We start from the raw sequence: 72,089 nt of genomic DNA, 5'->3' as shown, positions 1-72,089 counted from the left end.
CATTCCCAAAGCGCAGCACTTCTCGCACATGTGCAGTGGGCACCCGGCTGTCACAGCTGGGTTCCCACACTAAAGATGCCGGCGTGGGAAGACTGCACAGTGCTGGACTGAGGAACAGGTAAGGTCCTGCTGCAGAGAAGAGCTGAGCGGCTGGCCCAATATTCTGACACGGTGGCGGCAGCGGAAATACCGGTCCGGCTGCTCCCTATTCACTCCATAAGATGCACTGACATTTCCCCCCCATTTTTTTGGGGAAAAAAGTGCGTCTTATGGAGCAAAAAATATGGTATTTTTTTTATACTAGTAATGGCAGCGATCAGCAACTTATAATAGGACTGTGTTAGTGTGGCTGCCAATCTGACATTAACTCACTGCCACTGACATCAAAAGTGTCATTATTACAGTGATCAGTGCTAATAATATCACTATCACTGTGCTAATGACACTGGCCAGGTTCGGGGTTAACATCTCAGATGATCAAGGGGTTAAATATGTGCCTAATAAGTGTGTGTGTGTGCTGATTTTACTGGGGATCTAGTAGATCAACTGGGCCCCTGTTTTACACTCACAGAACTGTGATCAGTGAGATACAGAGCTGATTGCTGGTTGCTGGTCACCAATCACTGGCCGGGACCTGGTGATTGGCATGTGCTGTGAGGAATCACAGCACAGCCAGATGGGTGGGTGGCTGGCTGCAATAGTTAGCATTTTTAACTTAGCATTTTTTATGCTAAGAACATTTACAGCAAGTACAGAAAATCTCAAAAATACCTCAAAAAGCAAACTGCAATCTGTGTTTATTGAGCTATCCAATATATAGCAGACCATCTAAATGCTTCTGTCCTGATGTGATTCACTCATAATGAGCTTATTCGTAGAGTTTGTGTTAACCACTTCCCGACTGCCCTACAGCAGAAATACTGCAACAGGGCAGCACGGGTGTGCAAAATCACGTATATATACGTGATTTAGCATTTCCGGGTAGGGGGTGTGCACTCCCTACCCGCACCACCATTCCTGTCAATCACCGGGTCTCCTTCCTGTCAGCTTGTGCACACTGGTTTGGATGGCTGTGCACAGCACAGCCCTGCAAAGAAGTGTGCTTACACTGAAGCACACAGACACAGTGCATAATAAAATAGCACACTGTTAATCCTTTGATTGCCTCCCATGTTTACTCCTTCCTACTCAGAGCCATTAGTACAGTGTCAGTGGTTTTTTTAGCACTGATCACTGTATTGGTATCACTGGGGATGTCAGTGACACCAATTCAGTTCCCCGCAGTGCCAGAATGCCCTCCACAGTCCCGCTATAAGTTGCTGTTCGCCACCATTACTAGTAAAAAAAAAAAAATCCCAGTATATATACCGTCATGTTTAAATGCTATAACTTTCACATGAACCAATTAATTTACACATATTGGGATTTTTTTTTAGCAAAGACATGTAGCAGAATACATTTTGGCCTAAATATATGACAAAATTAGATTTTTTAAATTTTTTTTACTGGACGTGTTTAATAGCAAAATGTCCAACATATTGTTTTTTTCTCAAAATTGTCTTTTTTTTGTGCAAAAAATAAAAAATGCACAGGTGATCAAATATCATCAAAAGAAAGCTCAATTCATGAAAAAAAAGAATGTAAATTTAATTTGGGTGCAGTATTGCATGATCGTGCAATCGTCAGTTAAAATACCTCAGCGCTGTAACGCAAAAAATGGCCTGGTCAGGAAGGGGGGTAAATCCTCTGGAGGGCAAGTGGTTTAACTCTACGAATAATCTCATCACAAGTGAAACACATCATAGGGAGCAGTTCAGGTAGGCTGAACAGTGGCTGGATAAATAAACACAGATTGCAATGTTTTACTCCATCATGTGGCTAATTTGTTTTTATCCTGTGATGGACTATGAAGTGGAAGACATGCCACTTGGGAGCTGGCACCCAGAGCTTGGTTTAAACAAAGGCAGACATGTCCAAATATCCAATGTAAGGTCTGCACTGTGATAAAGGAGGCTTCTAGCAGAATGGCTGATATATAAAAACCTGATGGAACCATAAAGATAATCACCCGCAGCGTCACACAGTCAGAATGCTATAATTATTCACAAAGTGTAGCAATTAGTCACATATTTATATAAAGTGCAAAAATCAACATAAATTTATCAATCCTAAAGTGCACTATAATATCACCATAAAAATAAAGTATATATGTATAAAAGTGCATAAAGTGCAAAAGAGAATCCTGTATATTCCAAAAAACATATGTATTATAAATCCTCCACCGATGACTCAGATTGTTGCCAGACTCTTCCCAGTGTAAAAAAGCAACAGCCTCCACCTTAAGTGAGCACTCACCAGAAAAATGTGTAGCAAGTTTAGCATGTCATCCTAGGTAGTTGCATCCATCCACAGTGCTCTCCTCTCCTATTCCCCACACCAAGCTGCAGCAAATAAATAATATATTCTCTGCAGTATATACTTACTGTATGTATGTATTGCCATGTGCATTGATCATGTCCATGGAATTAAACTTTTGAAATATATTAACTAAATGGTAGAAAAACTAAACTTGATGCTCAGCATTTAACAAAACTCTAAATCCAAACTTCCACAGCTGTCTTCACAAACCACATACAAAACCAGTGCTGAAGCAAAATTAAAAGGAATACAATTGTTGCACTGTGTTACTAAATTTGATGTGTGTTGGTTAAATGTATCCCAATACAAAGGACCATAATAGTATTCCAAAAAAATGTGATATGTGTCCCAACATAATAAATACACATAAAAATTATGAAAAAAAAAATTTCAGAGAGGGACACCACTGTTCCACAGAAAAGTATCAATTCAAAAATCAAGAAACATAGATCCAGATGGAAGTCCACCACCTATATGTAAATGTACAAACAAAATAAGTAGTTATGTGTAGGAGGGTTCCACCATCATTGCAAATCTTGTCATATGTTTTCACTCTTGAATGACAATAAGCAGCCTTGTGAATTTTGCTTATTCTTCGCCATATTATTTCCATTTGAAATAATCTGCTCACAAAAATTAAAGGAACACTTTTTAATCAGAGTATAGCATCAAGTCAATTAAACTCCTTGGATATTGATCTGGTCAGTGAAGTAAAAGAGGGGGTTGTTAATCAGTTTCAGCTGCTTTGGTGTTAATGAAATTAACAACCGATGCACTAGATGGGCAACAATGAGACAACCCCCCAAACAGGAATGGTTTAACAGGTGGATGCCACTGACATTTTTCCATTTTTTTCACTAGTTTTGCATTTGGTTAGGGTCAGTGTCACTACTAGTAGCATGAAGCGATACCTGGACCCTACAGAGGTTGCACAGGCAGGCACATCAATACTTGCCATTGCTAGAAGGTTTGCTGTGTCTCCCAGCACAGTCTCAAGAGCATGGAGGAGATTCCAGGAGACAGGCAGTTACTCTAGGAGAGCTGGACAGGGCCATAGAAAGTCCACAAAGTCACAGATGAGAGCAGGTTCACCCTGAGCACATGTGACAGACGTGAAAGGGTCTGGTGAAGCCGTGGAGAATGTTATGCTGCCTGTAACATCATTCAGAATGACCATTTTGGTGGTGGGTCAGTGATGGTCTGGGGCGGCATATCCATGGAGGGATGCACAGACCTCTACAGGCTAGACAATGGTACCCTGACTGCCATTAGGTATTGGGATGAAATTCTTGGACCCCTTGTCAGACCCTGAACTGGTGCACAATAATGCCCGGCCTCCTGTGGTGAGAGTATGCAGGCAGTTCTTGGAGGATGAAGGAATTGATACCATTGAATGGCCCCCACACTCACCTGACCTAAACCCAATAGAACACCTCTGGGATATCATGTTTCATGTCCATCTGACATTGCTAGGTTGCACCTCAGACTGTCCATGAGCTTAGTGATGTCCTGGTCCAGATCTGGGAGGAAATACTCCAGTACACCAACCGTCGTCTCATTAGGAGCATGCCCAATGTTGTCAGGCATGCATATAAGCATGTGGAGGCTACACTACTGATGTGAATGTACGATATGTATGTAAAGTGCTGTGTAAATTGATGGCACGATATAAGTCCCTGAACTAATAATAATGCATGTTTTATGTGTTTTTTTGCAATCTGGTACATTTTAGATGGGTTTTATGTAATGGAAACAAAAGAGCTGACATTACAAATAAAAAGTGTATGGGCTCTCTCTTCCACCCCCTTTCCTGGCCTGCGGACTGCATGCTCAGATAAGGGCATGTTAGTGATTTTGGGAGAAAGACACATTTTTTTTTATTATTTGGCCATGGGGTTCCCCTTCAAATCCATGACAAACTGAAAGGCCCATGCTCTTTGGTACATGTTGGCTATGCTGTTTTCATTTTGCTGTCATTGGGGATGAGTCTCTGGTTGTTAGGAGACAGCACCTGCTGGCATTATAACAACCCACAGAATTTGCAGGCAGTATTGTAAGTCAGTGCGTTTAGGAGGTGCCTGGCCATATCCTAGTGTAGGTCCATGCAGAACACATTCATCATGTTCTCATTTTGGTGGGCTGCACCAAGAATACAATGCACTGAGGTGAACTAGAGCCATTGGAATAGATGGGAAATACTAGACATATGTTTTGGATGACAAATGTGCTAGTTAGCACTTTGGCTGAAGCAATCCTCACAAATGTGAGATTTCCTGCTATGTACCCTGCACGTGCCCAAGGACTTACAGCTTACTTTTTTTTTTTTTTTTTAGCACTGAGCATGACCAGGGATGTGGACATTTCACATTCACTGTTACACTGCTCAGGTGCAGATGTTTAGATAACTGTTGCCTTCTTTCTATGCATGATAATTGACTTAGATCTTTGCCTTCAGTTTGAATTGATGCACATAGCCAAGGGCTAACACATTTGGGAGAAGTATTTGCCTGCTAATCAGATACAATCACTTGAGGCATTCATGAAGAAACAGATTAAATGGACTTGTCCTTCATTGGGTGTGCCAACAATACAACCTATGTTATGTAAAGGACTGCAGTAGTGGGGTTTGCTTGGCCTGAGAGGAGGCCAGGTTATTTTCTGTCTGTCCTTGGTGGCTTATTTTATTTATATATATTTTTATTTTTTTGGGGGGGATATTGTGCATGATGACCAACACCCCATGTTTGATGTTTGTTTAGTGTGTTTGTTGTAATTGTTGTGCATTTGCCTCTCAAAAGTGGGTTTTTGTGGGCATGGCTTCAATTTTTTGTGTATTTTCTCAGTCTGACCATGCTTCTGGTTGTGAGCATCTGCTAACCCTTGTTACTAACAAATGGCAATTGTTCTACTCCTAACTTTGATATAATTTGCTTAATCCTGTAGACAGAAATGATGCAGCTTCCTGCTTACCTTAATCAGAAATGTATGTGTGAGAAGGGGGGGGGGTTGGTGCTATGTTGTGTGTTTTTTTTTTTTATACCCTGTTTTTTATTTTTGAGAATTGTGCACCTCCCAACAAACTGATGGGGTGACTGGGTAGGGTGGTGTGATTTGCTTTACCTTCTAAAATGTTGCCTGGTTAATATTGACCTTATTTTGTTCCCAGCTGTACACTGTGAAAGTTAAGTTGTGATGCCTCTAGACCAGCAATGGGCAAACTACGGCCCGCGAGCCGTATATGGCCCGGCGGACCTTTTAATCCGGCCCGCGGAGCGTGATACTGTCAGGATGGCTGTCAGGATGTGTGTAGGCGGGGCAGCGTGACGAACACGAGGGGAGCTAGGCTCCTCTCACAGTCCGCCCTGAAGACCGGTGTAGCATGAAAATCTGTCTCCTATGAGGATCTGTCCCCCTCGACGTATCTGCGCATGTGCCGGAGATCGCCGATCGGCTGCTAATGCCTGAAACTGGCACATGCGCAGATACGTCGAGGGGGACAGATCCTCATAGGAGACAGATTTTCATGCTACACCGGAACGGCGCGGGAACACGGCGAGAGGAACGCGCGGAGCAGGTAAGTGAATTGACACAGGGGGGACTTAATATGGGGGATGAATTACTATATGAGGGATGAATTACTATATGGGGGATGAATTACTATGGGGGATGAATTACTATATGGGGGATGAATTACTATGGGGGATGAATTACTATATGGGGGATGAATTACTATGGGGGATGAATTACTATATGGGGGATGAATTACTATATGGGGGATTAATTACTATATGGGGAATGAATTACTATATGGGGAATGAATTACTATATGGGGGATGAATTACTATATGGGGGATGAATTACTATAGGGGGGATGAATTACTATGGGGGATGAATTACTATATGGGGAATGAATTACTATATGGGGGATGAATTACTATATGGGGGATGAATTACTATGAGGGGGATGATTTACTATGGGGGATGAATTACTATATGGGGGATGAATTACTATATGGGGGATGAATTACTATGGGGGATGAATTACTATATGGGGGATTAATTACTATGCTTACTATGGGGGAATATTACTATACTTACTATGGATGACACATACACATCATTCATCTACTCTTGGTCCGGCCCCCGGGTCCCATATATGAACCCATTGCGGCCCTCAAGTCAAAAAGTTTGCCCACCCCTGCTCTAGACTGTAAGCTCCTTACAGCAGGGCCCTTTTAACCCTCTTGTAAAGTGCTGTGCAAAATGTTGTGCCATAAATACTGTTTCTTTTTACACAAGTAAATGAATGTACCTAATTTTGTTGCTCCTCTCAAAATGTAAAATATGAACTATTGATGTATTTATTGAATCAAACCTTATTTTTTTCTCAAGTGGAATGTATTAACATCCATACAAATCTACAAAATAAACATTTCATTCTGCAATTCTGCATTTCATTCTGTTAAATAAAAAGTAACAACTCTCCCCCCCCAAAAAAAAACCAAAACAAAATAACATTAATTGGAATATGGAGTAGTACCATGATTCAAGAATTAAGATATCTAATTATAAGTAGATCAGACTCCAAAAAAGGTATTACAAAGCAGTTAATTATACATGATTCTGCAACATGGTTTGGAAAGCTCCTGGTAGCTCTGTCTCATGAGATGATAGAACCAAATAAAACAGCCCAGGCCTAGGCAACATCAGTAGCAGACATAATGCAGCAACAACCTTTGGAACAGGCCTTGGATTCTTTCTCCCCAAAATAACACTGAAAATGAGATGTGGGACAGTTACTTAAATAAAATTGCTTACATTTTTATAAAGCATTAATGACACCATTTTTAAACAACGATAAGTTTTAATTTCAAACAAATGCTGATGTTATATACACCAAGGAACCTTTCAGGAATATGAAGCATATATCTTTTTAACATTTTAACGCCCCGTAGCAGGAAGGGAAGTCATCCCACACAGTGACACCGGAAGTGATTAACACAGGAGAAGATGGGGGTGAGAGAGCCTAGAGCCAGATCCGTGTTATCCCTATGCTTATGATGTAACATGTGTTTTTATCCTGGTGCAAGGGTATGCACCTAACAATGCCAGTGGGCATTGTGGAAATGGTTTCTAATAAATAAAAGGTTTTAAAGATTTCAAACTATAGTAGTTTCCCTCCATCTCTCCCTACATGTTGTGTGAGACATTTAAAAAGAAAGAGTGCATCTGGCCCAAGAAGGATAAGGCTGATGGTGGTTATCCATGATACTAAGTGCTGCATGACTCACCTGTGATAGGTAGTCATATAAATCTGGTGAGTGTTCTGTGTTTATGGTGGATGTTTGCGGGAACATTATAGCACTGATTGTTGGAAATGATTAACTTTTTTGCACACGGAAACTTTAATAAGTTGGAAGGCATTGTGCATTATACTGTGAATAACTGAAAACACCTGGACACTTTATATGCACAGAGAGACTTTGTTGAAGCACAAAGGACACTTTATTGAATCATGTTCATGAATCAAATTCAAACTGCTAACACTGACGTACAAAGCTGTCCATAATACTGCCCCAAACTACATCCCCATCCTAATATCCAAATACCACCCAAAACGCACTCTCCGCTCCTCACAAGACCTCCTTCTCTCTAGCTCCCTGGTCTCCTCCTCCAATGCCCGCCTCCAGGACTTCTCCAGGGCATCATCCATCCTCTGGAACTCCCTACCCCAATCCATCAGACTATCACCTACTCTCCTCTCCTTTAGGTGCACCCTGAAAATCCACCTCTTCAGGGAAACCTACCCCGCCCCCTGCTAACTGCCGATCTCCTCCTCTCTTCCCACCACTCCATCCCCCACAACTTTTCCTCCCGTACTACTATCCCCTCTCTCCTAAATTGTAAGCTCCAAGGAGCAGGGCCCTCGAACCCCTTGCGGATCACACTGTATTGTAATTGTACTGTCTCATGTATTGTCTCCCATTGTAATGTACAGCGCTGAGCGAACTATTGGTGCTATATAAATACTGTATAATAATAATGTTTAATTTTTATTTGAGGATATAAGCATTGTAAAGAATATGCTTGTTTATTGCACATGTTTAAACAAAAAACAATAGCGCTGTAGAAAAGATAGGGTAAGTATTCATGAAAGACTGAATAGAGATGAGCGAATCGAAGTAGGCGAAGTGGAATTTGAGTCGAATATTGGAAAATCGAAATTTTTCCTAAAATGGCGGCGGACATGTGCGGCGACGGAGCGGGGATGTCTGGGAAGGCGCGCAGACAAGGCGCGCTGACCCATAATGCATTCCTTAATGACATGTGATCGCATTAGCCAATCAGCAGCCAGGCAGCCAGCACTGTGTAATGGTCGAGCTATAAATAGCGGCCATTTTAGAATTCTTCATTTGCCTCCAGTCATTCAAGAGAGGCAGACCGCTCTGTATTAGGGACAGAGTTAGGGCCACAGAAACGTTACTTGGGGACAGAGAAACGTTACTTAGGGACAGAGAAGCATTACTCAGGGACACAGAATTGTTAATGAGGGCCACAGAATCGTTACTTAGGGCCAAAGAAACGCTAGTTAGGGCCACAGAATTGTTACTCAGGGACAGACAGAATTGTTACTGAGTGCCAGAGAATTGTTACTTAGGGCCACAGAAACGTTAGTTAGGGCCACAGAATTGTTACTCAGGGACAGACACAGAATTGTTACTGAGGGCCACAGAACTGTTACTTAGGGCCACAGAAACGTTATTAGGGCCACAGAATTGTTACTCAGGGACAGACAGAATTGTTACTGAGTGCCAGAGAATTGTTACTTAGGGCAACAGAAACGTTAGTTAGGGCCACAGAATTGTTACTCAGGGACAGACACAGAATTGTTACTGAGGGCCACAGAACTGTTACTTAGGGCCACAGAAACGTTAGTTAGGGCCACAGAATTGTTACTCAGGGACAGACAGAATTGTTACTGAGTGCCAGAGAATTGTTACTTAGGGCCACAGAAACGTTAGTTAGGGCCACAGAATTGTTACTCAGGGACAGACACAGAATTGTTACTGAGGGCCACAGAACTGTTACTTAGGGCCACAGAACCGTTACTTAGGGCCACAGAATTGTTACTCAGGGACAGACACAGAATTGTTACTCGGGGACACAGAATTGTTACTGAGGGCCACAGAACCGTTACTTAGGGCCACAGAAACGTTACTCAGGGACACAGAATTGTTACTGAGGGCCACATAACCGTTACTTAGGGCCACATAATTGTTACTCAGGGACAGACACAGAATTGTTACTGAGGGACACAGAATTGTTACTGAGGGCCACAACCGTTACTTAGGGCCACAGAATTGTTACTCAGGGACACAGAATTGTTACTGAGGGCCACAGAACCGTTACTTAGGGCCACAGAATTGTTACTCAGGGACACAGAATTGTTACTGAGGGCCACAGAACTGTTACTTAGGGCCACAGAATTGTTACTCGGACAGACACAGAATTGTTACTCAGGGACACAGAATTGTTACTGAGGGCCACAGAACCGTTACTTAGGGCCACAGAAACGTTACTCAGGGACACAGAATTGTTACTGAGGGCCACATAACCGTTACTTAGGGCCACATAATTGTTACTCAGGGACAGACACAGAATTGTTACTAAGGGACACAGAATTGTTACTGAGGGCCACAACCGTTACTTAGGGCCACAGAATTGTTACTCAGGGACACAGAATTGTTACTGAGGGCCACAGAACCGTTACTTAGGGCAACAGAATTGTTACTCAGGGACACAGAATTGTTACTGAGGGCCACAGAACTGTTACTTAGGGCCACAGAATTGTTACTCGGACAGACACAGAATTGTTACTCAGGGACACAGAATTGTTACTGAGGGCCACAGAACCGTTACTTAGGGCCACAGAATTGTTACTCAGGGACACAGAATTGTTACTGAGGGCAACAGAACCGTTACTTAGGGCCACAGAATTGTTACTCAGGGACAGACACAGAATTGTTACTGAGGGACACAGAATTGTTACTGAGGGCCACAGAACCGTTACTTAGGGCCAAAGAAACGTTAATCAGGGACACAGAATTGTTACTGAGGGCCACAGAACCGTTACTTAGGGCCACATAAAAGTTAATCAGGGACACAGAATTGTTACTGAGGGCCACAGAACCGTTACTTAGGGCCACAGAATTGTTACTCAGGGACAGACACAGAATTGTTTCTTGAGGGACACAGAATTGTTACTGAGGGCCACAGAACCGTTACTTAGGGCCACAGAAACGTTAATCAGGGACACAGAATTGTTACTGAGGGCCACAGAACCGTTACTTAGGGCCACGTAAACGTTAATCAGGGACAGACACAGAATTGTTACTGAGGGACACAGAATTGTTACTGAGGGCCACAGAACCGTTACTTAGGGCCCCAGAATTGTTACTCAGGGACACAGAATTGTTACTGAGGGCCACAGAACCGTTACTTAGGGCCACAGAATAGTTACTCACGGACAGACACAGAATTGTTTCTTGAGGGACACAGAATTGTTACTGAGAGCCACAGAACCGTTACTTAGGGCCACAGAAATGTTAATCAGGGACACAGAATTGTTACTGAGGGCCACAGAACCATTACTTAGGGCCACGTAAACGTTAATCAGGGACAGACACAGAATTGTTACTGAGGGACACAGAATTGTTACTGAGGGCCACAGAACCGTTACTTAGGGCCACAGAATTGTTACTCAGGGACAGACACAGAATTGGTACTGAGGGACACAGAACTGTTACTTAGGGCCACAGAATTGTTACTGAGGGACACAGAATTGTTACTGAGGGCCACAGAACCGTTACTTAGGGCCACAGAATTGTTACTCAGGGACACAGAATTGTTACTGAGGGCCACAGAACTGTTACTTAGGGCCACAGAATTGTTACTCAGGGACACAGAATTGTTACTGAGGGCCACAGAACTGTTACTTAGGGCCACAAAATTGTTACTCGGACAGACACAGAATTGTTACTCAGAGACACAGAATTGTTACTGAGGGCCACAGAACCGTTACTTAGGGCCACATAAACGTTAATCAGGGACACAGAATTGTTACTGAGGGCCACAGAACCGTTACTTAGGGCCACAGAATTGTTACTCAGGGACAGACACAGAATTGTTACTGAGGGACACAGAATTGTTACTGAGGGCCACAGAACCGTTACTTAGGGCCACAGAATTGTTACTCAGGGACAGAGACAGAATTGTTACTCAGGGACACAGAATTGTTACTCAGGGACACAGAATCGTTGAATTAAAGAGTATGTCAGACAACATGCAGAGGAGTGGCAGAGGAGGCAATGTTTTAGGAGCGAGCAGACGTGGCAGCAGAGGAAGGGGTCGAGGCAGCACTATTCGCAGCCAGAGGCCAGTGCTCCCGGTGTCATCCAGCGGTCGTGTCTCCACCGACAACCCTGCCGTCATCGATTGGTTGGCTCGGTCGTCTTCCTCTTCCCAGGTCACCTCTGACACCTACAGCCAACGGTCGGTGGTTACGTCAGACACAACTGTTAGTTGGCATGGCCCGGGACCAAGCCCACTGAAATCACGTGTCCTCTACCTGCCGCTGTCCTTTGGTGTTCCCTCACCAAGCGAAGTATCGCATGCTGTGGGCTCAGCCCCACTGTACAGTGAGGAAGAGCTAACAGAGGGCGGTCAGGAACGGGGGGAGACATCCGCCTTTTCAGCAGCCAGGCGAAGAAGTAGTGGCGAGGAGAGTGGCTCGGTAGCCGGTCTAGAGACAGGTCTGTCTCCTGACCCAGATGCAGCCGAGGGGGCTAGTAGTGAGGCGGAGACCCTACTTGATGATGAGGAGGTTGATCGCACTTGGCAGCCTCGTCGTCATCAGGCAATTTCTTCCGCATCATCAGGAGAAGAGGGTGGCAGCTTGGCAGCGAGCGAAACAGTCGGTGGGTTGCCCAGGAGGCAGCAGGGTCGCAGCAGTGTCAGTGGAGCCAAACGGCCACGGAGTAGAGCACCAGCTCCACTGCAGCCTACCACCATGGCCAGTAGTGGTGCCGGTGTGCACGGAAGAAGCAGCAGTCAGCCAGTGAGAAGTATCGGGGGCAAAGTTTCGTACTCGGCGGTGTGGCAATTTTTTGTCAAGCCGCCCGAGGAAGTAAACGTAGCCGTATGTCGACTATGTGGCCAGAAAGTCAAGCGTGGCCAGGGGGCCCATGTTGGGACTACAGCGTTGCGGCAGCATATGCAGCGTCGCCATTTGGTGGCCTGGGAAAACCGTGATAAAGATACGGCGGTTCTGCCCGCCCCAGCCCCCGCTCCATCACCCGCTCCGTTACTTGCTCCGTCACCCGACGTCAATCGCCCTCCATCAGCAGTCAAGGCTCCAACACCTCTGCTGAGGGGAGTTGTCGCTCGTTGGCATCTTCCGCTCGTTCAGATGCTCCTTCTCCTGCTACTCCTCTTCACGGATTCCGTCAGCAGTCTTTCTTGGAATCCGTTTCCAAGAGACAACAGTTTGCGAGCACGCACCCGACGGTGCAAAAGCTTAACGTCCTCCTGTCCAAGTTGCTGGTGCTGCAGTCCCTCCCTTTCCAAGTGGTGGACTCAGCACCTTTCCGAGAAATGATGGCTTGTGCCGCGCCGCGGTGGAGAGTGCCAAGCCGTCATTTCTTCGCCAAAAAGGCAGTGCCAGCCCTGCATTCACATGTAGAAGACATGGTGGGCCAGTCTTTGAGCATGTCGGTCTCTGCCAAAGTGCACGGCAGCGCCGACGTGTGAAGCTGTAACTACGGTCAGGGACAGTACATGTCATTTACGGCCCACTGGGTGAACGTGGTGCCGTCACAGCCGCACCAGCAACTTGGACAGTTCACGCCGCTCTTGCCTCCACGTTTGCACGTCCTTGGTCCACAAAAGATGTCCGCCTCTACCACCTCTTCTTCCGCCGTGTCCTCAGCCGCCACCCCCGTGCCAAGTCCCATTACCCGACCGGCATATCACATGTGCAGGGCGCAACGGTGTCACGCTGTTCTGCACCTGGTATGCCTTGGCGAACGTAGTCACACAGGGGAGGAACTTCTGAGTGTAATGAACAGAGAAATCGACAGATGGCTGTCTCCGCGCAAACTGAAAATCGGAACCATGTTGGCCGACAACGGAAAGAACATGGTGTCTGCTCTGCGTCAAGGAAGGTTGTGCCATGCGCCATGCATGGCTCACGTGTTCAATCTGGTTGTCAAGCGGTTCCTAAAATCTACCATCCCACTGCAAGACATCCTTAAAATGTCACGTAAACTTTGCATGCATTTCAGCCATTCCTACATCGCAAAGCACACCCTCATTGAGCTGCAGCGGCAGAACGGAATTCCACATCATCGCCTGATCTGCGACGTTGCAACAAGGTGGAATTCAACCCTACACATGTTAGACCGCCTTTACGAGCAGCGAAAGGCCATCACCGATTTCCTGATGTTACAAACGGATAAAGGTACTCCCCTGTGTAACTTCGATGTCAACCATTGGCAGCTCATGCGTGACACCTGCCGCTTGCTCAGGCCCTTTGAGGAGGCCACGCTATTCGTGAGTCGGCAGGACTATGGGATGAACGACGTCATTCCTCTGTTGCACGTCCTTGAACAAATGCTGTTAACAATGGCTGGTCAGGGTGCGGTAGACGTGGCGCACAGATCTCAACGCCACATGACCCCTGTGGGGGCAGGACAGGAAGAAGAGGAGGAGGTAGAGGAGGACATTTGTGCTCAGGAATTATTGAGTGAAATGGGTGGTTTTTCCACTCAGCGGACAGGAGTGGAGGAGCAGGAGCATCTGGTAGAGGAGGAGGAGGAGGAGACAGAAGACCCAGACGCACCGTGGCAGTATGCTGTGGAGATGGAGGCAGGGAGTCCCTCGCATTCCTTGGCACAAATGGCCCATAGCATGCTCGGTTGCTTGCGTAGCGACAGCCGAATAATAACCATCAGACAGAGGGATGACTTTTGGCTGTCCACCTTGTTGGACCCTCGCTACCGTTCAAAAATGGTGGCCTTTTTCACACCTGCTGAGAGGGAGGCCAAAATAACGTACTATAAAAACCACCTATGTAGTCAGTTGGTCTCTGCCTTTGTGCGCCAACGTCCATCCTCAGACACTGTGGGCCCTGTGCGCTCGCGTTCCGCTGCCATGGCAGCAGGGGAGGGGTGGGGTGGTAGGAGCAGTGGCAGCTCCACCAGCAGCGGCTGCCTCAGTCTGCAGTCGATGATGAGTAGCTTTCTTCACCAGCGCAGTGAGGAAACTACTAAGCAGCCGCAGCAGCAGCAGCAGCAGCAGCAGCAGCATCAGGTGGACCTGGAGCAGGACCTCAAACAACAGGCTTGGGCCTACTTGGACAGCACCCTGCCAACCGAGGTAGACAATCCCCTGGACTACTGGGCAACGAAACTTGACCTTTGGCCCCAACTAGCTGAATTTGCCCTTGAAAGGCTGTCATGCCCGGCCAGTAGCGTGGCATCGGAGCGCGTGTTTAGTGCGGCAGGAGGTATTGTAACTCCGCGGAGGACACGACTGTCCACCCAAAGTGTGGAGAGACTCACGTTTGTGAAAATGAATCAGGCGTGGATTAGTCTGGATTTCAAACCACCAGTTCCTGACACAACTGACTAAATCCGCCATGAATCATGCCTCAAACATGTGCCACTTTCAGGTCTCCTCACACACTGCTGGTGTGTTTCATTTTTTGTCATAGGGTGCTGGCAGATTACGGGCCTCCCATAGCTGCTGCCAGGCCCCTAATCTGCCATGGGCCCCTATACCGCCTCCTCATGCTGCTGCCAGGTCCACAGTCTCTTATGCCATGTGCCACTTTCAGGTCTCCTCACACTGCTGGTGTGTTGAATTTTTTGACATAGGGTGCTGGCAGATTACGGGCCTCCCATAGCTGCTGCCAGGCCCCTAATCTGCCATGGGCCCCTATATACCGCCTCCTCATGCTGCTGCCAGGTCCAGAGTCTCTCATGGGTCCCTGTACGGCCTCCCATTGCTGCTGTCTCCATCGCCACACTCTGCCATGTGCCACTTTCAGGTCTCCTCACACTGCTGGTGTGTTGAATTTTTTGACATAGGGTGCTGGCAGATTATGGGCCTCCCATAGCTGCTGCCAGGCCCCTAATCTGCCATGGGCCCCTATATACCGCCTCCTCATGCTGCTGCCAGGTCCAGAGTCTCTCATGGGTCCCTGTACGGCCTCCCATTGCTGCTGTCTCCATCGCCACACTCTGCCATGTGCCACTTTCAGGTCTCCTCACACTGCTGGTGTGTTGAATTTTTTGACATAGGGTGCTGGCAGATTACGGGCCTCCTATAGCTGCTGCCAGGCCCCTAATCTGCCATAGGCCCCTATATACCGCCTCCTCATGCTGCTGCCAGGTCCAGAGTCTCTCATGGGTCCCTGTACGGCCTCCCATTGCTGCTGTCTCCATCGCCACACTCTGCCATGTGCCACTTTCAGGTCTCCTCACACACTGCTGGTGTGTTGAATTTTTTGACATAGGGTGCTGGCAGATTACGGGCCTCCCATAGCTGCTGCCAGGCCCCTAATCTGCCATGGGCCCCTATATACCGCCTCCTCATGCTGCTGCCAGGTCCAGAGTCTCTCATGGGTCCCTGTTCGGCCTCCCATAGCTGCTGTCTCCATCGCCACACTCTGCCATGTGCCACTTTCAGGTCTCCTCACACTGCTGGTGTGTTGAATTTTTTGACATAGGGTGCTGGCAGATTACGGGCCTCCTATAGCTGCTGCCAGGCCCCTAATCTGCCATAGGCCCCTATATACCGCCTCCTCATGCTGCTGCCAGGTCCAGAGTCTCTCATGGGTCCCTGTACGGCCTCCCATTGCTGCTGTCTCCATCGCCACACTCTGCCATGTGCCACTTTCAGGTCTCCTCACACACTGCTGGTGTGTTGAATTTTTTGACATAGGGTGCTGGCAGATTACGGGCCTCCTATAGCTGCTGCCAGGCCCCTAATCTGCCATGGGCCCCTATACCGCCTCCTCATGCTGCTGCCAGGTCCAGAGTCTCTCATGGGTCCCTGTACGGCCTCCCATTGCTGCTGTCTCCATCGCCACACTCTGCCATGTGCCACTTTCAGGTCTCCTCACACACTGCTGGTGTGTTGAATTTTTTGACATAGGGTGCTGGCAGATTAGGGGCCTCCTATAGCTGCTGCCAGGCCCCTAATCTGCCATAGGCCCCTATATACCGCCTCCTCATGCTGCTGCCAAGTCCAGAGTCTGTCATGGGTCCCTGTACGGCCTCCCATTGCTGCTGTCTCCATCGCCACACTCTGCCATGTGCCACTTTCAGGTCTCCTCACACTGCTGGTGTGTTGAATTTTTTGACATAGGGTGCTGGCAGATTACGGGCCTCCCATAGCTGCTGCCAGGCCCCTAATCTGCCATGGGCCCCTATACCGCCTCCTCATGCTGCTGCCAAATCCAGAGTCTGTCATGGGTCCCTGTACGGCCTCCCATTGCTGCTGTCTCCATCGCCACACTCTGCCATGTGCCACTTTCAGGTCTCCTCACACTGCTGGTGTGTTGAATTTTTTGACATAGGGTGCTGGCAGATTACGGGCCTCCCATAGCTGCTGCCAGGCCCCTAATCTGCCATGGGCCCCTATACCGCCTCCTCATGCTGCTGCCAGGTCCAGAGTCTCTCATGGGTCCCTGTACGGCCTCCCATTGCTGCTGTCTCCATCGCCACACTCTGCCATGTGCCACTTTCAGGTCTCCTCACACACTGCTGGTGTGTTGAATTTTTTGACATAGGGTGCTGGCAGATTACGGGCCTCCCATTGCCGCTGCCAGGCCCGTAATCTGCCATGGGCCCCCGTACCGACTCCTCATGCTGTGACATTGCAACAAGGTGGAATTCAACCCTACATATGTTAGACCGCCTTTACGAACAGCAAAAGGCCATCACAGATTTCCTGATGTTAAAAGCGGATAAAGGTACTCCCTGTGTAACTTAGATGTCAGCCATTGGCAGCTCATGCGTGACACCTGCGCTTGCTCAGGCCCTTTGAGGAGGCCACGCTATTCGTGAGTCGGCAGGACTATGGGATGAATGACGTCATTCCTCTGTTGCACGTCCTGGAACAAATGCTGTTAATAATGGCTGGTCAGGGTGCGGTAGACGTGGCGCACAGATCTCAACGCCATATGACCCCTGTGGGGGCAGGACAGGAAGAAGAGGAGGAGGTAGAGGAGGACATTGGTGCTCAGGAATTATTGAGTGAAATGGGTGGTTTTTCCACTCAGCGGACAGGAGTGGAGGAGCAGGAGCATCTGGTAGAGGAGGAGGAAGAGGAGACAGAGGACCCAGACGCACCGTGGCAGTATGCTGTGGAGATGGAGGCAGGGAGTCCCTCGCATTCCTTTGCACAAATGGCCCATAGCATGCTCGCTTGCTTGCGTACCGACAGCCGAATAATAACCATCAGACAGAGGGATGACTTTTGGCTGTCCACCTTGTTGGACCCTCGCTACCGTTCAAAAATGGTGGCCTTTTTCACACCTGCTGAGAGGGAGGCCAAAATAACGTACTATAAAAACCACCTATGTAGTAAGCTGGTCTCTGCCTGTCTGCGCCAACGTCCATCCTCAGACACTGTGGGCCCTGTGCGCTCGCGTTACGCTGCCATGGCAGCAGGGGAGGGGTGGGGTGGTAGGAGCAGTGGCAGCTCCACCAGCAGCAGCTGCCTCAGTCTGCAGTCGATGATGAGTAGCTTTCTTCACCAGCGCAGTGAGGAAACTACTAACCAGCCGCAGCAGCAGCAGCATCAGGTGGACCTGGAGCAGGACCTCAAACAACAGGCTTAGGCCTACTTGGACAGCACTCTGCCAACCGAGGTAGACAATTCCCCTTGACTACTGGGCAACGAAACCTGACCTTTGGCCCCAACTAGCTGAATTTGCCCTTGAAAGGCTGTCATGCCCGGCCAGTAGCGTGGCATCGGAGCGCGTGTTTAGTGCGGCAGGAGGTATTGCAACTCCGCGGAGGACACGACTGTCCACCCAAAGTGTGGAGAGACTCACGTTTGTGAAAATGAATCAGGCTTGGATTAGTCTGGATTTCAAACCACCAGTTCCTGACACAACTGACTAAATCCGCCATGAATCATGCCCCAAACATGTGCCACTTTCAGGTCTCCTCACACTGCTGGTGTGTTCCATTTTTTGTCATAGGGTGCTGGCAGATTACGGGCCTCCCATAGCTGCTGCCAGGCCCCTAATCTGCCATGGGCCCCTATACCGCCTCCTCATGCTGCTGCCAGGTCCACAGTCTCTTATGCCATGTGCCACTTTCTGGTCTCCTCACACTGCTGGTGTGTTGAATTTTTTGACATAGGGTGCTGGCAGATTACGGGCCTCCCATAGCTGCTGCCAGGCCCCTAATCTGCCATGGGCCCCTATATACCGCCTCCTCATGCTGCTGCCAGGTCCAGAGTCTCTCATGGGTCCCTGTACGGCCTCCCATTGCTGCTGTCTCCATCGCCACACTCTGCCATGTGCCACTTTCAGGTCTCCTCACACTGCTGGTGTGGTGAATTTTTTGACATAGGGTGCTGGCAGATTATGGGCCTCCCATAGCTGCTGCCAGGCCCCTAATCTGCCATGGGCCCCTATATACCGCGTCCTCATGCTGCTGCCAGGTCCAGAGTCTCTCATGGGTCCCTGTACGGCCTCCCATTGCTGCTGTCTCCATCGCCACACTCTGCCATGTGCCACTTTCAGGTCTCCTCACACACTGCTGGTGTGTTGAATTTTTTGACATAGGGTGCTGGCAGATTACGGGCCTCCTATAGCTGCTGCCAGGCCCCTAATCTGCCATAGGCCCCTATATACCGCCTCCTCATGCTGCTGCCAGGTCCAGAGTCTCTCATGGGTCCCTGTACGGCCTCCCATTGCTGCTGTCTCCATCGCCACACTCTGCCATGTGCCACTTTCAGGTCTCCTCACACACTGCTGGTGTGTTGAATTTTTTGACATAGGGTGCTGGCAGATTACGGGCCTCCTATAGCTGCTGCCAGGCCCCTAATCTGCCATAGGCCCCTATATACCGCCTCCTCATGCTGCTGCCAGGTCCAGAGTCTCTCATGGGTCCCTGTACGGCCTCCCATTGCTGCTGTCTCCATCGCCACACTCTGCCATGTGCCACTTTCAGGTCTCCTCACACACTGCTGGTGTGTTGAATTTTTTGACATAGGGTGCTGGCAGATTACGGGCCTCCCATAGCTGCTGCCAGGCCCCTAATCTGCCATGGGCCCCTATATACCGCCTCCTCATGCTGCTGCCAGGTCCAGAGTCTCTCATGGGTCCCTGTTCGGCCTCCCATTGCTGCTGTCTCCATCGCCACACTCTGCCATGTGCCACTTTCAGGTCTCCTCACACACTGCTGGTGTGTTGAATTTTTTGACATAGGGTGCTGGCAGATTATGGGCCTCCTATAGCTGCTGCCAGGCCCCTAATCTGCCATGGGCCCCTATACCGCCTCCTCATGCTGCTGCCAGGTCCAGAGTCTCTCATGGGTCCCTGTACGGCCTCCCATTGCTGCTGTCTCCATCGCCACACTCTGCCATGTGCCACTTTCAGGTCTCCTCACACACTGCTGGTGTGTTGAATTTTTTGACATAGGGTGCTGGCAGATTACGGGCCTCCTATAGCTGCTGCCAGGCCCCTAATCTGCCATAGGCCCTTATATACCGCCTCCTCATGCTGCTGCCAAGTCCAGAGTCTGTCATGGGTCCCTGTACGGCCTCCCATTGCTGCTGTCTCCATCGCCACACTCTGCCATGTGCCACTTTCAGGTCTCCTCACACTGCTGGTGTGTTGAATTTTTTGACATAGGGTGCTGGCAGATTACGGGCCTCCCATAGCTGCTGCCAGGCCCCTAATCTGCCATGGGCCCCTATACCGCCTCCTCATGCTGCTGCCAAGTCCAGAGTCTGTCATGGGTCCCTGTACGGCCTCCCATTGCTGCTGTCTCCATCGCCACACTCTGCCATGTGCCACTTTCAGGTCTCCTCACACTGCTGGTGTGTTGAATTTTTTGACATAGGGTGCTGGCAGATTACGGGCCTCCCATAGCTGCTGCCAGGCCCCTAATCTGCCATGGGCCCCTATACCGCCTCCTCATGCTGCTGCCAAGTCCAGAGTCTGTCATGGGTCCCTGTACGGCCTCCCATTGCTGCTGTCTCCATCGCCACACTCTGCCATGTGCCACTTTCAGGTCTCCTCACACTGCTGGTGTGTTGAATTTTTTGACATAGGGTGCTGGCAGATTACGGGCCTCCCATAGCTGCTGCCAGGCCCCTAATCTGCCATGGGCCCCTATACCGCCTCCTCATGCTGCTGCCAGGTCCAGAGTCTCTCATGGGTCCCTGTACGGCCTCCCATTGCTGCTGTCTCCATCGCCACACTCTGCCATGTGCCACTTTCAGGTCTCCTCACACACTGCTGGCGTGTTGAATTTTTTGACATAGGGTGCTGGCAGATTACGGGCCTTCCATTGCTGCTGCCAGGCCCCTAATCTGCCATGGGCCCCCGTACCGACTCCTCATGCTGTGACATTGCAACAAGGTGGAATTCAACCCTACATATGTTAGACCGCCTTTACGAACAGCAAAAGGCCATCACAGATTTCCTGATGTTAAAAGCGGATAAAGGTACTCCCTGTGTAACTTAGATGTCAGCCATTGGCAGCTCATGCGTGACACCTGCGCTTGCTCAGGCCCTTTGAGGAGGCCACGCTATTCGTGAGTCGGCAGGACTATGGGATGAACGACGTCATTCCTCTGTTGCACGTCCTGGAACAAATGCTGTTAATAATGGCTGGTCAGGGTGCGGTAGACGTGGCGCACAGATCTCAACGCCACATGACCCCTGTGGGGGCAGGACAGGAAGAAGAGGAGGAGGTAGAGGAGGACATTGGTGCTCAGGAATTATTGAGTGAAATGGGTGGTTTTTCCACTCAGCGGACAGGAGTGGAGGAGCAGGAGCATCTGGTAGAGGAGGAGGAAGAGGAGACAGAGGACCCAGACGCACCGTGGCAGTATGCTGTGGAGATGGAGGCAGGGAGTCCCTCGCATTCCTTGGCACAAATGGCCCATAGCATGCTCGCTTGCTTGCGTACCGACAGCCGAATAATAACCATCAGACAGAGGGATGACTTTTGGCTGTCCACCTTGTTGGACCCTCGCTACCGTTCCAAAATGGTGGCCTTTTTCTCACCTGCTGAGAGGGAGGCCAAAATAACGTACTATAAAAACCACCTATGTAGTAAGCTGGTCTCTGCCTGTCTGCGCCAACGTCCATCCTCAGACACTGTGGGCCCTGTGCGCTCGCGTTACGCTGCCATGGCAGCAGGGGAGGGGTGGGGTGGTAGGAGCAGTGGCAGCTCCACCAGCAGAAGCTGCCTCAGTCTGCAGTCGATGATGAGTAGCTTTCTTCACCAGCGCAGTGAGGAAACTAATAACCAGCCGCAGCAGCAGCAGCATCAGGTGGACCTGGAGCAGGACCTCAAACAACAGGCTTAGGCCTACTTGGACAGCACCCTGCCAACCGAGGTAGACAATTCCCCTTGACTACTGGGCAACGAAACTTGACCTTTGGCCCCAACTAGCTGAATTTGCCCTTGAAAGGCTGTCATGCCCGGCCAGTAGCGTGGCATCGGAGCGCGTGTTTAGTGCGGCAGGAGGTATTGCAACTCCGCGGAGGACACGACTGTCCACCCAAAGTGTGGAGAGACTCACGTTTGTGAAAATGAATCAGGCGTGGATTAGTCTGGATTTCAAACCACCAGTTCCTGACACAACTGACTAAATCCGCCATGAATCATGCCCCAAACATGTGCCACTTTCAGGTCTCCTCACACTGCTGGTGTGTTCCATTTTTTGTCATAGGGTGCTGGCAGATTACGGGCCTCCCATAGCTGCTGCCAGGCCCCTAATCTGCCATGGGCCCCTATACCGCCTCCTCATGCTGCTGCCAAGTCCAGAGTCTCTCATGGGTCCCTGTACGGCCTCCCATTGCTGCTGTCTCCATCGCCACACTCTGCCATGTGCCACTTTCAGGTCTCCTCACACTGCTGGTGTGTTCCATTTTTTGACATAGGGTGCTGGCAGATTACGGGCCTCCCATAGCTGCTGCCAGGCCCCTAATCTGCCATGGGCCCCTATATACCGCCTCCTCATGCTGCTGCCAAGTCCAGAGTCTGTCATGGGTCCCTGTACGGCCTCCCATTGCTGTCTCCATCGCCACACTCTGCCATGTGCCACTTTCAGGTCTCCTCACACTGCTGGTGTGTTGAATTTTTTGACATAGGGTGCTGGCAGATTACGGGCCTCCCATAGCTGCTGCCAGGCCCCTAATCTGCCATGGGCCCCTATACCGCCTCCTCATGCTGCTGCCAGGTCCAGAGTCTCCATGGGCCCCTGTACGGCCTCCCATTGCTGCTGTCTCCATCGCCACACTCTGCCATGTGCCACTTTCAGGTCTCCTCACACACTGCTGGTGTGTTGAATTTTTTGTCATAGGGTGCTGGCAGATTACGGGCCTCCTATAGCTGCTGCCAGGCCCCTAATCTGCCATGGGCCCCTATACCGCCTCCTCATGCTGCTGCCAGGTCCAGAGTCTCTCATGGGTCCCTGTACGGCCTCCCATTGCTGCTGTCTCCATCGCCACACTCTGCCATGTGCCACTTTCAGGTCTCCTCACACACTGCTGGTGTGTTCCATTTTTTGTCATAGGGTGCTGACAGATTACGGGCCTCCCATTGCTGCTGCTAGGCCTGTAATCTGCCATGGGCCCCCGTACCGCCTGGTCATGCTGCTGCTGGGTCCACAGTGTGACATGGGTCCCTGTACCGCCTCCCATTGCTCCCAATCTGCCATGTGCCACTTTGAGGTCTCCTCACACTCCTGCTGTTTTCCATTTTGTCATAGGTTGCTGGCAGATTACAGGCCTCCCATAGGTGCTGCCAGGCCCCAAATCTGCCATGGGCCCCCGTACCGCCTGGTCACGCTGCTGCTGGGTCCACAGTGTGACATGGGTCCCTGTACCGCCTCCCATTGCTCCCAATCTGCCATGTGCCACTTTGAGGTCTCCTCACACTCCTGCTGTTTTCCATTTTGTCATAGGTTGCTGGCAGATTACAGGCCTCCCATAGCTGCTGCCAGGCCCCTAATCTGCCATGGGCCCCTATACCGCCTCCTCATGCTGCTGCCAGGTCCACAGTCTCTTATGCCATGTGCCACTTTCTGGTCTCCTCACACTGCTGGTGTGTTGAATTTTTTGACATAGGGTGCTGGCAGATTACGGGCCTCCCATAGCTGCTGCCAGGCCCCTAATCTGCCATGGGCCCCTATATACCGCCTCCTCATGCTGCTGCCAGGTCCAGAGTCTCTCATGGGTCCCTGTACGGCCTCCCATTGCTGCTGTCTCCATCGCCACACTCTGCCATGTGCCACTTTCAGGTCTCCTCACACTGCTGGTGTGGTGAATTTTTTGACATAGGGTGCTGGCAGATTATGGGCCTCCCATAGCTGCTGCCAGGCCCCTAATCTGCCATGGGCCCCTATATACCGCGTCCTCATGCTGCTGCCAGGTCCAGAGTCTCTCATGGGTCCCTGTACGGCCTCCCATTGCTGCTGTCTCCATCGCCACACTCTGCCATGTGCCACTTTCAGGTCTCCTCACACACTGCTGGTGTGTTGAATTTTTTGACATAGGGTGCTGGCAGATTACGGGCCTCCTATAGCTGCTGCCAGGCCCCTAATCTGCCATAGGCCCCTATATACCGCCTCCTCATGCTGCTGCCAGGTCCAGAGTCTGTCATGGGTCCCTGTACGGCCTCCCATTGCTGCTGTCTCCATCGCCACACTCTGCCATGTGCCACTTTCAGGTCTCCTCACACACTGCTGGTGTGTTGAATTTTTTGACATAGGGTGCTGGCAGATTACGGGCCTCCTATAGCTGCTGCCAGGCCCCTAATCTGCCATAGGCCCCTATATACCGCCTCCTCATGCTGCTGCCAGGTCCAGAGTCTCTCATGGGTCCCTGTACGGCCTCCCATTGCTGCTGTCTCCATCGCCACACTCTGCCATGTGCCACTTTCAGGTCTCCTCACACACTGCTGGTGTGTTGAATTTTTTGACATAGGGTGCTGGCAGATTACGGGCCTCCCATAGCTGCTGCCAGGCCCCTAATCTGCCATGGGCCCCTATATACCGCCTCCTCATGCTGCTGCCAGGTCCAGAGTCTCTCATGGGTCCCTGTTCGGCCTCCCATTGCTGCTGTCTCCATCGCCACACTCTGCCATGTGCCACTTTCAGGTCTCCTCACACACTGCTGGTGTGTTGAATTTTTTGACATAGGGTGCTGGCAGATTATGGGCCTCCTATAGCTGCTGCCAGGCCCCTAATCTGCCATGGGCCCCTATACCGCCTCCTCATGCTGCTGCCAGGTCCAGAGTCTCTCATGGGTCCCTGTACGGCCTCCCATTGCTGCTGTCTCCATCGCCACACTCTGCCATGTGCCACTTTCAGGTCTCCTCACACACTGCTGGTGTGTTGAATTTTTTGACATAGGGTGCTGGCAGATTACGGGCCTCCTATAGCTGCTGCCAGGCCCCTAATCTGCCATAGGCCCTTATATACCGCCTCCTCATGCTGCTGCCAAGTCCAGAGTCTGTCATGGGTCCCTGTACGGCCTCCCATTGCTGCTGTCTCCATCGCCACACTCTGCCATGTGCCACTTTCAGGTCTCCTCACACTGCTGGTGTGTTGAATTTTTTGACATAGGGTGCTGGCAGATTACGGGCCTCCCATAGCTGCTGCCAGGCCCCTAATCTGCCATGGGCCCCTATACCGCCTCCTCATGCTGCTGCCAAGTCCAGAGTCTGTCATGGGTCCCTGTACGGCCTCCCATTGCTGCTGTCTCCATCGCCACACTCTGCCATGTGCCACTTTCAGGTCTCCTCACACTGCTGGTGTGTTGAATTTTTTGACATAGGGTGCTGGCAGATTACGGGCCTCCCATAGCTGCTGCCAGGCCCCTAATCTGCCATGGGCCCCTATACCGCCTCCTCATGCTGCTGCCAAGTCCAGAGTCTGTCATGGGTCCCTGTACGGCCTCCCATTGCTGCTGTCTCCATCGCCACACTCTGCCATGTGCCACTTTCAGGTCTCCTCACACTGCTGGTGTGTTGAATTTTTTGACATAGGGTGCTGGCAGATTACGGGCCTCCCATAGCTGCTGCCAGGCCCCTAATCTGCCATGGGCCCCTATACCGCCTCCTCATGCTGCTGCCAGGTCCAGAGTCTCTCATGGGTCCCTGTACGGCCTCCCATTGCTGCTGTCTCCATCGCCACACTCTGCCATGTGCCACTTTCAGGTCTCCTCACACACTGCTGGCGTGTTGAATTTTTTGACATAGGGTGCTGGCAGATTACGGGCCTTCCATTGCTGCTGCCAGGCCCCTAATCTGCCATGGGCCCCCGTACCGACTCCTCATGCTGTGACATTGCAACAAGGTGGAATTCAACCCTACATATGTTAGACCGCCTTTACGAACAGCAAAAGGCCATCACAGATTTCCTGATGTTAAAAGCGGATAAAGGTACTCCCTGTGTAACTTAGATGTCAGCCATTGGCAGCTCATGCGTGACACCTGCGCTTGCTCAGGCCCTTTGAGGAGGCCACGCTATTCGTGAGTCGGCAGGACTATGGGATGAACGACGTCATTCCTCTGTTGCACGTCCTGGAACAAATGCTGTTAATAATGGCTGGTCAGGGTGCGGTAGACGTGGCGCACAGATCTCAACGCCACATGACCCCTGTGGGGGCAGGACAGGAAGAAGAGGAGGAGGTAGAGGAGGACATTGGTGCTCAGGAATTATTGAGTGAAATGGGTGGTTTTTCCACTCAGCGGACAGGAGTGGAGGAGCAGGAGCATCTGGTAGAGGAGGAGGAAGAGGAGACAGAGGACCCAGACGCACCGTGGCAGTATGCTGTGGAGATGGAGGCAGGGAGTCCCTCGCATTCCTTGGCACAAATGGCCCATAGCATGCTCGCTTGCTTGCGTACCGACAGCCGAATAATAACCATCAGACAGAGGGATGACTTTTGGCTGTCCACCTTGTTGGACCCTCGCTACCGTTCCAAAATGGTGGCCTTTTTCTCACCTGCTGAGAGGGAGGCCAAAATAACGTACTATAAAAACCACCTATGTAGTAAGCTGGTCTCTGCCTGTCTGCGCCAACGTCCATCCTCAGACACTGTGGGCCCTGTGCGCTCGCGTTACGCTGCCATGGCAGCAGGGGAGGGGTGGGGTGGTAGGAGCAGTGGCAGCTCCACCAGCAGAAGCTGCCTCAGTCTGCAGTCGATGATGAGTAGCTTTCTTCACCAGCGCAGTGAGGAAACTAATAACCAGCCGCAGCAGCAGCAGCATCAGGTGGACCTGGAGCAGGACCTCAAACAACAGGCTTAGGCCTACTTGGACAGCACCCTGCCAACCGAGGTAGACAATTCCCCTTGACTACTGGGCAACGAAACTTGACCTTTGGCCCCAACTAGCTGAATTTGCCCTTGAAAGGCTGTCATGCCCGGCCAGTAGCGTGGCATCGGAGCGCGTGTTTAGTGCGGCAGGAGGTATTGCAACTCCGCGGAGGACACGACTGTCCACCCAAAGTGTGGAGAGACTCACGTTTGTGAAAATGAATCAGGCGTGGATTAGTCTGGATTTCAAACCACCAGTTCCTGACACAACTGACTAAATCCGCCATGAATCATGCCCCAAACATGTGCCACTTTCAGGTCTCCTCACACTGCTGGTGTGTTCCATTTTTTGTCATAGGGTGCTGGCAGATTACGGGCCTCCCATAGCTGCTGCCAGGCCCCTAATCTGCCATGGGCCCCTATACCGCCTCCTCATGCTGCTGCCAAGTCCAGAGTCTCTCATGGGTCCCTGTACGGCCTCCCATTGCTGCTGTCTCCATCGCCACACTCTGCCATGTGCCACTTTCAGGTCTCCTCACACTGCTGGTGTGTTCCATTTTTTGACATAGGGTGCTGGCAGATTACGGGCCTCCCATAGCTGCTGCCAGGCCCCTAATCTGCCATGGGCCCCTATATACCGCCTCCTCATGCTGCTGCCAAGTCCAGAGTCTGTCATGGGTCCCTGTACGGCCTCCCATTGCTGTCTCCATCGCCACACTCTGCCATGTGCCACTTTCAGGTCTCCTCACACTGCTGGTGTGTTGAATTTTTTGACATAGGGTGCTGGCAGATTACGGGCCTCCCATAGCTGCTGCCAGGCCCCTAATCTGCCATGGGCCCCTATACCGCCTCCTCATGCTGCTGCCAGGTCCAGAGTCTCCATGGGCCCCTGTACGGCCTCCCATTGCTGCTGTCTCCATCGCCACACTCTGCCATGTGCCACTTTCAGGTCTCCTCACACACTGCTGGTGTGTTGAATTTTTTGTCATAGGGTGCTGGCAGATTACGGGCCTCCTATAGCTGCTGCCAGGCCCCTAATCTGCCATGGGCCCCTATACCGCCTCCTCATGCTGCTGCCAGGTCCAGAGTCTCTCATGGGTCCCTGTACGGCCTCCCATTGCTGCTGTCTCCATCGCCACACTCTGCCATGTGCCACTTTCAGGTCTCCTCACACACTGCTGGTGTGTTCCATTTTTTGTCATAGGGTGCTGACAGATTACGGGCCTCCCATTGCTGCTGCTAGGCCTGTAATCTGCCATGGGCCCCCGTACCGCCTGGTCATGCTGCTGCTGGGTCCACAGTGTGACATGGGTCCCTGTACCGCCTCCCATTGCTCCCAATCTGCCATGTGCCACTTTGAGGTCTCCTCACACTCCTGCTGTTTTCCATTTTGTCATAGGTTGCTGGCAGATTACAGGCCTCCCATAGGTGCTGCCAGGCCCCAAATCTGCCATGGGCCCCCGTACCGCCTGGTCACGCTGCTGCTGGGTCCACAGTGTGACATGGGTCCCTGTACCGCCTCCCATTGCTCCCAATCTGCCATGTGCCACTTTGAGGTCTCCTCACACTCCTGCTGTTTTCCATTTTGTCATAGGTTGCTGGCAGATTACAGGCCTCCCATAGGTGCTGCCAGGCCCCAAATCTGCCATGGGCCCCCGTACCGCCTCGTCACGCTGCTGCTGGGTCCACAGTGTGACATGGGTCCCTGTACCGCCTCCCATTGCTCCCACTCTGCCATGTGCCACTTTGAGGTCTCCTCACACTCCTGCTGGTTTCCATTTTGTCATAGGTTGCTGTATGGCCTCCCATTGCTGCTGCCTCCACCGCCACACTGTGGCTCCAAACACTGGTTTTGGCCCCGTGACTGGCCAAATGAGTGAAGTGTGCGGTGATTCTAAGATCGACGGCACTCATCTGCATGTCATACTGACTGACAGTATTATTTCTCTTCCCCAGCAGACTCCAAGGGCATTTAAATTAAAGGTACAGTGTTCTGCACTAATATTAAGTCTCTCTGATGCCTAGAAACACCCTTTTTTAAGTTAAATTCACAGCGAATATATTCGACTCGAATCGAATATTGTCCACGAATTCGCCGAATCAGTCGAATCGAATTTTTGAATACTTCGCTCATCTCTAAGACTGAAGTTGTCAAACAAATCTGACTTTTTTTTTGTGAGAAGGTAAGCAAAAAATTAAACAGAGGGGAGAGAGAGAGAAAAAATATGAAGGGGGGGGGGGGGGTATGATCCATATGTATAAATACATAATTGGTCCATGTAATGAACTTGCTCTAGTTTTATTCATTTTCAGGTCATTTCAGAGGACAAGGGGGCACTGCTTTTGTCTGGAGGAATAGAGATTACACCTTCACATATTGAAAGGTTCCTTCAAAGTAAGAGCTATTAAAATGTGGAATAGACTCCCTCAAGAACTAGTTCTGGCCAAGTCAGTAGATTGTTTTAAAAAGAGCTGGATGCATTCCTAAATTCACTAAATATAATTGGATACTAACAATTAGGGGTAATAATAATAAGAATAGTTGATCCAGGGAATATACAATTGCCTCCTGGGGGATCAGGAAAGATTTTTTCCCCATTGGAGCAAATTGTATCATATTTTAATGTTTTTTCAACCATACTAACTATTTAAGTAATTATTACATTAATTTTTGTTCTATAATATACCCATCACTTACATTAAAATTGTGGCCATTTTTTCACACTTCTAACAGTATACAAGACTCAGGATGTGTCTCCCATCCCCTATACATTCACATGCTGGGATAACCGACTGGATGATGTGATTGGTGTACACAGGTATCTTAAACTCTATTATTTTAAGTCCTTCTGTATAATGGTAAAAATTGCCACCATCCCTCTTAAGAATGTTACATATGGTTTCAATTGAAGGTACATTATTACACTTCCCTTACATGGGTTACATAGCTACAGAGTTGGTAAAGTTGAATAAAGACACCAGCTAATTCAGTTCGACATGTGTTAATATGTGGGTGTGGGTGTTTATGTCAGTACAATTTCCCATATCCCTGTATATTGTGTTTGCTAAGATGCCCATCTAAATGTTTTGTGAATATTTCATCACGCCTCGCTGATACCACCGACTTTGAATGGGAATTCCACATCCTTTATACTCTAACAGTAAAGAGCCCCTTGTTCAATTAAGATTAAACCACTTCTCATCCAACTTCACTGAGTGAAGATATTTGTATGTTGTGATCATATCTCCTCATAAGCATCTTTTCTCTAGAGAGAATAATTTTAATCATTGTAGTCATTCATAACTGAGATCTTCTAGTCCCTTTATTAGCTTTGTTGCCCTTCTATGGACTCCCTCCAGTTCCAACACATCCTTACTGAGGACTGGTAACCAGAACTAGATGGCATACTCAAGATGTGGCCAAACTAGAGTTTTGTAAAGTGGTAGAATAATAGTCTTCTCTCTTGAGTAGATACCCTTTTTAATGCATGATAAGAGTCTGTTAGTCTTGCTTGCTGCAGTGTGTCATTGTTATTGCTGATCATGTGATCTACTAGAACCCCCAGATCCTTTTATATTCCTGATTCCCCCAGAGCAAGAAAGTAGTACTCCCCATAGAGACTAAATATTATAGCCCCCAAATGCATTACTTTACAATTTTCAGTATTAAATCTCATTTGCAATGTGGTTTCCCATCTCTTTATTTTATTGTCTTCTTTAAAAGTTTCTATATCCTGTTGTGAAGTTATTACCCTGCTTAGCTTTGTACTATCACCAATCACTGAGGTTGAACTATTTCTACCAATCTTTTATCTTTTATGAACAAATAAAATAGAATAGATCCTAGGACAGAGGCCTGGGGTACCCCACTTACAAGTCCAGACCATTTAAAAAATACTCCACCCTTTGGATGCAATCCTGTTACCAGTTTTCTATCCAGGTACATACACTATTGTCAATGCCATCAGACCTCAATTTGTTAATTAAGTATTTATGGGGAACTGATATTAAATGCTTTGGCAAAATCCAGATACACCACATCCACCTGCCTTCCTATATCCAAATTACAGCATATTTCCTCATACAATATTATCAGGTTGGTCTGGCAAGAACTATATTTCATAAATCCATGCTAGTTATTACTAATGATACTATTTTTATCAGTAAATTCTTGGCTATGGTCCCTTATCATCCCCTCCAACGGTTTACATACTGTTGATGTTAGGCTGACTCGTCTGTAATTCCCAGGTATATATGTATCTTGGCCCCTTTTTGAATATCTGTACCATGTAGCTTTTCAACAGTCAACTGGTAACTTTCCAGTCACTAAGCTGTCCTTTAAAGTTACTCCTAAACTTCTTGGCTGTACAATGGCTAAGTTCTTTGAGGACTCTCGGGTGCAATCCTTCTGGTCCTGGTAATTTATTCACAATAAGTTGTTCAATACTTTTTGAACACTGGCTTCTGTTAGCCACAAGGGTACATTCTGTGCTGTGTTACTAAAAATACAGTCTTGTATATTATAACTACTTGGTTAACATATCCAGTATCACGCTGAATCTAGGTTTAACCAAAATATCTAGTAACACGCTGAATCTAGGTTTAACCAAAATATCCAGTATCATGCTGAACGTAGGTTTAACCCAAATAAGCTCATGTTCCAAATATTGTGCTATATAAAAATATATATTGCTTCTCCCAATTCACCAAATTGAAACAATATATGTAGCCAACTGCCAGTTACATTTGTGCAAAAGCTGTTACATTTCTGCAGCTATCCAAAAGCAATAGGGGAAGAGACTAGTGGCTCCACGATCTCCAGGACCACCTTCCCCTCCAGATGTGTGTGGGGGGGCATTTAAAGGCAGGAGAGGAGCATTGTATACTGTTGGATTTTTAGACACATATAATACTTCTTCTAGTGTCTTGAGGCGATTATGAATGAAAGAGCCATTGAAATAAAAAATGAAGTGTGATTTTATTCTATCACACAATGGTGTAAAATAACAATGTAAAGCGTATTATGAACAGTTCCATGTAAAATGACAAGCAAACGTTTAAAACAAAGTCACCATTATCTGTCATGGCTGTCCTTGCCATGTGCGTCTCATGTCCTTGTCCGTTCTCTGAGTCCGAGAAAGAAAACGGAAGTAGACTGAAGTGACGTTAATGACTGTCTTGTCTTGCAGCACCTGTTGCAGCTTCCCAGACGTGTGAATGCAAGAGTGTCATGTTAGCGTAAGTGTGTGTGTGTGTGTGTGTGAGTCTCCCTCTGTCCGTTATCCGATGGTCTTTTATGAGGCAAATGTACGTCATAGTTAGTGATCTTAATACCTTCTATGGAAAGTATTACTGCTTAGCAAAGCCATTTCATATAAGGAAAGGATGCTATACATATGATTAGAGATGAGCGAAGTATTCAAAAATTCAATTCGACTGATTCGGCGAATTCGTGGAAGAATTTCGATTCGAGTCGAATATATTCGCTGTGAATTTAACTTAAAAAAGGGTGTTTCTAGGCTTCAGAGAGACTTAATATTAGTGCAGAACACTGTACCTTTAATTTAAATGCCCTTGGAGTCTGCTGGGGAAGAGAAATAATACTGTCAGTCAGTATGACATGCAGATGAGTGCCGTCGATCTTAGAATCACCGCACACTTCACTCATTTGGGCAGTCACGGGGCCAAAACCAGAGTGTGGAGCCACAGTGTGGCGGTGGAGGCAGCAGCAATGGGAGGCCATACAGCACCCTATGAAAAAAATGGAAACCACCAGCAGTGTGAGGAGACCTGAAAGTGGCACATGGCAGAGTGTGGCGATAGAGACAGCAGCAATGGGAGGCCGTACAGGGACCCATGACACACTCTGGACCTGGCAGCAGCATGAGGAGGCGGTACAGGGGCCCATGACAGATTACGGGCCTGGCAGCAGCATGAGGAGTCGGTACGAGGGCCCATGGCAGATTACGGGCCTGGCAGCAGCAATGGGAGGCCGTACAGGGACCCATGACACACTCTGGACCTGGCAGCAGCATGAGGAGGCGGTACAGGGGCCCATGACAGATTACGGGCCTGGCAGCAGCATGAGGAGTCGGTACGGGGGACCATGACACACTCTGCTGGACCTGGCAGCAGCATGAGGAGGCGGTACAGGGGCGCATGACAGATTACGAGCCTGGCAGCAGCAACTTGGACAGGAGGACGTTCAGCTTCTGCACCGTCGGGTGCGTGCTCGCAAACTGTTGTCTCTTGGAAACGGATTCCAAGAAAGACTGCTGACGGAATCCGTGAAGAGGAGTAGCAGGAGAAGGAGCATCTGAACGAGCGGAATATGCCAACAAGCGACAACAGGGGCCCATGACAGATTACGGGCCTGGCAGCAGCATGAGGAGTCGGTACGGGGGCCCATGGCAGATTAGGGGCCTGGCAGCAGCTATGGGAGGCCCGTAATCTGCCAGCACCCTATGACAAAAAATGGAACCCACCAGCAGTGTGAGGAGACCTGAAAGTGGCACATGGCAGAGTGTGGCGATGGAGACAGCAGCAATGGGAGGCCGTACAGGGACCCATGAGAGACTCTGGACCTGGCAGCAGCATGAGGAGGCGGTATAGGGGCCCATGGCAGATTAGGGGCCTGGCAGCAGCTATGGGAGGCCCGTAATCTGCCAGCACCCTATGACAAAAAATGGAACACACCAGCAGTGTGAGGAGACCTGAAAGTGGCACATGGCAGAGTGTGGCGATGGAGACAGCAGCAATGGGAAGCCGTACAGGGACCCATGAGAGACTCTGGACTTGGCAGCAGCATGAGGAGGCGGTATAGGGGCCCATGGCAGATTAGGGGCCTGGCAGCAGCTATAGGAGGCCCGTAATCTGCCAGCACCCTATGTCAAAAAATTCAACACACCAGCAGTGTGAAGAGACCTGAAAGTGGCACATGGCAGAGTGTGGCGATAGAGACAGCAGCAATGGGAGGCCGTACAGGGACCCATGAGAGACTCTGGACCTGGCAGCAGCATGAGGAGGCGGTACAGGGGCCCATGGCAGATTAGGGGCCTGGCAGCAGCTATGGGAGGCCCGTAATCTGCCAGCACCCTATGACAAAAAATGGAACACACCAGCAGTGTGAGGAGACCTGAAAGTGGCACATGTTTGGGGCATGATTCATGGCGGATTTAGTCAGTTGTGTCAGGAACTGGTGGTTTGAAATCCAGACTAATCCACGCCTGATTCATTTTCACAAACGTGAGTCTCTCCACACTTTGGGTGGACAGTCGTGTCCTCCGCGGAGTTGCAATACCTCCTGCCGCACTAAACACGCGCTCCGATGCCACGCTACTGGCCGGGCATGACAGCCTTTCAAGGGCAAATTCAGCTAGTTGGGGCCAAAGGTCAAGTTTCATTGCCCAGTAGTCAAGGGGATGGTCTACCTCGGTTGGCAGGGTGCTGTCCAAGTAGGCCTAAGCCTGTTGTTTGAGGTCCTGCTCCAGGTCCACCTGATGCTGCTGCTGCTGCTGCGGCTGGTTAGTAGTTTCCTCACTGCGCTGGTGAAGAAAGCTACTCATCATCGACTGCAGACTGAGGCAGCCGCTGCTGGTGGAGCTGCCACTGCTCCTACCACCCCACCCCTCCCCTGCTGCCATGGCAGCGGAACGCGAGCGCACAGGGCCCACAGTGTCTGAGGATGGACGTTGGCGCAGACAGGCAGAGACCAGCTGACTACATAGGTGGTTTTTATAGTACGTTATTTTGGCCTCCCTCTCAGCAGGTGTGAAAAAGGCCACCATTTTTGAAAGGTAGCGAGGGTCCAACAAGGTGGACAGCCAAAAGTCATCCCTCTGTCTGATGGTTATTATTCGGCTGTCGCTACGCAAGCAAGCGAGCATGCTATGGGCCATTTGTGCCAAGGAATGCGAGGGACTCCCTGCCTCCATCTCCACAGCATACTGCCACGGTGCGTCTGGGTCCTCTGTCTCCTCTTCCTCCTCCTCTACCAGATGCTCCTGCTCCTCCACTCCTGTCCGCTGAGTGGAAAAACCACCCATTTCACTCAATAATTCCTGAGCACCAATGTCCTCCTCTACCTCCTCCTCTTCTTCCTGTCCTGCCCCCACAGGGGTCATGTGGCGTTGAGATCTGTGCGCCACGTCTACCGCACCCTGACCAGCCATTGTTAACAGCATTTGTTCCAGGACGTGCAACAGAGGAATGACGTCGTTCATCCCATAGTCCTGCCGACTCACGAATAGCGTGGCCTCCTCAAAGGGCCTGAGCAAGCGCAGGTGTCACGCATGAGCTGCCAATGGCTGACATCTAAGTTACACAGGGAGTACCTTTATCCGCTTTTAACATCAGGAAATCTGTGATGGCCTTTTGCTGTTCGTAAAGGCGGTCTAACATATGTAGGGTTGAATTCCACCTTGTTGCAACGTCACAGCATGAGGAGTCGGTATAGGGGCCCATGGCAGATTAGGGGCCTGGCAGCAGCTATGGGAGGCCCGTAATCTGCCAGCACCCTATGACAAAAAATGGAACACACCAGCAGTGTGAGGAGACCTGAAAGTGGCACATGGCAGAGTGTGGCGATGGAGACAGCAGCAATGGGAGGCCGTACAGGGACCCATGAGAGACTCTGGACCTGGCAGCAGCATGAGGAGGCGGTATATAGGGGCCTATGGCAGATTAGGGGCCTGGCAGCAGCTATAGGAGGCCCTTAATCTGCCAGCACCCTATGTCAAAAAATTGAACACACCAGCAGTGTGTGAGGAGACCTGAAAGTGGCACATGGCAGAGTGTGGCGATGGAGACAGCAGCAATGGGAGGCCGTACAGGGACCCATGAGAGACTCTGGACCTGGCAGCAGCATGAGGAGGTGGTATATAGGGGCCTATTGCAGATTAGGAGCCTGGCAGCAGCTATAGGAGGCCCGTAATCTGCCAGCACCCTATGTCAAAAAATTCAACACACCAGCAGTGTGAGGAGACCTGAAAGTGGCACATGGCAGAGTGTGGCGATGGAGACAGCAGCAATGGGAGGCCGTACAGGGACCCATGAGAGACTCTGGACCTGGCAGCAGCATGAGGAGGCGGTATATAGGGGCCTATGGCAGATTAGGGGCCTGGCAGCAGCTATAGGAGGCCCGTAATCTGCCAGCACCCTATGTCAAAAAATTCAACGCACCAGCAGTGTGAGGAGACCTGAAAGTGGCACATGGCAGAGTGTGGCGATGGAGACAGCAGCAATGGGAGGCCGTACAGGGACCCATGACAGACTCTGGACTTGGCAGCAGCATGAGGAGGCGGTATATAGGGGCCCATGGCAGATTAGGGGCCTGGCAGAAGCTATGGGAGGCCCGTAATCTGCCAGCCCCCTATGTCAAAAAATTGAACACACCAGCAGTGTGTGAGGAGACCTGAAAGTGGCACATGGCAGAGTGTGGCGATGGAGACAGCAGCAATGGGAGGCCGTACAGGGACCCATGACAGACTCTGGACTTGGCAGCAGCATGAGGAGGCGGTATATAGGGGCCCATGGCAGATTAGGGGCCTGGCAGCAGCTATAGGAGGCCCGTAATCTGCCAGCACCCTATGTCAAAAAATTCAACACACCAGCAGTGTGTGAGGAGACCTGAAAGTGGCACATGGCAGAGTGTGGCGATGGAGACAGCAGCAATGGGAGGCCGTACAGGGACCCATGACAGACTCTGGACTTGGCAACAGCATGAGGAGGCGGTATATAGGGGCCTATGGCAGATTAGGGGCCTGGCAGCAGCTATAGGAGGCCCGTAATCTGCCAGCACCCTATGTCAAAAAATTCAACACACCAGCAGTGTGAGGAGACCTGAAAGTGGCACATGGCAGAGTGTGGCGATGGAGACAGCAGCAATGGGAGGCCGTACAGGGACCCATGAAAGACTCTGGACCTGGCAGCAGCATGAGGAGGCGGTATATAGGGGCCTATGGCAGATGAGGGGCCTGGCAGCAGCTATAGGAGGCCCGTAATCTGCCAGCACCCTATGTCAAAAAATTGAACACACCAGCAGTGTGTGAGGAGACCTGAAAGTGGCACATGGCAGAGTGTGGCGATGGAGACAGCAGCAATGGGAGGCCGTACAGGGACCCATGACAGACTCTGGACTTGGCAGCAGCATGAGGAGGCGGTATATAGGGGCCCATGGCAGATTAGGGGCCTGGCAGCAGCTATAGGAGGCCCGTAATCTGCCAGCACCCTATGTCAAAAAATTCAACACATCAGCAGTTTGTGAGGAGACCTGAAAGTGGCACATGGCAGAGTGTGGCGATGGAGACAGCAGCAATGGGAGGCCGTACAGGGACCCATGACAGACTCTGGACTTGGCAGCAGCATGAGGAGGCGGTATATAGGGGCCTATGGCAGATTAGGGGCCTGGCAGCAGCTATAGGAGGCCCGTAATCTGCCAGCACCCTATGTCAAAAAATTCAACACACCAGCAGTGTGAGGAGACCTGAAAGTGGCACATGGCAGAGTGTGGCGATGGAGACAGCAGCAATGGGAGGCCGTACAGGGACCCATGACAGACTCTGGACTTGGCAGCAGCATGAGGAGGCGGTATATAGGGGCCTATGGCAGATTAGGGGCCTGGCAGCAGCTATAGGAGGCCCGTAATCTGCCAGCACCCTTTGTCAAAAAATTCAACACACCAGCAGTGTGTGAGGAGACCTGAAAGTGGCACATGGCAGAGTGTGGCGATGGAGACAGCAGCAATGGGAGGCCGTACAGGGACCCATGACAGACTCTGGACTTGGCAGCAGCATGAGGAGGCGGTATATAGGGGCCCATGGCAGATTAGGGGCCTGGCAGCAGCTATAGGAGGCCCGTAATCTGCCAGCACCCTATGTCAAAAAATTCAACACACCAGCAGTGTGTGAGGAGACCTGAAAGTGGCACATGGCAGAGTGTGGCGATAAAGACAGCAGCAATGGGAGGCCGTAAAGGGACCCATGACAGACTCTGGACTTGGCAGCAGCATGAGGAGGTGGTATATAGGGGCCTATGGCAGATTAGGGGCCTGGCAGCAGCTATAGGAGGCCCGTAATCTGCTAGCACCCTATGTCAAAAAATTCAACACACCAGCAGTGTGTGAGGAGACCTGAAAGTGGCACATGGCAGAGTGTGGCGATGGAGACAGCAGCAATGGGAGGCCGTACAGGGACCCATGACAGACTCTGGACTTGGCAGCAGCATGAGGAGGCGGTATATAGGGGCCTATGGCAGATTAGGGGCCTGGCAGCAGCTATAGGAGGCCCGTAATCTGCCAGCACCCTATGTCAAAAAATTCAACACACCAGCAGTGTGAGGAGACCTGAAAGTGGCACATGGCAGAGTGTGGCGATGGAGACAGCAGCAATGGGAGGCCGTACAGGGACCCATGACAGACTCTGGACTTGGCAGCAGCATGAGGAGGCGGTATATAGGGGCCTATGGCAGATTAGGGGCCTGGCAGCAGCTATAGGAGGCCCGTAATCTGCCAGCACCCTATGTCAAAAAATTCAACACACCAGCAGTGTGAGGAGACCTGAAAGTTGCACATGGCAGAGTGTGGCGATGGAGACAGCAGCAATGGGAGGCCGTACAGGGACCCATGAGAGACTCTGGACCTGGCAGCAGCATGAGGAGGCGGTATATAGGGGCCTATGGCAGATTAGGGGCCTGGCAGCAGCTATAGGAGGCCCTTAATCTGCCAGCACCCTATGTCAAAAAATTGAACACACCAGCAGTGTGTGAGGAGACCTGAAAGTGGCACATGGCAGAGTGTGGCGATGGAGACAGCAGCAATGGGAGGCCGTACAGGGACCCATGAGAGACTCTGGACCTGGCAGCAGCATGAGGAGGCGGTATATAGGGGCCTATTGCAGATTAGGGGCCTGGCAGCAGCTATAGGAGGCCCGTAATCTGCCAGCACCCTATGTCAAAAAATTCAACACACCAGCAGTGTGAGGAGACCTGAAAGTGGCACATGGCAGAGTGTGGCGATGGAGACAGCAGCAATGGGAGGCCGTACAGGGACCCATGAGAGACTCTGGACCTGGCAGCAGCATGAGGAGGCGGTATATAGGGGCCTATGGCAGATTAGGGGCCTGGCAGCAGCTATAGGAGGCCCGTAATCTGCCAGCACCCTATGTCAAAAAATTCAACGCACCAGCAGTGTGAGGAGACCTGAAAGTGGAACATGGCAGAGTGTGGCGATGGAGACAGCAGCAATGGGAGGCCGTACAGGGACCCATGACAGACTCTGGACTTGGCAGCAGCATGAGGAGGCGGTATATAGGGGCCCATGGCAGATTAGGGGCCTGGCAGCAGCTATGGGAGGCCCGTAATCTGCCAGCCCCCTATGTCAAAAAATTGAACACACCAGCAGTGTGTGAGGAGACCTGAAAGTGGCACATGGCAGAGTGTGGCGATGGAGACAGCAGCAATGGGAGGCCGTACAGGGACCCATGACAGACTCTGGACTTGGCAGCAGCATGAGGAGGCGGTATATAGGGGCCCATGGCAGATTAGGGGCCTGGCAGCAGCTATAGGAGGCCCGTAATCTGCCAGCACCCTATGTCAAAAAATTCAACACACCAGCAGTGTGTGAGGAGACCTGAAAGTGGCACATGGCAGAGTGTGGCGATGGAGACAGCAGCAATGGGAGGCCGTACAGGGACCCATGACAGACTCTGGACTTGGCAGCAGCATGAGGAGGCGGTATATAGGGGCCTATGGCAGATTAGGGGCCTGGCAGCAGCTATAGGAGGCCCGTAATCTGCCAGCACCCTATGTCAAAAAATTCAACACACCAGCAGTGTGAGGAGACCTGAAAGTGGCACATGGCAGAGTGTGGCGATGGAGACAGCAGCAATGGGAGGCCGTACAGGGACCCATGAGAGACTCTGGACCTGGCAGCAGCATGAGGAGGCGGTATATAGGGGCCTATGGCAGATTAGGGGCCTGGCAGCAGCTATAGGAGGCCCGTAATCTGCCAGCACCCTATGTCAAAAAATTCAACACACCAGCAGTGTGAGGAGACCTGAAAGTGGCACATGGCAGAGTGTGGCGATGGAGACAGCAGCAATGGGAGGCCGTACAGGGACCCATGACAGACTCTGGACTTGGCAGCAGCATGAGGAGGCGGCATATAGGGGCCCATGGCAGATTAGGGGCCTGGCAGCAGCTATGGGAGGCCCGTAATCTGCCAGCACCCTATGTCAAAAAATTCAACACACCAGCAGTGTGTGAGGAGACCTGAAAGTGGCACATGGCAGAGTGTGGCGATGGAGACAGCAGCAATGGGAGGCCGTACAGGGACCCATGAGAGACTCTGGACCTGGCAGCAGCATGAGGAGGCGGTATATAGGGGCCTATGGCAGATTAGGGGCCTGGCAGCAGCTATAGGAGGCCCGTAATCTGCCAGCACCCTATGTCAAAAAATTCAACACACCAGCAGTGTGTCAGGAGACCTGAAAGTGGCACATGGCAGAGTGTGGCGATGGAGACAGCAGCAATGGGAGGCCGTACAGGGACCCATGACAGACTCTGGACTTGGCAGCAGCATGAGGAGGCGGTATATAGGGGCCTATGGCAGATTAGGGGCCTGGCAGCAGCTATAGGAGGCCCGTAATCTGCCAGCACCCTATGTCAAAAAATTCAACACACCAGCAGTGTGAGGAGACCTGAAAGTGGCACATGGCAGAGTGTGGCGATGGAGACAGCAGCAATGGGAGGCCGTACAGGGACCCATGAGAGACTCTGGACCTGGCAGCAGCATGAGGAGGCGGTATATAGGGGCCTATGGCAGATTAGGGGCCTGGCAGCAGCTATAGGAGGCCCGTAATCTGCCAGCACCCTATGTCAAAAAATTCAACACACCAGCAGTGTGTCAGGAGACCTGAAAGTGGCACATGGCAGAGTGTGGCGATGGAGACAGCAGCAATGGGAGGCCGTACAGGGACCCATGACAGACTATGGACTTGGCAGCAGCATGAGGAGGCGGTATATAGGGGCCTATGGCAGATTAGGGGCCTGGCAGCAGCTATAGGAGGCCCGTAATCTGCCAGCACCCTATGTCAAAAAATTCAACACACCAGCAGTGTGAGGAGACCTGAAAGTGGCACATGGCAGAGTGTGGCGATGGAGACAGCAGCAATGGGAGGCCGTACAGGGACCCATGACAGACTCTGGACTTGGCAGCAGCATGAGGAGGCGGTATATAGGGGCCTATGGCAGATTAGGGGCCTGGCAGCAGCTATAGGAGGCCCGTAATCTGCCAGCACCCTATGTCAAAAAATTCAACACACCAGCAGTGTGTGAGGAGACCTGAAAGTGGCACATGGCAGAGTGTGGCGATGGAGACAGCAGCAATGGGAGGCCGTACAGGGACCCATGACAGACTCTGGACTTGGCAGCAGCATGAGGAGGCGGTATATAGGGGCCTATGGCAGATTAGGGGCCTGGCAGCAGCTATAGGAGGCCCGTAATCTGCCAGCACCCTATGTCAAAAAATTCAACACACCAGCAGTGTGAGGAGACCTGAAGGTGGCACATGGCAGAGTGTGGCGATGGAGACAGCAGCAATGGGAGGCCGTACAGGGACCCATGACAGACTCTGGACTTGGCAGCAGCATGAGGAGGCGGTATATAGGGGCCTATGGCAGATTAGGGGCCTGGCAGCAGCTATAGGAGGCCCGTAATCTGCCAGCACCCTATGTCAAAAAATTCAACACACCAGCAGTGTGAGGAGACCTGAAAGTGGCACATGGCAGAGTGTGACGATGGAGACAGCAGCAATGGGAGGCCATACAGGGACCCATGAGAGACTCTGGACCTGGCAGCAGCATGAGGAGGCGGTATATAGGGGCCTATGGCAGATTAGGGGCCTGGCAGCAGCTATAGTAGGCCCTTAATCTGCCAGCACCCTATGTCAAAAAATTCAACACACCAGCAGTGTGAGGAGACCTGAAAGTGGCACATGGCAGAGTGTGGCGATGGAGACAGCAGCAATGGGAGGCCGTACAGGGACCCATGAGAGACTCTGGACCTGGCAGCAGCATGAGGAGGCGGTATATAGGGGCCTATGGCAGATTAGGGGCCTGGCAGCAGCTATAGGAGGCCCGTAATCTGCCAGCACCCTATGTCAAAAAATTCAACGCACCAGCAGTGTGAGGAGACCTGAAAGTGGCACATGGCAGAGTGTGGCGATGGAGACAGCAGCAATGGGAGGCCGTACAGGGACCCATGACAGACTCTGGACTTGGCAGCAGCATGAGCAGGCGGTATATAGGGGCCTATGGCAGATTAGGGGCCTGGCAGCAGCTATAGGAGGCCCGTAATCTGCCAGCACCCTATGTCAAAAAATTCAACACACCAGCAGTGTGAGGAGACCTGAAAGTGGCACATGGCAGAGTGTGGCGATGGAGACAGCAGCAATGGGAGGCCGTACAGGGACCCATGAGAGACTCTGGACCTGGCAGCAGCATGAGGAGGCGGTATATAGGGGCCTATGGCAGATGAGGGGCCTGGCAGCAGCTATAGGAGGCCCGTAATCTGCCAGCACCCTATGTCAAAAAATTGAACACACCAGCAGTGTGTGAGGAGACCTGAAAGTGGCACATGGCAGAGTGTGGCGATGGAGACAGCAGCAATGGGAGGCCGTACAGGGACCCATGAGAGACTCTGGACCTGGCAGCAGCATGAGGAGGCGGTATATAGGGGCCTATGGCAGATTAGGGGCCTGGCAGCAGCTATAGGAGGCCCGTAATCTGCCAGCACCCTATGTCAAAAAATTCAACACACCAGCAGTGTGAGGAGACCTGAAAGTGGCACATGGCAGAGTGTGGCGATGGAGACAGCAGCAATGGGAGGCCGTACAGGGACCCATGAGAGACTCTGGACCTGGCAGCAGCATGAGGAGGCGGTATATAGGGGCCTATGGCAGATTAGGGGCCTGGCAGCAGCTATAGGAGGCCCGTAATCTGCCAGCACCCTATGTCAAAAAATTCAACACACCAGCAGTGTGAGGAGACCTGAAAGTGGCACATGGCAGAGTGTGGCGATGGAGACAGCAGCAATGGGAGGCCGTACAGGGACCCATGACAGACTCTGGACTTGGCAGCAGCATGAGGAGGCGGTATATAGGGGCCCATGGCAGATTAGGGGCCTGGCAGCAGCTATGGGAGGCCCGTAATCTGCCAGCACCCTATGTCAAAAAATTCAACACACCAGCAGTGTGTGAGGAGACCTGAAAGTGGCACATGGCAGAGTGTGGCGATGGAGACAGCAGCAATGGGAGGCCGTACAGGGACCCATGAGAGACTCTGGACCTGGCAGCAGCATGAGGAGGCGGTATATAGGGGCCTATGGCAAATTAGGGGCCTGGCAGCAGCTATAGGAGGCCCGTAATCTGCCAGCACCCTATGTCAAAAAATTCAACACACCAGCAGTGTGTGAGGAGACCTGAAAGTGGCACATGGCAGAGTGTGGCGATGGAGACAGCAGCAATGGGAGGCCGTACAGGGACCCATGACAGACTCTGGACTTGGCAGCAGCATGAGGAGGCGGTATATAGGGGCCCATGGCAGATTAGGGGCCTGGCAGCAGCTATGGGAGTCCCGTAATCTGCCAGCACCCTATGTCAAAAAATTAAACACACCAGCAGTGTGTGAGGAGACCTGAAAGTGGCACATGGCAGAGTGTGGCGATGGAGACAGCAGCAATGGGAGGCCGTACAGGGACCCATGACAGACTCTGGACTTGGCAGCAGCATATGGAGGCGGTATATAGGGGCCCATGGCAGATTAGGGGCCTGGCAGCAGCTATGGGAGGCCCGTAATCTGCCAGCACCCTATGTCAAAAAATTGAACACACCAGCAGTGTGTGAGGAGACCTGAAAGTGGCACATGGCAGAGTGTGGCGATGGAGACAGCAGCAATGGGAGGCCGTACAGGGACCCATGAGAGACTCTGGACCTGGCAGCAGCATGAGGAGGCGGTATATAGGGGCCTATGGCAGATTAGGGGCCTGGCAGCAGCTATAGGAGGCCCGTAATCTGCCAGCACCCTATGTCAAAAAATTCAACACACCAGCAGTGTGAGGAGACCTGAAAGTGGCACATGGCAGAGTGTGGCGATGGAGACAGCAGCAATGGGAGGCCGTACAGGGACCCATGACAGACTCTGGACTTGGCAGCAGCATGAGGAGGCGGTATATAGGGGCCCATGGCAGATTAGGGGCCTGGCAGCAGCTATGGGAGGCCCGTAATCTGCCAGCACCCTATGTCAAAAAATTGAACACACCAGCAGTGTGTGAGGAGACCTGAAAGTGGCACATGGCAGAGTGTGGCGATGGAGACAGCAGCAATGGGAGGCCGTACAGGGACCCATGAGAGACTCTGGACCTGGCAGCAGCATGAGGAGGCAGTATATAGGGGCCTATGGCAGATGAGGGGCCTGGCAGCAGCTATAGGAGGCCCGTAATCTTCCAGCACCCTATGTCAAAAAATTCAACACACCAGCAGTGTGAGGAGACCTGAAAGTGGCACATGGCAGAGTGTGGCGATGGAGACAGCAGCAATGGGAGGCCGTACAGGGACCCATGACAGACTCTGGACTTGGCAGCAGCATGAGGAGGCGGTATATAGGGGCCCATGGCAGATTAGGGGCCTGGCAGCAGCTATGGGAGGCCCGTAATCTGCCAGCACCCTATGTCAAAAAATTCAACACACCAGCAGTGTGTGAGGAGACCTGAAAGTGGCACATGGCAGAGTGTGGCGATGGAGACAGCAGCAATGGGAGGCCGTACAGGGACCCATGACAGACTCTGGACTTGGCAGCAGCATGAGGAGGCGGTATATAGGGGCCCATGGCAGATTAGGGGCCTGGCAGCAGCTATGGGAGGCCCGTAATCTGCCAGCACCCTATGTCAAAAAATTCAACACACCAGCAGTGTGTGAGGAGACCTGAAAGTGGCACATGGCAGAGTGTGGCGATGGAGACAGCAGCAATGGGAGGCCGTACAGGGACCCATGACAGACTCTGGACTTGGCAGCAGCATGAGGAGGCGGTATATAGGGGCCCATGGCAGATTAGGGGCCTGGCAGCAGCTATGGGAGGCCCGTAATCTGCCAGCACCCTATGTCAAAAAATTCAACACACCAGCAGTGTGAGGAGACCTGAAAGTGGCACATGGCATAAGAGACTGTGGACCTGGCAGCAGCATGAGGAGGCGGTATAGGGGCCCATGGCAGATTAGGGGCCTGGCAGCAGCTATGGGAGGCTCGTAATCTGCCAGCACCCTATGACAAAAAATGGAACACACCAGCAGTGTGTGAGGAGACCTGAAAGTGGCACATGTTTGAGGCATGATTCATGGCGGATTTAGTCAGTTGTGTCAGGAACTGGTGGTTTGAAATCCAGACTAATCCACGCCTGATTCATTTTCACAAACGTGAGTCTCTCCACACTTTGGGTGGACAGTCGTGTCCTCCGCGGAGTTACAATACCTCCTGCCGCACTAAACACGCGCTCCGATGCCACGCTACTGGCCGGGCATGACAGCCTTTCAAGGGCAAATTCAGCTAGTTGGGGCCAAAGGTCAAGTTTCGTTGCCCAGTAGTCAAGGGGATTGTCTACCTCGGTTGGCAGGGTGCTGTCCAAGTAGGCCCAAGCCTGTTGTTTGAGGTCCTGCTCCAGGTCCACCTGATGCTGCTGCTGCTGCGGCTGCTTAATAGTTTCCTCACTGCGCTGGTGAAGAAAGCTACTCATCATCGACTGCAGACTGAGGCAGCCGCTGCTGGTGGAGCTGCCACTGCTCCTACCACCCCACCCCTTCCCTGCTGCCATGGCAGCGTAACGCGAGCGCACAGGGCCCACAGTGTCTGAGGATGGACGTTGGCGCACAAAGGCAGAGACCAACTGACTACATAGGTGGTTTTTATAGTACGTTATTTTGGCCTCCCTCTCAGCAGGTGTGAAAAAGGCCACCATTTTTGAACGGTAGCGAGGGTCCAACAAGGTGGACAGCCAAAAGTCATCCCTCTGTCTGATGGTTATTATTCGGCTGTCGCTACGCAAGCAACCGAGCATGCTATGGGCCATTTGTGCCAAGGAATGCGAGGGACTCCCTGCCTCCATCTCCACAGCATACTGCCACGGTGCGTCTGGGTCCTCTGTCTCCTCCTCTCCTCCTCCTCTACCAGATGCTCTTGCTCCTCCACTCCTGTCCGCTGAGTGGAAAAACCACCCATTTCACTCAATAATTCCTGAGCACAAATGTCCTCCTCTACCTCCTCCTCTTCTTCCTGTCCTGCCCCCACAGGGGTCATGTGGCGTTGAGATCTGTGCGCCACGTCTACCGCACCCTGACCAGCCATTGTTAACAGCATTTGTTCCAGGACGTGCAACAGAGGAATGACGTCGTTCATCCCATAGTCCTGCCAACTCACGAATAGCGTGGCCTCCTCAAAGGGCCTGAGCAAGCGGCAGGTGTCACGCATGAGCTGCCAATGGCTGACATCAAAGTTACACAGGGGAGTACCTTTATCCGCTTGTAACATCAGGAAATCGGTGATGGCCTTTCGCTGTTCGTAAAGGCGGTCTAACATGTGTAGGGTTGAATTCCACCTTGTTGCAACGTCGCAGATCAGGCGATGCTGTGCAATTCCGTTCTGCCGCTGCAGCTCAAGGAGGGTGTGCTTTGCGGTGTAGGAATGGCTGAAATGCATGCAAAGTTTACGTGACATTTTAAGGATGTCTTGCAGTGGGATGGTGGATTTTAGGAACCGCTTGACAACCAGATTGAACACGTGAGCCATGCATGGCGCATGGCACAACCTTCCTTGACGCAGAGCAGACACCATGTTCTTTCCGTTGTCGGTCAACATGGTTCCGATTTTGAGTTTGCGCGGAGACAGCCATCTGTCGATTTCTCTGTTCATTACACTGAGAAGTTCCTCCCCTGTGTGACTACGTTCGCCAAGGCATACCAGGTGCAGCACAGCGTGACACCGTTGCGCCCTGCACATGTGATATGCCGGTCGAGTAATGGGACTTGGCACGGGGGTGGCGGCTGAGGACACGGCGGAAGAAGAGGTGGTAGAGGCGGACATCTTTGCCGGACCAAGGACGTGCAAACGTGGAGGCAAAAGCGGCGTGACCTGTCCAAGTTGCTGGTGCGGCTGTGACGGCACCACGTTCACCCAGTGGGCCGTAAATGACATGTACTGTCCCTGACCGTAGTTACAGCTCCACACGTCGGCGCTGCCGTGCACTTTGGCAGAGACCGACATGCTCAAAGACTGGCCCACCATGTCTTCTACATGTGAATGCAGGGCTGGCACTGCCTTTTTGGCGAAGAAATGACGGCTTGGCACTCTCCACCGCGGCGCGGCACAAGCCATCATTTCTCGGAAAGGTGCTGAGTCCACCACTTGGAAAGGGAGGGACTGCAGCACCAGCAACTTGGACAGGAGGACGTTCAGCTTTTGCACCGTCGGGTGCGTGCTCGCAAACTGTTGTCTCTTGTAAACGGATTCCAAGAAAGACTGCTGACGGAATCCGTGAAGAGGAGTAGCAGGAGAAGGAGCATCTGAACGAGCGGAAGATGCCAACGAGCGACAACTCCCCTCAGCAGAGGTGTTGGAGCCTTGACTGGCTGATGGAGGGCGATTGACGTCAAATGACGGAGCAAGTAACGGAGCGGGTGATGGAGCGGGGGCTGGGGCGGGCAGAACCGCCGTATCTTTATCACGGTTTTCCCAGGCCACCAAATGGCGACGCTGCATATGCTGCCGCAACGCTGTAGTCCCAACATGGGCCCCCTGGCCACGCTTGACTTTCTGGCCACATAGTCGACATACGGCTACGTTTACTTCCTCGGGCGGCTTGACAAAAAATTGCCACACCGCCGAGTAGGAAACTTTGCCCCCGATACTCCTCACTGGCTGACTGCTGCTTCCTCCGTGCACACCGGCACCACTACTGGCCGTGGTGGTAGGCTGCAGTGGAGCTGGTGCTCTACTCCATGGCCGTTTGGCTCCACTGACAGTGCTGCGACCCTGCTGCTGTCTCCTGGGCAACCCACCGACTATTTCGCTCGCTGCCAAGCTGCCACCCTCTTCTCCTGATGATGCGGAAGAAATTGCCTGATGACGACGAGGCTGCCAAGTGCGATCAACCTCCTCATCATCAAGTAGGGTCTCCGCCTCACTACTAGCCCCCTCGGCTGCGTCTGGGTCAGGAGACAGACCTGTCTCTAGACCGGCTACCGAGCCACTCTCCTCGCCACTACTTCTTCGCCTGGCTGCTGAAAAGGCGGATGTCTCCCCCCGTTCCTGACCGCCCTCTGTTAGCTCTTCCTCACTGTACAGTGGGGCTGAGCCCACAGCATGCGATACTTCGCTTGGTGAGGGAACACCAAAGGACAGGGGCAGGTAGAGGACACGTGATTTCAGTGGGCTTGGTCCCGGGCCATGCCAACTAACGGTTGTGTCTGACGTACCCACCGACCGTTGGCTGTAGGTGTCAGAGGTGACCTGGGAAGAGGAAGACGACCGAGCCAACCAATCGACGACGGCAGGGTTGTCGGTGGAGACACGACCGCTGGATGACACCGGGAGCACTGGCCTCTGGCTGCGAATAGTGCTGCCTCGACCCCTTCCTCTGCTGCCACGTCTGCTCGCTCCTAAAACATTGCCTCCTCTGCCACTCCTCTGCATGTTGTCTGACATACTCTTTAATTCAACGATTCTGTGTCCCTGAGTAACAATTCTGTGTCCCTGAGTAACAATTCTGTGTCTGTCCCTGAGTAACAATTCTGTGGCCCTAAGTAACGGTTCTGTGGCCCTCAGTAACAATTCTGTGTCCCTCAGTAACAATTCTGTGTCTGTCCCTGAGTAACAATTATGTGGCCCTAAGTAACGGTTCTGTGGCCCTCAGTAACAATTCTGTGTCCCTGATTAACATTTATGTGGCCCTAAATAACGGTTCTGTGGCCCTCAGTAACAATTCTGTGTCCCTGAGTAACAATTCTGTGTCTGTCCGAGTAACAATTCTGTGGCCCTAAGTAACAGTTCTGTGGCCCTCAGTAACAATTCTGTGTCCCTGAGTAACCTTTCTGTAGCCCTAAGTAACAGTTCTGTGGCCCTCAGTAACAATTCTGTGTCCCTGAGTAACAATTCTGTGGCCCTAAGTAACGGTTCTGTGGCCCTCAGTAACAATTCTGTGTCCCTGAGTAACAATTCTGTGTCTGTCCGAGTAACAATTCTGTGGCCCTAAGTAACAGTTCTGTGGCCCTCAGTAACAATTCAGTGTCCCTGAGTAACAATTCTGTGGCCCTAAGTAACAGTTCTGTGGCCCTCAGTAACAATTCTGTGTCCCTGAGTAACAATTCTGTGGCCCTAAGTAACGGTTCTGTGGCCCTCAGTAACAATTCTGTGTCCCTGAGTAACAATTCTGTGTCTGTCCGAGTAACAATTCTGTGGCCCTAAGTAACAGTTCTGTGGCCCTCAGTAACAATTCTGTGTCCCTAAGTAACAATTCTGTGGCCCTAAGTAACGGTTCTGTGGCCCTCAGTAACAATTCTGTGTCCCTAAGTAACAATTCTGTGGCCCTAAGTAATGGTTCTGTGGCCCTCAGTAACAATTCTGTGTCCCTGAGTAACAATTCTGTGTCTGTCCCTGAGTAACAATTCTGTGGCCCTAACTAACATTTCTGTGGCCCTAAGTAACAGTTCTGTGGCCCTCAGTAACTATTCTGTGTCCCTGAGTAACGTTTCTGTGGCCCTAAGTAACAATTCTGTGGCCCTCAGTAACAATTCTGTGGCTGTCCCTGAGTAACAATTCTGTGGCCCTAACTAACGTTTCTGTGGCCCTAAGTAACAATTCTCTGGCACTCAGTAACAATTCTGTCTGTCCCTGAGTAACAATTCTGTGGCCCTAACTAACGTTTCTGTGGCCCTCAGTAACAATTCTCTGGCACTCAGTAACAATTCTGTCTGTCCCTGAGTAACAATTCTGTGGCCCTAAGTAACAATTCTGTGGCCCTCAGTAACAATTCTGTGTCTGTCCCTGAGTAACAATTCTGTGGCCCTAACTAACGTTTCTGTGGCCCTAAGTAACAGTTCTGTGGCCCTCAGTAACAATTCTGTGTCTGTCCCTGAGTAACTATTCTGTGGCCCTAACTAACGTTTCTGTGGCTATCAGTAACAGTTCTGTGGCCCTCAGTAACAATTCTGTGTCTGTCCGTGAGTAACAATTCTGTGGCCCTAACTAACGTTTCTGTGGCCCTAAGTAACAATTCTCTGGCACTCAGTAACAATTCTGTCTGTCCCTGAGTAACAATTCTGTGGCCCTAATAACGTTTCTGTGGCGCTAAGTAACAGTTCTGTGGCCCTCAGTAACAATTCTGTGTCTGTCCCTGAGTAACAATTCTGTGGCCCTAACTAACGTTTCTGTGGCCCTAAGTAACAATTCTCTGGCACTCAGTAACAATTCTGTCTGTCCCTGAGTAACAATTCTGTGGCCCTAATAACGTTTCTGTGGCCCTAAGTAACAGTTCTGTGGCCCTCAGTAACAATTCTGTGTCTGTCCCTGAGTAACAATTCTGTGGCCCTAACTAACGTTTCTGTGGCCCTAAGTAACAATTCTCTGGCACTCAGTAACAATTCTGTCTGTCCCTGAGTAACAATTCTGTGGCCCTAACTAGCGTTTCTTTGGCCCTAAGTAACGATTCTGTGGCCCTCATTAACAATTCTGTGTCCCTGAGTAATGCTTCTCTGTCCCTAAGTAACGTTTCTCTGTCCCCAAGTAACGTTTCTGTGGCCCTAACTCTGTCCCTAATACAGAGCGGTCTGCCTCTCTTGAATGACTGGAGGCAAATGAAGAATTCTAAAATGGCCGCTATTTATAGCTCGACCATTACACAGTGCTGGCTGCCTGGCTGCTGATTGGCTAATGCGATCACATGTCATTAAGGAATGCATTATTTGTCAGCGCGCCTTGTCTGCGCGCCTTCCCAGACATCCCAGCTCCGTCGCCGCACATGTCCGCCGCCATTTTAGGAAAAATTTCCAATATTCGACTCGAATTCCACTTCGCCTACTTCGATTCGCTCATCTCTACATATGATGTTTGATGGACAGGAACATATGTATGCTGATGTACATAATATTATAAGCTAATGACGTAAATGTATCAATGTTTAGAAACGTATACTAAATATACACAGATACCATTAAAATACATACTGTAATAGTAAGTCCCTTCTAATAACCTTGACATAACTACCAAATACTTTTATGCCTAAATATAGCATAATCAACCTTCAACTGGTATATCTTTTGGTCTCAGCTATAATTGAAGAATACTAATACTACCATTTGTCAAAGACCACTTACACATATTAATATTAATTATGACTAATCATAAAAACCAAATATTTTGCAAGCTTGCCATCAATATAAGTGCCGAATCATAATTTAGATTTAACATGTCCCCCTTATTATGATTAGTTCAAAATTAATCCTTAATCAATGCACACTTCATTCATGTCCCATACACACAGTCTTATACCAAATGATTGTATATATTCTTCATAACTGGACCAATCAAAAATAACTTTCCTTCAGAACTCTATACCTTATCTTCAGTTTCTCTTCCTAAAAATTCTTAATCATAATGTTAATTGATATATGATAATAGTAATAATAATAAAAATAATTAAATGATGTAATAATAATTAATGTAGTATATTTCCATATTTGTATAATATTTTAACGCTCCGGAAATATACTTTCCATTCTACAATGTGTCATAAGTTTATATTGCTTCTATAAGAGTAATATATTTCTTAAATCTTTTAACAAAAGATATTCCAATAACTGGAATAACTCTATGAAGTTTTAACCAAAAAATATTCCATATATGAATATGTGAAAAATAAAAAATAATAATAATAATATTATCCCAATATGGATGTAAGTATCGGAATAAAAGGATCATTAAAATGTATATGTGACCTATAACAATATTATCAATAATAAATTGTTTTATCACTAATAAATAGATTTCCTCTTGATGAATCTTTTCTTCATGCAATGTCTATACAATATCTTCTTTAAGTTCTGTAAAGTAGAAACATTTTTGTTGAACGTGATAAATCAGTCACAAGTGTGAAGTATTAAGCTCTTGTTCAATCTTCTTCCATATGAAGATCTCTTCCGAATTCTTTCACGTTGGCTTGTAGGAGATTGTTACGCTTCATGTTTGATTTTAGATGTCATTTCTGTAAAGAAATGCAGTATCATTACTTTGGCACAAACATTGCATTATTCTTGCACCTTTTTCAACAAATATGAAAGAATATGAAACAATCAGTGTATGAGTTTGAAACACATATTGTGAAGTAACATTACTTCCTATTTCCTTTTACAGAAAACCTCTATATATCAATCAAAATACTGTCCTAATCCTGTCTGAAATTACCTAAACTAGAATACAAAAGTAGTGTGTTATTTAGGTATGACAGGATGCAATATATCATCATAGGTCATGACCGCAAAACCCTGTTTTATTAAACAAAGAAAGGTTTTGTATCACCCCAGAGATGACAAAGGTTTATGCCTTTGTTCTCATCCCTATAATATTAGAAATATGCGTAACTGTTTTCTGTGCTGATGTCATTATTCTGGTGTTAGAGTGTTCTTCAGTAATGCATGTGTTGCTGTGAATGTGAGGTAGAGACTTGTCTGATACCTATCACAATGTGTTTGGCTAACAGTGCTCTTATCCACTGAGGATACCTTTCACGACATTCTCTGAATGTATCTTCCTCAAGAATTCCTCTTAGTGAACTGTCAGGAGACTGTAATATGATACTATGTGACTTTACTGTGCTTTGTGAAGCTTTGATTGCATAAAAGAAACTCAACAGTTGTTGTGCCTCTGATGTCAAAGTTCTTTCCAATGGTGATAAATTTCTGGAGAAGTAACTAATTAGTCTCTCATTACCTTCTTTTAATTGAGACAAAGTTACTGAAATTGCATTATCAGATACTTGAGTTTTCACAACAAAAGGAGCATTGGAACAAAACTCAATTGTACCTAATGCTGGCGCATTCTGCAAATCCTTTTTCAACACTTTTAAAGCATTATTCTCATTTGGACCCCATTGGTCAACTAAGTTATTTTTACTCTTCAAAAGATGATATAATGGCTTAACTTTCTCTGCGAAACCATGTATAAACTCTTTGCAATGATTTATGTTTTTCAAAAATTGTTGCAATGCTTTATGTGTTGTAGGAACTGGAAAGGCAGTGATTGGTCTGACTGTTTCATGTAATAATTGTCTCTTTCCTTGACTAATCTGCATGTGAAAGCATTTCACCTGACTTTTCATCAACTGAACTCTGTCCGGGTTTAATTTTAGGCCTGCATCCTGTAACAACATAAATAACTCAGACAAAAGAGTAATATGTTCGTTAACATTCTGCGTACTTAGCATAATTGTATTTACATGCTGAAAAATGCATTCTGGCCTTGAAAATTGTGATAGAATTTTTTCTATGGACTCATGGACTATACCATCACTGATGTCTAAACCAGCTACTAATCGAGTGAATGCATAGATCTCTTTCTGAAACTTAAAAGCTAACTTGTATTGACAACTTTTAGCTATGGGGATCGAAAAATGACTGTTATCGATTTCCAAAACAGAAAACACTTTGGATTCGGCCTTTAAATGTAACTTGATATTAGAATGATCAGGAACAACTGCTTTGTTATTTGTAATATGTTTATTCAGTGTCCTGAAATCAACTGACAAAGAATATGAATTGTCAGCATTTTTGATAGGCCAAATACAGTTATTTACTACTGATTGTGTTTTCTTTAAAATGCCAAGTTGTACAAACTCTTGAATAATGGCAGAAAGTGGTCCTATTGATTCTCATGGTAATTCATATTGATTAAGTGGTATGGGATCTTTTCCCTCAATATTCAATTCTGTATCTTTCAATATTCCTATGTCATTTTTAAACTTTGACCACAAACTTGGAAAACGTTGTACCAATTCTTGTAAAGCAGAATTACCATCAATATCAGGCCATTTTTGTGCTGTAGACATTTTAGAGTTGAAACCAACATCACTGTATATAGAAGGATCCATTAACATTGATTTGGGCCTAGATGGATTCCTCCAAATAACTTTAGTCATAATATCAATAATCCACTTTTGCTTATTGATAAAATCAATGCCAAGAATATTCTCGGTGGCATTACTATACCAAATATCAATGTTAGTTTTCACTAGCCCAGGTATTTCAAATGTTACATTAGGCACCTGTCTAGCAGTGGAATGACCTGTATTATTAAAACCTTTTATTTTACACATGGGTGAATTTGGTTTCACAGGTACGTTTTCTCTGGTCAGATTAATCTCAGATCCGCTGTCAATTAGGAATTTGATCTTTTTACCATTTAGTAATCCGTCTATAAAAGGCCTTCCATTGTCATCCAATGCAATTGGAGCGACAAATTCTAACGATATCGGGGATGAATGTGGACGTGATTCTATTTTTGGAACTGGTAATAAACCATTTCTGTCAGTGACAACCCTTCTCACCCTGTTGTCAGAACAGTTGTTTCTAGTCGTATGAATCTGTTTAACTGATGAAGCATAAGGCAATTCAGTTAAACTTTCATCATTACACAACACAGCAGGTTGTACAAAAGCTGCTTTTTCACTTTTTATTTCCATTTTCTTTATTTGTGAGTCAAATTTAAACTTCCAACAATGCCGTCTAATATGACCTTGTTTATGACAGTGAAAGCATGTGGTATGCTCTTTATGACTCACTTGCTTGCATCTGTCGTTGTCATTCTTACTGGGACCTGTAGTTCCTGGCATAACTGTAGTCTGACTGTTTTTGTCACTTTGAAGCGCAGCTACCTCATAAGTGATATTGCTATTTTTCAATTTTCTTCGAATTTTATCAATGAAACTTACTATATCATTCAAATTTTGTTTTTCCTCTGCTATGACAATGGTTACTGGGTCTAAATACGTGAATTTCTTTACAAAAGCTTTGATCATAGCTGAGTCTTCCTCATTTTCTACTCCAAATATAATTTTATATGCTTTGGAAAACTTGTTTTTAAATTCAAAAGGGTCTTCGTCAGCAGTGGTCTGAAGTAAGTCGAGCATTTCTACAGAAGGTACGTCTTCACCTGTTGAACATAACAGCAATTGTCGCAGTCTGTCTGTCGCGTCAATATGTTTTTTCTGATCTTTATCGTTAACAACAGTATTTTTAATTCGAGACATAAATTTAATTGGTAGCCACATCGGAAATAAATAATTTATGTCATGATCTGAAATCTGATGGCATTTGACATGCATTTCATATATTTCCATGTTGCTATAAATATCTTTATCTGGATCATAAGCAGGGATGTCTTTTAAAACTTTCATTAATTGATTATGTATTTGCAACTTAAGTTTTGCAGTTTTACATAACAATTCTTTATGTTTAATTTGTGTTTCGTCATCAGAGTCAATATCCGAACTTTCAGAGATATCGGACAGCCGTGGCTCTGATTTTGAATCACTCTGTTTGTCATCTGTGTTTATCATGGCAACCTGTTTACTGTCATTCTGCAGTCTTAACAAAAGATTTGTCTCTGAGTCAATTTGTTCCTCAAGATTCTCTATGTAATTACAAAAAATGTCACAGTTTGGGCAACTAGGAGCATCTTGAGACAGATTTTCATGCGTTTCTGTATTCTGTACAGTGTTACATTCTATCTGTTTTAACGTACAAGCTTTTTTAACAGATAAATCAACATTCAAAATCATTTTGTTGAATATTCTTACTAAATTTAAGATGTTAGATATCTTTTTACGTTGTCTGTGCACAGTAAATCTAGATTTATCTATCTGAATATTGGCCTGTAAACATTCGTTATACATATAGTGCCATAGCTGACTGTCTTCAGGATATAAAGAAACATCCTTAAATTCTAACTTGCTTTCATTTACTAAGTCATCAATAAATTCCATAATTGTTACTCACCGTAATCAGAAGATTTTCTCGTTTGACCCGGCTCAATCACTGGAATTCTCGTCCACGTCTGTTTAATCGCCTGTTCTGCTAGGATTTTTGCACCGTGTGTTTCCCAAGACTTGACAATCACAGAATCGTGCGTTTTCCCCCTTAGCAAGGCATGGGAATACTCGGCGATGGCTGGCTCACCAAAATGTTGGATTTTTAGACACATATAATACTTCTTCTAGTGTCTTGAGGCGATTATGAATGAAAGAGCCATTGAAATAAAAAATGAAGTGTGATTTTATTCTATCACACAATGGTGTAAAATAACAATGTAAAGCGTATTATGAACAGTTCCATGTAAAATGACAAGCAAACGTTTAAAACAAAGTCACCATTATCTGTCATGGCTGTCCTTGCCATGTGCGTCTCATGTCCTTGTCCGTTCTCTGAGTCCGAGAAAGAAAACGGAAGTAGACTGAAGTGACGTTAATGACTGTCTTGTCTTGCAGCACCTGTTGCAGCTTCTCAGACGTGTGAATGCAAGAGTGTCATGTTAGCGTAAGTGTGTGTGTGTGTGTGTGTGAGTCTCCCTCTGTCCGTTATCCGATGGTCTTTTATGAGGCAAATGTACGTCATAGTTAGTGATCTTAATACCTTCTATGGAAAGTATTACTGCTTAGCAAAGCCATTTCATATAAGGAAAGGATGCTATACATATGATGTTTGATGGACAGGAACATATGTATGCTGATGTACATAATATTATAAGCTAATGACGTAAATGTATCAATGTTTAGAAACGTATACTAAATATACACAGATACCATTAAAATACATACTGTAATAGTAAGTCCCTTCTAATAACCTTGACATAACTACCAAATACTTTTATGCCTAAATATAGCATAATCAACCTTCAACTGGTATATCTTTTGGTCTCAGCTATAATTGAAGAATACTAATACTACATTTGTCAAAGACCACTTACACATATTAATATTAATTATGACTAATCATAAAAACCAAATATTTTGCAAGCTTGCCATCAATATAAGTGCCGAATCATAATTTAGATTTAACATATACAGTGAGCTACCGCTAAATGGCACTGCTGGTTTTTAAATGTAATTACCAATTATTTTTTTCCTTCACTATAGCTCCAAGAAGGTCATCCAGTGACATTACCCAGTGACCCCACCCCTTTGTTTCCTTTAATGGTTTACTGAGTCTCACTACCTCTGCTAAAAGTTTATTACAAGCATTACTTCTCTTTCTATAAAATAATACTTTTTAAGATTAGTTTTTTTTTTTTTTTCCAAAAAACAAAGTTTATTGAAAACAAGATACAAATTTTCACACGAAAATGTACAGAGGAAATGCACATAGGACAAACAGCAAAACATAAATCATACAAAGGTAAATGAGGTCCAACGCAAGACCAAACAGTGTGGATGAACTAGGCCACGACAGGGTTGTGCCAGCAATATTTAGGTATGCTTGTCAAGTGCTAAAAATAAAGAGACGTCTGGCCTTCCATCATAACGTCTAGCGATAAAAATCTGTAGGGGGGAAAAGAGCAGTACGATGCCTATGTGAGAGTCAATACTACAGAATACGATGGTGGAATTGTGCGAATGTAGGAGTAATTGTCGTGGGAACCGCGAACGAATTGCGGGAGGTGATGCTGACCGCATACTCAGTGTGCTATCGGAAAAAGTGTCCAAAACGTGTAAAAGCATATGAAAGAAAAGAAAAGAGAAGGCGAGAGAAAAAAAAAAAAAAAGGGGGGGGGACAGAAAGAAGAAGAGGGGGGGAGAGAGAGAAGAAAAGAAAAGAAAAAAAAAAAAAAGGGGGGCAGGGGGGGGGGGGGAGGAAGGGAAGCAAGTGGGGAGGGCAAAATAAGAGAAGGGACAACCGACAAAAAGATCTTATCCTCCAGACAAACAGTAGCGGGAGTGGGTAGAACCTAAGCTATCAGCGGCGTCAAAGGAAAGCGTGTGTAACACAGGGGGGAGTATGAGGACACCCTCAGGTCAAATACCACTAAATAACACTATCAGGAAGTCCAAATTAGGTTTTAGGCAGATTGGTCCATGAGGGTTCGATATTCCGGGGTAGTCAGAAAATGGGTCCAGCAGGCCCATACATGAGAGTATTTCGTAGGAGTATCGAGGGCAGTCGCAACCAGTTCTTCCATGTCCGCCGTTTTACCCACTCGAGTGAGCCATTCACGGATAGAGGGAGAGCGTGTGGAGCCCCATAGAACCGGAATACAGAGTCTGGCTGCGTTGATCATGTGCATGGCTAATGATTTAAAATACTGAGCCCTGGGAAGGGAAGAGTGATGGAGGAGGAATTGGGCAGGAGAGAGAGCTAAGGGTAAAGTAGTTAAAGACACTACTAACCTATGGACCTCCTGCCAAAATGGTTGAAGAAGCGGGCAAGACCACCAAATGTGAAGAAAGGACCCATCCGGGGTCCCGCATCTCCAGCAGCTGTTGGGGAAGGCGGGGTTAAAATGATGAATTCTTGAGGGAGTTCGGTACCATCTAGAGGCTATTTTGTAGCTGTTTTCTTGTGTCGAGACATTGAGGGAACATTTATGAGAGTATTGGAAAACCAGGTCCCAGTCGGAGTCCGACAACTCAGCATTAAGATCTCTCTTCCAAGCCCGACACGCGGGGAGGGAGTCATAAGACCGGCTCTCCACTAGAAGTGGGTAGATCTCCGAGATCAGATGTTTCCGTGGTTCAGCCTTCGCGCATGCAGATTCAAATGGAGTAAGAGAGCGATGCCAGTTATGAGGGGGTTTATGAGAGAGCAGATAATGTCTGATCTGGAAATATACCCAGAAAGGGAATTCGCGAATACCCAGGCTTTCCTGCAGTTCACTGAGCGTTTTCACCTTGCCTTTGTGGAGAAAATGTTTCACTAAGATCTGTTTGTGCGGCCAGTGTTTCATTAAAAAATCTTTATGCATCCCAGGGGGGAAGTCAGGGTTGAGGCGTATAGGGGTCAGGGGGTTGGGTGTGTCAGAAATGGCAGCAGATCTACAAGCCGATCGGAAAATTTTTAACGTAGGTCCCACCAAGGGATGGGTGAGAAGAGCTTGTGGCGTGTGTTTCGGTGAGAGCCAAGGAATCAATGCCAGGGGGAAGGGCGAGCAAGCATTCTCTATAGATATCCAGTCTTTGGAGGCAGTATGAACGTGCCAATCAACTATCCGGGAAAGATGACAAGCCCAATAGTAGCGGTAAAGATCAGGAAATCCTATGCCCCCTTTAAGTTTAGAGAGGGTTAATTGGGAGTAGGCAATACGTGGACGTTTGTGGCTCCAAAGGAACAGAGAACACAGTCTTTTGCAAGAAGCAAAGAAAGCAAGAGGTAAGTGAATTGGTAATGTTTGGAAGAGATACAGGAGACGGGGAAGTACATTCATTTTAATGATCGCTGCCCTTCCAAACCACGAGAAACAGGGACGGTGCCATTTATTGAGGTCTTCTTGCATAGAGCGAAGAGCGGTAAGATAGTTTTTCACATAAAGGTCATCAAGGTTACTGGTGAGCTGGATACCGAGATAAGTTAGGGAATCCCTTTCCCAATGAAATGGGAATTGGGCCTCACAAGCAGAGACCAGCTCAGCAGACAAAGTAATGTTAAGGGCGGCAGATTTGGAAAAATTAATTTTAAAATCCGACAAATATCTAAAAAAGGCAAAGTCTTTCAGTAGGTTCGGGAGGGTGATGTGAGGGTCCGCCAGGAACAAGAGAATATCATCCGCATAAGCTGCAAGCTTATATTCCTTGTCTGCCACCGTGATTCCTTTAACATCAGGGTTTAAACGAATTTTCCGCAACAGGGGCTCAAGGGATAGGACAAACAAAAGCGGGGAGAGGGGGCATCCCTGACGTGTACCGTTCCGTAGATGAAAGGAGTTTGACAGATGACCGTTCACCCGGACCCGGGCAGTAGGTGCAGAATAGAGGGCCATAATAAAGTTAAGCATCTTCTCACCCAGACCCAGTGCCACTAAAGATGCGTTCAGGTAATCCCAGGCAATCCTGTCAAAGGCCTTTTCTGCATCCAAGGAGAGGAAAAAACCCGGGGTGTTAGACCTGTGAAGCCAGTGGTGGAGATTAAGGGCCTTGATAGTGTTGTCCCTCGCTTCTCTACCAGGGATAAATCCTACTTGGTCCAAATCGACCATGGAGGGAAGCAAGGGAAGAAGACGATTAGCAAGGATCTTAGCGAATAGTTTGACATCCACGTTCAGCAAGGAAATGGGTCTATAATTGGAGACCTGGGTGGTGTCCTTCCCGTCTTTGGGGATAACTGTAATGTGAGCCTCCAACAGGTGGTTAGGCGACCCTGAAGGTTGAGCGAGAGTGTTAAAAGCAGCGAGAAATGGAATACCCAGTATATCTAAAAAAGATTTATAATAGGCTGCTGAAAAACCATCAGGGCCCGGGCTCTTCCCCGGTTTCATCTGTTTTACTGCGGATTGCAGTTCAAGGAAGGTGAGATCATTTTCCAAAGCGTGCACCAGATCCTCTGAGAGGGCGGGTGAACCGTAGAGATGGAGAAATTCAGAGATCAAGGCAGTTCTAGATCTGTCCGAATGGATAGGGGGGCGTTCCTGAGGGAGGTTGTAGAGAGATTTATAGTAGCGTTCAAAATGGGCGGCAATATCGGGGTTGGATGTAGCCTCAATGCCATCAGAGCCTCTGATTTTATGCACCGTCATACTAGCCCGTTTTTCACGAAGAGCTCTGGCTAGAAATTTCCCGCTCTTGTTTGCGAACTCGTAATACAGCTTATGTGAAAGAATGAATCTTTTTCTAACCACCTTACCCAGTTCCGTGAGAAGCTGCGTGCGTGTACTCGTGAGTTCCAAAAGAGTCGACGCAGCCAGAGTCTGTTTGTGTACTCTTTCCAAAGAGCGGATCCTATCTGAGAGGAGCTTCAGACGCTCCTGTTTGGCTTTCTTACGTCTCGTCGCAATGGCTATGAGGCTGCCCCGAATGACACACTTGTGGGCCTCCCATCGTGTGATGGGTGAGGTGTCTGACGAGCTATTCAAGGAAAAATATTCAACCATACTAGAGCGGAGCTCTTGAACAATAGCGGCATCTGCAAGAAGGGAAGCATCCAAACGCCAGTATTTGGAGCGCGGGTGCGAGATGGGGAACCGTAGCGTCATGGAGATGGGATGATGATCGGAAAGGACCATCGGTTCTATGGTAGCAGCATGGAGGAGAGGGAGATCTGGTTGTGACAAAAAAAAATAGTCTATCCTAGAATACTTATTGTGTGGTGGGGAAAAAAAAGTATAATCTTTAACAGTGGGGTAAAGTGTACGCCAGGTGTCATGTAATTGTAGAAGCTGTAATTGTATATGTATTTGCCTGAGGGCCTTGTAGGGTAAAAAATAACTACCCGAGGAGGAGTCTAGCAGAGGGCTCAAAGGACATTCAGATCGCCTCCAAGTATCAGTAACCCTTCCTGGAAAGCGGCTAGGTCAGAGACGATTGAGCGCAGGAAGGAGACCTGTTGAACATTGGGGGCATAGACATTGGCGAATGTGATAGGTCTGTTAGCGAATACTCCCTTTATAAACAGGTATCTACCTTCAGGGTCCACCATGGAATCCGTTATATGAAACTGGAGGCGTCTGGCGAACAGTATCGCAACCCCCTTAGACTTAGCCAGGGGGTTGGTGACGTGGAGGACTGTGGGGAAGCAGAAATTGTAAAGCTTTGGAATGGAGTCTTGGCGAAAATGTGTTTCTTGTAAAAAGACCACATCCGCTTTCTGTTTGTGTAAGTAAGAGAGGAGCATGGAGCGCTTTTCGGGTATGTTCAGACCTTTGATATTAAGTGAAAGGAGTTTCAGAGACAATTGTGCAGGTTGTGAGGTGGAAGAAAGCATGACTGCTGGAAGGCGAAGCCTGAGTCCGAAGCTTCGGTATGCCGAGGATTCGGGGGATGGGAAAAGGAGGGGGGGAGGGAAAAAAAAAAAAAAAGGGTGGGTGGAGGTGGAAAAGAAGAAAATAGATAGGATACGGCTTGAGGAACAGACCCGCTGTTCCACGTGAGAGAAAGAGAAACAGGAAAAGGGGAAAAGGACGGGAAAAAGGAAGAGAAACACAAAGATAAAAGAAAAGCTCAAAAAAAGGATAAAGATAGAAGCCGAAAGAAAAGGATCAGTGGAAGCTCGCCGAGCTCACTGTGTGGGGAACGAGGTCGGCGTAAAACCAGGAAGTGCGCATTCGCCGGCCGGTAGCCCCCTATGGGAAATTATAAAAAAAATAAGGCAAGAATAAGGGGGCGGGGTTCGAGAGAGATAAGAGGTGTCAGGAGTCCGCAGGGGTGGAGCACAGGGAAGGTTTGGGTACCGGTCTTCCGTGGGGGATGAAGTGTTATGTAACATGCAGAAGAAGAAGACCTGGGCAGATTTATTAGAAGTATCGCGAGTGAAATATTGCCGAGCGAGGGGTCTAGCTATACGTAGTATTAAAGAAGTGTAAAGGCACATACAGAGTGACCGCATTGGGAAGGACAGCCTAAGCCAAGGTGAGCGTAAGACAGTAAAGGGGCACCTCGCTAAACGGAGAACAGCGAAAGACCCCTGCACATATTACAGGCAAACCGCATCACAAGGCAAAAAACATAACAAGTCAACATTATCAAAACATGAATGAGCATGACAATAACAGATAAAACGGCAATAAGCCCCTGTTCAGCAGTAACCAATGAAGCCCCCTAAGATCAAGGCCCGTCATCAAACCCACAAAAAAAAAAATAAGTATCAAGGGGACTAAATAAGACACAGGAAACCCCCCTCCCCCTCCCCCCACACACAATTATAGTAGCTGGCGCCCTCAGGGAAGCAAAAGGGGGAGAGCATCACCCCTCCTGGAATGGCGTAGGAGTGGGGAGGAGGAGGCGGAGGGAAGTGAGCATGGGGGTGAGCAAAGGCACACAGGCCCTCAGGTATGCCAATTCGGCCAAGTGAAAGCCGGGCTGGAGAGAATGATATGGTTCCATGTTGAAATGGCTAACCAGTAGCGGGGAGAGATGGCGCTCATCCACCCAACCAAACTCCACTGACTATACGAACAATAACACTCTCCAAAAAAAAAAAAAAAAAAAAAAAAAGCAGTTATCCGTCCCCGCCTACAATACACACCTCCCCGCAGACCACCCCCCGGCGGAATAAGAAAGACACTAACATATGCACACAGAAAATATAAAATATACGTTACAAATGGAGCAGGAATCACTTCCGAAGGAATGGGAAGGCCAGGCGTTCCAATGTCCACGGAGAGGGTGGGGGGGGTGAACAAATCATCACAGAACAGAACAGCCCCAAGCGAGCAGCAGGACGTCCGCAAAGACATGAGGGCGAAGTTCAGAGCTTGCCAGGAAGACGAGGCTGGAGGACCTTCATTGCTCAGGATGCATCCAAATGGTAATTGGAGATAGAAGGCTGGGAGATGGCACAAATCGATAGCCAACTGGAGGCGGAGGACTCGCTCTTGGAAGGCAGGAAGGAACTGTGGAGGCCCAAAATTTTTCGTACAGGATAGTGACAGAGTCCCAGGAATCGCAGGCTGTCATCTTGACGAACAAGTAGGAAAGGCAGTAAAGTAGGAGTCCGACGAGCATTGATCATAGAGCGCCAGTGCACAACTGGAACATATGGGGCGAGTGGATGAAAAAAGGTGTGCAGTCGCAGTAGAACGTAAACACTCAGCAGTGTATGCATCGAAGAAGCAGTATTGAGGGAAGGACAGGGACCATTAGGTTTCGCGTCGTGGCCTCCTGTGCGCTGGAGAGGCCGTCGGGCTAAAGGTAGTCATGGCGTCCCCTATGAGGGGTCTCGGAGGGGTCGATGGGGCCATCCGCCCTCTACGATAAGACTGGCCGCGCCATTCCATAGCACTATCCTCGGCCACCAAATCCTGGGATAGCGGTAGTCTCATGGAGCTGTACCAGTCAGGCAGGTCAATCAGCGGGATGTCTATGGAGGCACAGAAAGAGGGCAGTTCTTCAGGGGTTCGCAGGTTGTGAGAGCGACCACCAACCTGTACAGAGAGACAGAAGGGGAACCTCCATCGGTACGGAATGCTACGCGAACGTAGCGTATCCAGAAGAGGGCGTAAAGCGCGCCGCTGGCGTAGGGTGGTGCTGGATAAGTCCTGAAAAAGTTGTATTTCTGTCCCCTCATATAAAAGGTGCCCTCTGTCTCTAGCACAGCGGAGGACATCTTCTTTGAGCGGGAAGCTGACTAGGCAGCAAACGATATCCCTGGGTAGGTCTGCGTCTCCCCTCCTGGGGCGGATCGCTCTGTGCACACGTTCGATGTCAATCGGGGTTACTGGCGGGCGACCAAGGAGGTTATTGAATATGGCCATTGCTGCTTTGGGAATATCGGCATGTTCTACTGATTCTGGGAGACCGCGGATTCTGATATTACGCCTGCGGCCACGGTTATCTAAATCCTCAATATGCCTGTGTAGTTCTCTGATAGTGGAAGCGTGCACCGATGACTGATGTTGTAAATCAATAATGGCGGATCCAGTTTGCCTGGATGCGGATTCCACGTGTTCCAATCGCGAACCCATGGCCCTTAAATCATTATGCAGCTCCCCCAATGCTGCAGTGAGTGTGGCTGTCAGGGTGGCCTTAATGTCAGCTGCCACAGCCTGAAGATCCCTTAGGGACAGAGATTGTGAGGCAGAGGGGACATCATGCTGGGGCACTGTGTCTGGGGCTGCCTGCATATCAGAGCAGGGAGGGTTAATTGTGTCAGCAGCCGTAGAGAGGGGGGGGGGAGGGGGAAGCAGCAGGAGAAGGAGAAGGAGATGGCTGCGGCCCGTCCCTGTGCTGCTGGGAGCGGAAAAGCTCCTGTATGTGCCTCCCCTGCACCCCCTGGCTCCGTGGGGAGCGCGATCGGGCACCGGATGAGGTCCGGTCATGCTTCCCCATATCGTGGCAGCTCTCTCTCACCCCGCTCCGTAGTGCGGCGATTCAGAGGGATCCGGCCGGCGGGAGCTCCCTCACTATGCGGCCATCTTCCAGCCGCGGCAGACCACGCCCCTTAAGATTAGTTTTTAACTTTCCTCCTGATCTTAAAGGATAGGTTCACCTTTTCACAAAAAATAATAAATGCACCTGCAATTTGCAGGTAAAAAATGTGATTTATTATTTTTTGTTGCAGGAGCCTGTAAAGCATTGCACCAGTGATCAACAGATCATTGGTGCCATGCAGGTCTCCTTGCAGACCTGTCAGTATATCTGCTTGTCCGTACATCCTGTAGGGGGAAGCAGATACACTGACAGGAAGAATCAAAGAACTACCATGATGTTCTTCAGCGTTGTGGTAGTTAATTGAGAACTTCAAGCCAACATACACAAAGGATATTGGTGCTTGTAGTTCATTCATTCAAAGAACTGTGAATGAATGATGTGGCCTGTGTGTGCGAAGCCCTGCATGGCCGTGATGTTTTTAAAAAGTGACAGCTTATACAAGGAACTGCTCCCTGTACTGCTCATGGGGGGGGGGGGACTGGGCAGCAGCATTGGGAACATGTTACGTGTTCCACCCTAAAAATCGGTGAACTTATCCTTTGACTTTGTATATAAAATACTGCCCTCCTGAACCTTATTTAAAAATATTGTAATAATTAACTTCTTGGAAGTCTGAGTAAGTGTAGCACATTACAAGCCCCATTTAGCCAGGTTAGCATTTATATTTGTAAGATGTTAATATAACTGAGGAAACCTATGCAAGGTAAAAAAAATCATTATTATCCTGTTAAACCAAATATGAATTAATAAAGCTAATTTGAAAATGTTACCACTATATAATACACAATAGATATCAGTCTTAAATTTTTAAGCTATAACTCATGTATTTATCATAAAATTAATGAAACAAGCTCTCACTGCTGAAAATAACAACTTAAGAAATTGGACTTAATGAATAAAGCTTTTTTCCCAGAACTATCTAAGGACACACTGTGCTATATTATTAAAAAACCCTTCACTTACATATATAAAGGATGAAATCTGTCAAAAGACTGTTAAAGAGTGTGATCTTGCTTAGTGAACAAAGAAAGCTCTAAAAAAAAGTCTTATTGAAATATATTGCTCATCCATTGTTTCTAAAAATGAATAAAATTAACACAATGGCTCAATGCAGTAAAAGACTTTGGGAATTAGTGGTTTCAGTAGTTAGACTAAATTTAATGCTGTCCTTTGTGTTTGATGCATAATTAGTACAGAGCAGGCATGTAGTTATCACTATCCCTTTAAATACCTATGTATAAAACCCCTCACTGTTAACATTCCAGTCTAGCCAAAATATTTTTGGACAAAGATCCTTTGGGGGATTTTTGAGGGGGACCGCACAGAGATTTTTTTTACATGAAGTCCCCCTCAAAATCCACTCTAGACTCTCATCAAGGATAAGGGACTGGCATGGATGTTGAGAAGAATCCCTGGACACCTTATTTACAGGATGAAGCATCTGGGAAATGCCATGTAATGGTAAAGGTTTTTTCCCCTAAATTTCAGTATTGCTTTTGTACAACCTGCAGATGGAGACACATGATATGCACGTTTAAGATGTTCATCAAGCAGTGTTTTTAAATAAATTGTGTTTTTATTGTTGTCCTTGAGAATGTCAATAAAAAGATTATCATTTTGAACTCCATAACTACTAGTTTAATGGTACCGTTACTTTCTTCTTTTTATTAGGGATGAGCCAACTGGATTGGGATTGATCTAACAAACCAAGTGGGAAGTTGTCAAACTCCCAACTTAGCACAGGGATTGTGTTTAAAACTGACAGACAGACTCTTGCCTGTCAGGTGGAAGCAGTCGGTCTTTTAGACTCTCCATGTCTCATGAAAGAGAACCTGTCACTAAAAATGATCACATAGGGGACTTTGTGTCCCCTTTGTGATGTAAAAAAAAAATGTATTGCAAAAAATTAAGTTACACCAAAGCACATAACACCCCCCCAAAAAAAAAATTCTGAGGCACCCCACCCCCACATATATGCATGTACGAACATAAATGCACACATCAGAGCGCCTGAAACACATGAAAACGTTGACTGTAATACACATTACACATCACCGCACACTCTGGAGTGAGAGCAATAATTCTAGCACAAGACCTCCTTCATAACAATAAACTGATGACCTGTAGGGGCTTTAGAAGGGTTGCCTATAAAAAATATAGGGTACTGAAGATTGTAGCCATTTCATAGGGACGCACAAATGTAAGGTTTGATATGTTGGATATCTACTTACTCGATGCAACCTCGTCTTTTATATTTTACTAAAAATGTAGGTAATTTAATCCGTTTGTTTGTCCTAAATTTCACTTTAGTGTGTTTTTTACTGAAATGTTGCGGTAATATTGTGTGACATATAAAATTGGAACCACTGTTTTATTCTCTACAGTGTCTGCTTTCAGCAAATATATAATGTTTGGCAGTTTTGTGTAATCTCCAGGCCTAAAATGATTTTTTAAACGTGTGCAAAAAATGCAAAAATGGCTCTGGCAACAAAAGGGCTAAAGGGCAATATTGAAAATCCAGAAATCCTTGGATGGTGTTTTAAAGAGGCATGAAAATTATGGAACAGTACAATGTAGTCCTTTAAAGGTGAAAGTAAAAGAAAGGTGAAAAAGAAACAACTTGGGATTCCCCATAAAAGTCCAACCAGGTCCATATCCAGGTATGCAAGCATGCATCCCTCTTAGTGTACCATGCCAGGCAACTTGCTTTTCTTCAAGGGGGAGGAGATGTTAAAGCAAATTTTTTTGCAAGGCACCTTGACCCATTGTTGGGAGACAAGGGGCAATTCCCTACATCTTGTCTGCCCCAAAGTAATGTGGAGGTTTGTGTCAGAGACTTAGGGAAATCTAAAGAAAAAATAAAGGCAAATCTTAAGAAAAAAAAGGCAAAACTTTTTATTTCATTTTGGGTAGAACAATCTTTGTAGAGATTTCCATTCATTTCCCGTCCTATAGCCAAAACAGGAATGAGAGGAAATGCCTTCAAAGTGAAGGAATCCTGGGGTGTCATCAGGGTCACCATAACTAGTGTTCCCATTGGAAGATTTCCCCTCCATTCCAGTTCTGATATCAATCCAAAATTTGGGATTTTCTTTTACTTTAACTCCGATGTTATATGCTAAACAAGATGAATAAAGAGTTCTAATCTCTTCCACTCTATCCAAAACAAACAAAAAAAAAGTTGCCTTTAGTGACACTTAAAGCTCCCTTTAGAATAATGGAGCCCCAAGATATCTGTCTCTCCCAGAAGTATAAGTACATGAGTACATTATTACACCTATTAAAAATTCCCCAAGAAATTGATAATGCAAATAAATACAACAATATCATAGACAAATCCTTTGATATATGTACATTTAGAAAAAAATAAGTATACAGTGTAACCCAATGTAAATTCAATGTCAATCACATCATTCAGCAATGTAAACCCATCATCAATTATGAAGACCCTCCGCCCAGCAACGATTTCCCATCACACTACTGTGTTAAATAAAAAAGCCTTGGATGCTGGAATGTAAACAAACAATTGGGAATCCTAGGTTATCTTATTAAGCAGGCATAGTTATTGACATCACCAAGTATCCCTGCCATTGTGTTTACAATACCAAAGTGCCAAGGATCTATAATTTAGCAACGGAAGTGCAAAGGGTCCTTGTGGCTATTGTTGGGCTGTGGGTCATAGTGGTTGAGAATAATTTTAAATCATGTGATGACATGTCTGATGTTGGATTTACATTGGGGGCATTGTTTACATTTTCTCAAATGTAATTTTGCTTAACCACTTTCCCTCCAAAGGTTTTACCCCCCTTCCTGACCAGGCCATTTTTTGCGATGTGGCACTGCATTGCTTTAACTGACAATTGCATGGTCATGCAACGCTGCACCCAAATTAAATTTATGTTCTTTTTTTCCCCACAAATAGAGCTTTCTTCTGGTGGTATTTGATTGCCTGTGCATTTTCTTTTTTTTTGCGCTATAAACAAAAAAAGACCAACAATTTTGAGAAAAAAATCAAATTTCGTCATAAATTTAGGCCAAAATGTATTCTGCTACATGTCTTTGCTAAAAAAAATCCGAATACGTGTAAATTAATTGGTTTACGAGAAAGTTATAGCATTTACAAATGGCGGTATAGATACTGGAATTTTTTTTTTTACTAGTAATGTTGGCGATCAGCGACTTTTAGCAGGACTGCAGCAGCATTCTGACACTGGGCGGAACTGATTTGGTGTCACTGACATCTCCAGTGACACCAATACAGTGATCAATGCTAATAAAAAGCACTTACACTGTACTAATGGCACTAGCAGGAAGGGGTTAACTGTGTGCTGTTTTACTACATGGTCTGTGTCTATGTTTCACTGTAAGCACACTACTTTGTATGACTGTGCTATGCAGAGCCATGCAAAGCAGTGTGCAGGAGCTGACAGGGGAGAGATATGTGTTGATTGTACACAGGTCTCTCCCCCCCGTCAGAGATACTCGGCGATTACCAGGTGCCAGCAAGTAATCACTGGCCGGGACCTGGTGATTGACAGCCTACCCAAAAATGCAAAATTACGTGTATCTACGTGATTTTGACCACCCCTGCTGCCCTGCAGCAGTATTTCTGCTATAGGGCAGAGGGGAAGCAGTTAATATTTTGGTGTGTTTATTTACATTCATCCCTGTACTCATACACTAAACTCAACTCTTCTGTATTCAAGTGTGTTAAGTGTCATTTCAGGTGAAAAAAACATTAAACTGTGTATGACATGCACAGTGAGAGCTTACATATCTTTTGGTGCTTGATAAGTAATAATATGCTCTCATTGGTGTCTGGATCAGTCTGTTTTGTGACTTTCCTGTACTATTTTGTATCAGCATTAGGAACTTAATTTGATAATTTATTTTACACTATTATTGTGTATTTGAATACCACCAGGGGCAGACTGACCATTTGGAAACTCGGGCAGTGCCCGAGGGCCCGGGGTCAGTAGGGGGCCCCATGAGATGACCCTGGTACCTTTTTCATATGTTTTTTTGAGTTTGGGCAAGGACACAGGGGCCCCATGATCCCCTGGGGTCAGTAGGGGGCCCCATGAGCTGCCCCTGGTACCTTTTTCATAGGCTTTTCTGAGTTTGGGCAAGGACACAGGGGCCCAATGATCCCCTATTGCCCAGGGGCCCCATGAGTTGTCAGTCCGCCCCTGAATACCACTGTATTATTTCTATAATTTTCATTGTTTATGTTTGTTTTGTTTATAATCTCTTTGCTTAATTGTGAACCCTCCCCATCATTAAGTTTTGGGGGTCTATTAACTATCTATACTACTATTTAAACACATCCAAGCTTACAATTAGATACTGTAGCTCTAAAGAAGAAGTGAGGAAAAAGCTCATTAACCAAGCCATAGGTAGAAGTAGACAATCAACAGGGTTTCAGATTCTTTCTCCATAATATCCAAAATTAAAAAAAAAAATGTTTTGACTGGTCATCCACTTTAATGAGATGTTAATAGAGATACATTTATTACAATTTTGGTGCTAATTTAACAAATGTTTATAAGATTTAGTAGCACTTGTATAAACAACCATTATAGGCTTATATAGCGCTATACTCCAAGCACTTCCAGTCTTGGCATACAGCCTTTTACAAGTCTATAAGGGCTCAATGTGTAGGAGCTGCAGCATTTCTGTCTAGGAGGCTGTAACCATTAAAGTGGAACATGGCTGTGCTACTTAGTTAAGCAACTAACTGGGATATGGGTGGGTTCAGTGCAGAATAGTTTTTGAGAGCCAACTGTCTTTAAATATTGCATAATGTAAATGGTTTACAGCAGCTTATAAGAGAGCACAAAAAAATACCACGGCTACCTTGCCCAAATCCATGTTGTAGGGATCTAAATGTGTTCTAGTCTAGTTATTTCTTTTTTTTTTTAATGAACTAATGTGAGCCTGGTGAGTACTTGCAGAAGTGTAGATGAAGGGCTTCTGGGTTTGAATATTAGCAGAAACCTTAGCTGGGAACATATGATGCCAAGTAAGTGAATAAATGTTGACATTTTGCATATGGAGCCACAGAGAAGACATATTGAATAATAAACACATGGAGCAGATCAGCTATTCAGTATCATGCTTCTGAAGTGGAATATTTGGGGACATAGAAAAAGAAAGAATGTATGGGCTATCAGTGAGGGAGCTTATACTGTTTGTGGTGTGTGTCAGGTTGACAACATAGTTAGGCTGATTTACTAGAAGAACTGAAAATCTTCACACAACTAAATAAATATACACAGCAGTTATCGAATCTTGTGAAAAGCAAATTTCTGTTTAATTATTTTATCTCCACATGACTGAATCATTGAAGTCAATAGTCACACAATTTATTGTGTGAAAATTCCCAATTACTTTAGTAAATCAACCTAATTGTGTTTGGAAACTTTGTTTTAACAACCCCTCAGATGAAGGCTTATTGTTTATATAGTTTACTGCACCAGGTACTCTTTGGGATACTTTCAGATATCGATATTAGATAATGGTGGCAGCAAAACAAAGATAGTGATTTAATCTGTAAAGGCCCCTTGGACAGTTCAGCTGAACTTTTAGAACAATTAGCAAAATACATTTCTGGTGCATCAAAACAAAAGGTGAGAAAAATCATATATGCCATTTTCTTTAAAAAATAGCCATGGCCCGAGTAAAAAAAAAAAAAACAGTTTCTTGCCAGCATGGAGCAGAAACAGATCCTTGCCCTCTGAGCGGAAGGTCGCTCTGCAAAGGTCAGACTCAAGCTCTCATAGAGCTATCCAATCATCAGGGAGGTTGAGCAACCAAAAAATGCCTCTTTAGCATTTTGTGTAAGCATTTTGACAAGTGTACAAATATTCTGGTGAGTGGTGTGAGTCACAGACACTGTCGTGATTTCTTCTCAGATTAAAAAAAATGTATATGAA

This window comes from Staurois parvus, unplaced genomic scaffold, assembly GCF_062004578.1.
Source record: "Staurois parvus isolate SC_StPar_1 unplaced genomic scaffold, SC_StPar_1.0 ptg000006l, whole genome shotgun sequence".
In the NCBI taxonomy this organism is placed as follows: Eukaryota; Metazoa; Chordata; class Amphibia; order Anura; family Ranidae; genus Staurois; species Staurois parvus.
This window is presented reverse-complemented; position numbering follows the sequence as displayed.